Genomic DNA, 55147 nt, shown 5'->3' with positions numbered 1-55147 from the left:
GAAGCATGGGTGGCCAGTTGGCAGGGAGTAGAATATAAAAACTATATTCCTTGGTTTGTTTTTTTTTTTTTCTACTCTTGTGTGACACAAAGGATTGACCCCAAGTGAGTGAAGGCAATGCACAGACACAAAGGACTTTAAGTTGGGACAGAAAGGAAGTAAGAAAGTCACTCTGGAAAACATAAAGAGCACTTTCTGGTCCCATGCCCCCTCTCTGGCACCATGAAAATTTTGGTTGGACAGCCTAGTTTCCCAAAGGATACCTTTACAAATGTTAGTGGCCCTCAGAGAGTCCAACTGAGCACACATTTCCTTCTGAGGAGAGTCTGTGTGCGTACACACATGACCAACTACCGACTGCCAGAGCTGGACTTAGGGCACATGGTTTATAAATTCCTGCCTTTAGGGGCTGGAGAAGCAGCTCAGGGGTTAAGAGCACTGGTTGCTCTTCCAGAGGTTGTGGGTTCAACTCCCAACACCCGGACGATGGCTTCAGTCCCAGAGGAGTCAAACAACCCCTCTGGTCTCTGTGAACTTTAGGCATGCATATAGGACCCAGACATAGATGAAGGCAAAACATCCATACACATAAAATAGCAAATCAATATAAATCAGTTAAAATCACTGGCTCCAAACTCACATAGCTAAATCCAGGTTCAAATCCCAGCTCTGCAACTTTCTATGAGGCTTTGGATAAATACTAAGTCCTTCTAAGGCCGGTTTTCTCATGTATAAACTAGACCTACCTCTCAAAGCTGAAAGGAATAAGAAGCCATGTGAAGAGACAGAGTAGATAGTAAGTGCTCGCCAAACTGGCCTCATTATTTCAGTGTGATTTTCTTGTGGGACACAGACCCTAGGTCAGTGGACAGATCCTGTACATTGTCAACTTGACAAAATCTAGAATCATCTGGGAAATTTTTTTTAATTGCTTTAATTGATGTGGGGTTTACCATCAGCAGCAGCAGCAGCTTAATTGATGTGGAAAGACTTGATTATGGGTGTGTACCATTCCCTAGGCAGGAGCTCCTGGCCTGTATGGATGAAGAAGGGAGCTGGGCAGCAGCTTGCATTCCTCCCTCTCTGCTTCCTGATGTGGTGTGACCAGCTGCTTCAGGCTCCTGCCATCTTGAATTCCCTGCTGTGATTGACTGAACCTTTGTAAATTCTTTTGTCTGAGTATTTTATCCTGCAACAAGAAAAGAAACTAAGGCAGCCAGGAGGGAGTTTTCTCTCACTGTGAAAGGAACTGGCCCAAAGAAGGCAGAAACCTGAGCAAGGACATACGATAAGTCATTGGCACATTGGCGTATTGGTTACTTTCCTATTGCTGTGATATAACGTGGAGACTGCTGTGATTGCAGAAGAAAGAGTTTAATTGGGGGGCTTTTGGTTCCAGAACGTCCGTAACTGTCGAATGGAGGCAGCAAGGCAGCAGCCAAGAGAGAGAGATCACATCTAGAGCCACAAGCAAGAAAGGGACAGAATAGGGAATGGTATGTGACTTGTGAAACCTCAGAGCCCACCACCAGTGACAAACTTCCTCTAGTAAGGCCACACCTACTTGACTTCCCCAAACAGCACTAAGAACTGGGGACCAAGTATCCAAATGCCCGAGACTCATGGGGGACATCTATCTCACTGAAACCACCACAGTACAGCTCACCCTAGAACTGTGGACATTATTTTTTAATTAATTCTTTAAGAATTTCGAATATATATTGCTTGATATCCACCCCCATCCTCCTCCAACTCTGAGAGCATATTTATTTATGTGCTTTATGTATATGGGTGTTTTGTCTGCATGTGCACCTACATACCAAAAGAGGACATGAGATCCCATTACAAATGGTTGTGAGCCATCAAGTGGAGGCTGAGAATTGAACTAAGATCCTCTGGAGGAGCAGTCAGTGCTCTTAACCACTGAACCATCTCTCCAGCCCTCCAAGCATATTTTAAACAAAAGAAATCTCAAATCTATGTAAACCTGCACCTCTTCTGAGTATGAAAGAGACAGGTTCATCTGACTAAGGAAAAAGACATGTGAGCTTGAGCCCAAGGCCTCCTGCCCCATGGTGTGCCCTGCCTGGGGCTTGGTCTCCACTCCGCTATTTCTTCTTCTTCTTCTTTTTTTTTAGTTTAATTAATTTTTATTTATATGAGAACACTGTAGCTGTCTTCAGACACACCAGAAGTGGGCATCAGATCCCATTACAGATGGCTGTGAGCCACCATGTGGTTGCTAGGAATTGAACTCAGGATCTTCAGAAGAGCAGTCAATGCTCTTAACCCCTAAGCCATCTCTGCAGCCTCCCCCCACTCGCCCCTTTTTTTCACTCAGCTATTTCTCAATTCCTGCTCAAAGGCTTTGAAGAAGCAATGCAGGAGAAACAAAAAGAAAAAAAGAAGAAGAAAGAAACTTTTCATTCTCTCCAGAGCATGCATTAATTAGAAATGGCCTTAAGATCTCATCTGAAAAGTGGAGCTGAAGCATCACCGAGATGCTGTGACCCACACAAGAGCATCACCGAGATGCTGTGACCCACACAAGAGCATCACTGAGATGCTGTGACCCACACAAGAGCATCACTGAGATGCTGTGACCCACACAAGAGCATCACTGAGATGCTGTGACCCTCACAAGAGCATCACTGAGATGCTGTGACCCTCACAAGAGCATCACTGAGATGCTGTGACCCACACAAGAGCATCACTGAGATGCTGTGACCCTCACAAGAGCATCACTGAGATGCTGTGACCCACACAAGAGCATCACCGAGATGCTGTGACCCACACAAGAGCATCACCGAGATGCTGTGACCCACACAAGAGCATCACCGAGATGCTGTGACCCTCACAAGAGCATCACCGAGATGCTGTGACCCACACAAGAGCATCACTGAGATGCTGAGACCCTCACAAGAGCATCACCGAGATGCTGTGACCCTCACAAGAGCATCACCGAGATGCTGTGACCCACACAAGAGCATCACTGAGATGCTGTGACCCACACAAGAGCATCACTGAGATGCTGTGACCCACACAAGAGCATCACCGAGATGCTGTGACCCACACAAGAGCAGCACTGAGATGCTGTGACCCTCACAAGAGCAGCACTGAGATGCTGTGACCCTCACAAGTCTGCAGAGAGCATTACAAACAAATAGAAAACACTTCCTTCATCTTAAAAACTAAAACAAGATTCCCATGGGTGAAACAAACCCTGTCGAAAAAACACATTGGTGACCACACTTAAGACAAGAAGCTCCCCTCCCAGGATGTGGTATAGACTAGGGCAGGGACTTCAGAAGAAGGGTCCCTGATTAGAGCAAGAGAAGAAGCCATCAGCCCCTATGACCTAAAGGGGAGTAAAAAGACCAAGGGAGAAACTGGAGGCTGTGGACTGACCAGCAAGGACACCCTGCTCCCTGGGACCCTCAGAGGTCCCCAGGGGAAGGAGACAGGAGATAACTCACATCCAGCACCACATGATCTGAGACACAGCCAGCACCCAGAGCCACGAGTTAGAAACTGAGAGCTGTGGTGCCAGTCCTTGAAGACTGACAGACATTGTGTGGAAGCTCTGGAATCTAGAACTGGGGAAATGAACCTTGCAAACAGGTCCCAAAAACCAGGGATGTGATTGGCTAACTTCATAACAAAGGCCTTCCTGAGGAGATGACCTTAACCTAAGGGCTAAATGAGTTGAGGGTAATAGCTGGAGACAGTGCAAAGGCCCTGGGGCAGGAATATTAACTTGGTGAGGTGAGTAGGGCATGGTGGGAAGCAGCAGCCTGAGCACTGAGGCGAGCAAAGGCAGGCATGGTGGAGCTTGGGAGTGAGAGTAAAGAGTAACTCATCTCCGGCATGATGGAAAGCCGTCATCAAAGCCGTACCAAAAGTATATCACCTGATATACATCCCTAAAGCAGCACTGACCGTCATGCAGAGATGGATTGATGAGGTCCCTGGAGACCAGTTAGGAGACCCCTGCAGCAATCCAGGCTACAGATGCTGGTGGCTTGAACCAGAGGGGCACAGATGACATAGAAGAGTGTGAACAAAGTAGGGAAATGGCTGAGGGGCACAACTAGAAACGTGCACTGAGAAAGACTCGGGCTTAAGCAACTAGGTGAGTGTTGGTGTCATTTACAGAAATGAGGGGAAAGCCATCTAGACAGTGTTAATTTCAAAATGGCTTTCTGATGACGTCAGTGTGTTGAGTAGAGAGCGAGCTACATGGTTCTGCGGAGCTAGGGAACAGCTTGACTCTTCTTTCTTTCTCTTTGAAGAAAGGGGATGTATCATGAGTACAAGACCCAGGAGCTGTGGTAGAGAGTGGGGACAGCACAAGGACAGAGTAGCCAGGGAGACAAGCGTATCAGGAGAGTATGGTGATCTGGAAGCCAAAGGAGGGGTGGTGGGAGGCACAGAACCTTAGACTCTCATGGGTGTTGCCATGACATATGGAAGAAGAGAGAGATGGTCATTGAAAGTGACTGGAAGCTCGGAGGTGACCTTGACGAGTGAAGATTCAACGGCAGTGCTGACAGGAGCCCAGTCAAAAGGGCAGGAAAAAGAATGGGACTGTGGAAGTTGGGCCAGCATTAGAACCAACACTAAGATGGTTTTATGAAATGAAGCAGGAGCCAGAGCCCATGGGGGTCCCAGGGAGGATGTTGGTTTGAGTTTGGGTTTTTGAGATAGACGGTTGCTACACAGCCCAGTGGTCCTCCTGCCTCACTCAGCCTTTAGAGTGTTAGCATCGCAGGCTCGAGGACCACCCTGTGCTCAGGGAGGATTTTTAACGATGTGAGGACGTAGAGCATGCATGTGTACTGATGCATGAAGTACTCGACCTCTCTCGGTTTCAGGGGGCAGGGCTGCAAAACAAAGCGGCAGGTTTCTGAAGAATAGGACTGGTTCACATGTGCGAAGGCAGCCTAGACAGTAGTACTCCCAGGTAAGGGAAGGCAGAGGCAAGATGCTTTGTGGTTCACACACTGGCTATGACAGCAGAGAAGTTGATGAGAAAGAATTAATGCCATGAACAGCACACGCCCTGTGCTCTGAATGCACACTCAGAACTTGACCCTCCCTGACTACCACAGGAGTTTTTACCTCTGTACCCCAAACATGGGGTTTCTCTTGTGCACCACAGAGCACAGGATATTTGAGTGGCAATTTTCCCAGTTCTTCTAAGGACAAAGCATAACCTGCCCCCATTCCTAGATGCACGAGGGAAGTGAATCCATTGCATTTGATGCACGATTTAAGGCAGCGGAACCAGCTGCCCGGCTTCCTTAGCTGGACAAGTCGTTTCTTTTCATTCTGACAGCTTTCTAGTCAAGGCCCTGGGTATCTGGCAGGCCTCACAAAACATCTGTCGTGAAATTTACACAAAGCTTGGGGGTGGAACATGGCAGTCACTGTCATAGAGGCATTTGGGCTGCAAGCCAGGGGTCAGGGCCTAGATGTATGACTACAAGTATTTTAAGTTGTGTCCTGGAGGATGGGAAAGATTTGTAGCTAATTTAGGACTAACAATCCTGGGGGAAATTGGACTGACTTAATCCTGGAAATATAGGTGGATATTGCCATCTAGTGGTTAAAAGCTGAAATGAAAACACGTGTTACAGAACACGTGTTGTCTGTATGTCCAGTAACTATGGAACCTGCATCTTCTCTCCTCTCCCCCGACTTCTCTCCTCTTTGGGGAACTGAGGGTTTTGGCCTAGACTGAGGACACACGCGGAGATCAAACCTTGCTCTGATAGATTTTACCCTTGCATGCATAGAGAGATGATAGGCATCAGCGTCCATGAAACAGTGATGCATGCAGAGAGACCATACACACCCATGAAACAGTGAGACTGACTGAGGGTGCAAGAGGACAGCTTTGTACCATCAGATAGGACAGACCCTTCAAGAAGTGTGATGTTAGTAGGACCCAATTAAGGGTTGGATTCACCAGTCTCCCTGGATTAGATTTCTGGCCCAGAGGTGTACAACGAAGTGAGCAGGTGTGCAGTAATGCCTCTCTCTCTCTCTGTGTGTGTGTGTGTGTGTCTGTGTGTGTGTGTGTGTCTGTGCATGTGTCTGTGTGTCTGTGTGTGTCTGTGTGTCTGTGTGTGTCTGTGTGTGTGTCTGTGCATGTGTGTGTGTGTGTGTCTGTGCATGTGTCTGTGTGTCTGTGTGTGTCTGTGTGTCTGTGTGTGTCTGTGTGTGTGTCTGTGCATGTGTGTGTGTCTGTGTGTGTATGTGTGTGTGTCTGTGCATGTGTCTGTGTGTCTGTGTGTGTCTGTGTGTCTGTGTGTGTCTGTGTGTGTGTCTGTGCATGTGTGTGTGTCTGTGTGTGTATGTGTGTGTGTCTGTGCATGTGTCTGTGTGTCTGTGTGTGTCTGTGTGTCTGTGTGTGTCTGTGTGTGTGTCTGTGCATGTGTCTGTGTGTCTGTGTGTGTATGTGTGTGTGTCTGTGCATGTGTCTGTGTGTCTGTGTGTGTCTGTGTGTGTGTCTGTGCATGTGTCTGTGTGTCTGTGTGTGTCTGTGCATGTGTCTGTGTGTCTGTGTGTGTCTGTGTGTCTGTGTGTGTCTGTGTGTGTGTGTCTGTGCATGTGTCTGTGTGTCTGTGTGTGTGTGTCTGTGCATGTGTCTGTGTGTCTGTGTGTGTCTGTGTGTGTGTCTGTGCATGTGTCTGTGTGTCTGTGTGTCTGTGTGTGTGTGTCTGTGCATGTGTCTGTGTGTCTGTGTGTGTGTGTGTCTGTGCATGTGTCTGTGTGTCTGTGTGTGTGTGTGTCTGTGCATGTGTCTGTGTGTCTGTGTGTGTCTATGTGTGTGTGTCTGTGCATGTGTCTGTGTGTCTGTGTGTGTCTGTGTGTCTGTGTGTGTGTGTCTGTGTGTGTGTCTGTGCATGTGTCTGTGTGTCTGTGTGTGTGTCTGTGCATGTGTCTGTGTGTCTGTGTGTGTCTGTGTTTCGTTGACCTACTTTTATAAAATTTTGTATAAAATTTTAATGACAGATTTGCAAATTCATCTGGAATAACAAAAAACCTAGGATAGCAAAAACTTTTCTCAATGATAAAAGAATCTCTGGTGGAATCACCACGCCTGACCTAAAGCTGTACTACAGAGCAATTGTGATAAAAAAACAAACAAACAAGCAAAAAAACAAAACAAAACAAAACAAAAGAAACCCTGCATGGTACTGGTATAGCAACAGATAGGTAGACCAATGGAATAGAATTAAAGACTCAGAAATGAACCCACACACCTATGGTCACTTAATCTTTGACAAGGGAGCTAAAACCATCCAGTGTAAAGAAGACAACATTTTCAATAAATGGTGCTGGCACACCTGGCGGTTATCCTGTAGAAGAATGCGAAATGATCCATTCTTATCTCCTTGTACTAAGGTCAAATCTAAGTGGATTAAGGAACTCCATATAAAACCAGAGACAGTGAAACTTATAGAGGAGAAAGTGGGGAAAAGCCTCGAAGATATGGGCACAGGGGAAAAATTCCTGAATAGAACAGCAATGGCTTGTGCTGTAAGATCAAGAATTGACAAATGGGACCTCATAAAATTGCAAGGCTTCTGTAAGGCAAAAGACACTGTCAATAAGACAAAAAAGGCCACCAACAGATTGGGGAAAGATCTTTACCTATCCTAAATCAGATAGGGGACTAATATCCAATATATATAAAGAACTCAAGAAGATGGACTCCAGAAAACCAAATAACCCCATTAGAAAATGGGGCACAGAGCTAAACAAAGAATTCTCAACTGAGGAATATTGAATGGCTGAGAAGCACCTGAAAAAAAAAAAAAGTTCAACATCCTTGCATCAGGGAAATGCAAATCAAAACAACCCTGAGATTCCACTTCATATCAGTCAGAATGGCTAGGATCAAAAATTCAGGTGACAGCAGATGCTGGCAAGGATGTGGAGAAACAGGAACATTCCTCCATTGTTGGTGGGATTGCAAGCTTGTACAACCACTCTGGAAATCAGTCTGGCAGTTCCTCAGAAAATTGGACATAGTACTACCGGAGGATCCCGCAATACCTCTCCTGGGCATATATCCAGATGTTCTAACTGGTGATAAGAACACATGATCCACTATGTTCATAGCAGCCTTATTTAAAATAGCCAGAAGCTGGAATGAATCCAGATGTCCCTCAACAGAGGAATGGATACAGAAAATGTGGTACATTTACACAATGGAGCGCTACTCAGCTATTAAAAACAATGAATTTATGAAATTCTTAGGCAAATGGATGGATCTGGAGGGTATCATCCTGAGTGAGGTAACCCAATCACAAAAGAATTCACATGATATGCACTCACTGATCAGTGGATATTAGCCCAGAAACTTAGAATACCCAAGATACAATTTGCAAAACACATGAAACTGAAGAAGAACGAAGACCACAGTGTGGACACTTCACCCCTTCTTAGAATTGGAAACAAAACACCCATGGAAGGAAATACAGAGACAAAGTTTGGAGTTGAGACGAAAAGATGGACCATCCAGAGACTAATCCAACCGGGGGTCCATCCTATAATCAGCCACCAAATGCAGACATTATTGCATATGCCAGCGAGATTTTGCTGAAAGGACCCTGATATAGCTGTCTCTTGTGAGGCTATGCCAGTGCCTGGCAAACACAGAAGTGGATGCTCACAGTCAGCTATTGGATGGAACACAGGGCCCCCAATGGAGGAGCTAGAGAAAGTACCCAAGGAGCTGAAGGGGTCTGCAACCCTATAGGTGGAACAACAATATGAACTAACCAGTACCCACAGAGCTTGTGTCTCTAGCTGCATATGTAGCAGAAGATGGCCTAGTCGGTCATCATTGGGAAGAGAGGCCCCTTGATCTTGCAAACTTTATATGCCTCAGTACAGGGGAAACACCAGGACCAAGAAGTGGGAGTGGGTGGGTAGGGGAGGGGGTGGTGGGAGGGTATAGGGGACTTTCAGGATAGCATTTGAAATGTAAATGAAGTAAATACCTAATAAAAATTGGAAAAAATTAATGACAGTAATTTAAAGTCTTGTTTCCTATTTCGTCATGCTTTTATCTTAACATCAGGGAAAACTAACACTAAAGACCTTTTGAAAGCCCACATGAAAATCACTGCCGTAGTATCTTCCTAAAATAAATACATATATATAAAGAGTTGTAAGTGAAGATACCGTGTAATAGGAGAGATAATACCCCAACGAGGCATCACATGCTACCAAACTAAAAACCCCAGTGGCAGCAGTGGCAGGAATGGGTTACATCTTTTTGAGTAGTTTGCCCTAGGAGTCCCATAGACTCCCCCAACATTACAAGCTTGGTTATTCTTTACAACACTAAGGCACCATGGCTGAGGATACCACATCCTTACATTACAGAACGTGGAGAAATCGAATTGATACTCATCTGGGAGCTTCCCCTCTTCTGGCTCTGAGGCTAAGGACCTGAGACAAGATAGGCCATGGGAAAAACCTACTACTACTACTACTCTGTTAAATAAACATAGTCATAAAACGAGCCCTAATGACATATTGCTATAGCCATAGATTAGCGCGCCACTCAACTCCTCAGAGAGGCTTCTGGAAGTAGATGGTAATTAAAACAGAGGCTCACAGTGTGGGAAGCCATTGCAGAGTGGCAGTTACAGAGTGGCAGTTACAGAGTGGCAGTTACAGAGGGGCAGTTACAGAGTGGCAGTTACAGAGTGGCAGTTACAGAGTGGCAGTTGGCTACTGCTGGCCACCACACATACACAGGCAGTAAAGGTTCTTTTGCCAAGATGAGGTTTTGAGAATTAACCAAAGTTAACCAATCAGATGAGAGACAAGTTAACCAATCAGATGTGAGACACGCCTCTCCTAGGCATATATAAGCAGCACCAGTTCTGGGCTTGGGGTCTCTTTGCCTCTGCAATCAAGCTCTCCCAATAAACGTGTGCGGAAGGATCCTGTTGCAGCGTCGTTCTTCCTGGCCAGTCAAGCGCGCGCAAGATCACAGCTGGACAACATGCAAACAGTGAAAGGATCGGAGTCAGCACAGGAACACCGAGACCAAGTCCTCAGCACAAAGGAGATTTATTTACCTCAGAGGGACAGAGGGCAGGGAATAAGAGACAAGGACATGAGATAGAGAATAAGGGAGAAGGGGAAAAGAACAAGGGAGAGGAGGGAAGGGGTATTTGCCCCAGAGGGCCAAATGACTGCCTCTGGCTAAAGAGGAGACAGAAGTAGCCCATAGGTAAATGACAGTTCATAAAGGGAAAAGGGGAAACCCTGAGTTAGGACGACTTGGCAGGTGTGGTGGCTTGAATATGTTTGGCCTAGGGAGTGGCAGTATTAGGTGGTGTGGCCTTGTTAGAGTGGGTGTGGTATTGTTGGAGAAAGTGTGCCACGGTGCGGGTAGGCTTGGAGACCCTCCTCCTAGCGACGTGGGAGCCAGTCTTCTGTTTGCCTTCAGAACAAGATGTAGAACTCTCAGCTCCTCCAGCACCATGCCTGCCTGGATGCTGCCATGCTTCATGTCATGATGATAATGGAAACTTAGAACCAGTAAGCCAGCCCTAATTCAATTAAACCCTAATTAAATGTTCTTTATAAGAGTTGCCCTGTCATGGTGTCTCTTTACAGCAGTAAAAACCTAACTAAGAGAGTAGGTTGTTGTTGGTTTTTTTTTTTGTGGGGGGGGGGGGGGGGTTTCGAGACAGGGTCTCTCTGTATAGCCCTGGCTGTCCTGGAACTCACTTTGTAGACCAGGCTGGCCTCGAACTCAGAAATTCGCCTGCCTCTGCCTCCTGAGTGCTGGGATTAAAGGCGTGCGCCACCACGTCCAGCTTTTCTCTGCTTTTCATTATGACTCTCTCTCTCTCTCTCTCTCTCTCTCTCTCTCTCTCTCTCTCTCTCTCTCTCTCTCTCTCTCTCTGTTTTGCTTTCAATACATCCCGACCACAGTTTCCCTTCTCTCCACTCCTTCCTCTCTCCCTAACTCCACCTCCCCTCTCCCCTAACTCCACTCCTCTTCTAGTTCTCTTTAGGAAAGAGCAGACCTCCTGGAATATCCTCTGAACATGGCCTAAAAGACACAGTAAGTCCAGGCATGACCCCTCATGTAAGGGCTGGGTGAGACAGCCCAATAGGAGGAAAGGGTCCCAAGAGTGAGAGATGAGAGTGTCAGAGACACCCCACTCCCATTGCTAGGGGTCCCACAACAACACCGAGCTAACAGCCACGTATCATATATGTAGAGGACCTAGTGCAGAAGAGCCACGCAAGCTCCACGATCGCTGCTTCAGTCTCTGTGAGCCTCCATGAGCTCTGCTTTGTTGAATGGCTTGCCTCTTTAGCCGGGTGTCTTGAGAGCTTGTTGGGGTAACCGGGATCCAGGCTTTGACCTTAAAAATCTCTAGTAATGTGACATCAATTAAAGCTGCCATTGAGGGTAGATATAATTCGTTAAAACCTTAGTAGAAACTATGTGGTATTTCTGGACAGTGGCCCAAAGGAAGGAACCTGGAGCAACAGTCACCACTGGAGAATAGAGGGGAACCACAGAAAAGAGAAGCCAACAGAGGGGAAATCCCAAATTCTTTGTACACACTTAGTCTAAGCTTCTGGCTTGAACCAAACAAACTTCAGTTAGACTGAAAGCATTTGGCAGCGAAAGAAATAGACCAAGATCTGAGCCGCTATCCACGACAGGGTGCAGTTTGAACCCGAGCTTGTGGTCTGGTGAGACAAAGACAGAAACTCATCAGAGCAGTGCGGTAGAATCTCCAGAGTCACCACCATACTCACAGAGTCACCCCCATACTCACTTGTCCAAGATAAGATCCAAAATGACTCAACAGGAAGTGAGACCCAACCTCAAGCAACAGAGATAAGGGCATCACCAGGGAGGAACTATAAAGCTGTAAGAAACAAAAGCCCAGCCAGTGAGATGGCCCAGGGGGTTGAAACGCTTGCCCCCAGGCCTAACAACCTGAGTTCCATCCCTAGAGCTCTCATGATGGAAGGAGAGAAATCAACTTTTGAAAATTATCCTCTGACTTCCACATGCTGTGCTATACAAATAAATAACTGTGAAAAACCACTCTTACTTCTGAAGCCTACCATAGACCTGCTTGAGTGATTTAAAAATATAGACTGGGCTTTAATGCATTGCTCATCCAGGAAAACAAATGCTGAGTAGCCTGCCCCACTGCCAATCACCCCCCCCCCCACGTCAGACTCCAGTATCAATGTTCTTCAGGTGGGTTACACACAGAAGTCACGAAACACAGCACAGGCAAGGATGGAAGCCAGAGAGCTATGTGCTGCCTTCGCACACATCTCCCACAAGGCACTGGTGTACAGCACAAGAGTGCGTATCACACAAACCTCAGTTCAAATCCCAGCCCCATCACTCAGGACATAAAGGCTAGCAACTGCAAACCCCCAGTGTACAAAAGGATTCATCTCACTTGACCCCAGGTCGCACCCTCTAAACCTGACCTGAGCTCTACTAATCGTGGCCAAAAGAGCTAGTGTGCTGAAGACCAGCAGGCCAGCCAAGGCCTACCTTTCTGTGGTGCTAACAGAGACACTGAGAGATGCAGTCTCGTCTGTGCATGTACTTAACTAGCCGATTGACCAAACCAAGAGTCATGGCTGAGTCTTGAATCACAAGTGAAAAGAGTGGATGTACTAGTCAGTTGCTGAGAGGCGTGATAAATTGGAACCCTGATCTATTTACCACAGGGAAATCTGTTACGTTCTGGGAAAATCTGTTATGTTCTCAGTTTCACTGTCCCCAATCTTGAAAATAGTCCCTAGATGACAAGCTTGTGGAGTGAAGTTTCAATACAGATAAACAGGCTGCAGGACATATCACTCCAGGGGATGCTATCCCAAACAGACCTCTTTGGCACAAGGATTACCTTGTTGTTATTATTTTGGGGAACAGCAGGCACAGGTGGACAAGAAAAGGACCCTTTTGTAAGAGAAATTCACAGCTAGACAAGAGAAACTCTATACACGGGGGGCGGGGGGCATATCTCTGTATCAGAATACCTAATCAACAGAGAAACACCAGCGTAAAGCTGCATTTCAACTTACAATTCCCAGGTCACACTCCATCACTGGGGGAAGTCAGGGCAGGACCTGGGGGCCTCTCAGGGGTGCTGGTACCAGCTAGCTCTTTGTGCTTGCTCAGCCTGATTTCTTTCTTTTTAAAAATATTATTTATTTATTTATTATTCATTTTCTGTGTATGGGTGTTTTGTCTGCGTGCATGTATGTCTGTGCACTGTGTGCTTGCCTGGTGCCTGGCAACTGGAGTTGCAGGTGGTTATGAGATGAGCCCTGGGACTTAAGCCTGGGTTCTCTGGAAGCCCAGCCAGGGCTCTTACCACTTACCTATCTCTCTAGCCCTTCAGCTGTTTTCTTAGAACAGGTCATGACCACCTGCCCAGTGGTGGCGTGCCTGGGGATGTCCTCCTCTCTCACATCAATTATTAATCAAGGCAATATACTCCAACAGACTTGCCTACAGGCCAGTCTATGGAGGCATTTTCTCGACTGAGAATCTTTCTTCTCAGATAACTCTAACTTGTGTCAAGTTGGCATCAAACTAACTAACACACTTGTGTACTGCAAAGCTTGCAGCCCAGAGTCTACTGCAAAAAGGTAAATTAACATAACAAAAGCAGAGGCTGGAGAGATGGGCTCCGCAGTTAAGAACACTGGCAATTCTTCTAGAGGATCATGGTTCAATTCCCAGCACTTACACGATCCAGAGACATACACGGAGGCAAGATACCTACACATAAAATAGTAATAAAATATTACAGAGATGGTATGGTTTAGAAAAAAAACAAGAGAATGTAAATATATTTAATCTAACTGCTATATGACCTAGAGCCTTCAGAATAAAAACTAGGGAAAATTATGTTTTCGTGGACAGCATGCAGAAGTCCCAGTAAGGGACAAAAGCCCATGCTGTAGGAAGTCACAAATGAGACAAGCACAGACTTAAAGCTGTGTGTGCTGGTTCTTCTTGGCCTCTGGGTCTGCGAGAAGCTCCTCTGGAATGAGGGTCTGCCCTTTTTCATCAGAGGAGAAGGCAGGGGAAAGGGCAGAGACTCACCTTCTGACTACTGTGGTTTCCTCCGTTTCCTGAGATCACAATTCTACAGATTGTGTGTGTGTGTGTGTGTGTGTGTGTGTGTGTGTGTGTGTGTGTGTGTGTGTGTGCTGCAGTGCCACATTTTGGGATAGTGTATTCCATGCACAATCAGAATCATGTTCTCAAGTGTGACCAGCCTGGGATACATTCAACCCTGTTTCAAAATAAAAAGAATTCAGAGTAGGCTTCCTTGGAAAATCCTGGTTTGGAATCCCATGTAGTTACAGTCAAATTCATACTCTCTCTCTCTCTCTCTCTCTCTCTCTCTCTCTCTCTCTCTCTCTCTTCTCTTCTCTTCTCTTCTCTCTTCTCTCTTTTCTCTCTTTCTCTCTCTCTCTCTCTCTTTCTTCCTCCCTCCTTCCCCTCTACCCCTAAAAAGTTTCTCCAGTATGGTAGTCTTAAGACAACCAGACTTCAACATCTGGGAAAACCAGAATGCCAGTGCCACCTCAAATGGAAGACACATCAGCACACTGTGGGTGTGCAAACATCAGCACACTGTGGGTGCTTTAGAAGCGTCGCATCTCAGTTCGTGTGTGGATAGGAACATAATACAGTATCTCACATGAGTTGCTTTATTTTAAATAAGACAAAGTATTCGAGGCACAGAACATACTGCCATAGTTCTAGCTCTGTGTGACTTTAATTTAATTAACTTCAGTGTGCACTGACGACATAGTCTATAACATAGATACAGCCATTGGACCCCTGCCATGGGGCTATTGCAGGAGCTAAATGGGATGATCGATATAAAACCCTACGTAGTGTCTTTGGAGTACTAAATCAATGCTCAGCCAATTCCAGCACTTTTTTTTTTTTTTTTTTTTTTTTGGTTTTTCGAGACAGGGTTTCTCTTTGTAGCCCTGGCTGTCCTGGAGCTCACTTTGTAGACCAGGCTGGACTTGAACTCAGAATTCCGCCTGCCTCTGCCTCCCGAGTGCTGGGATTAAAGGTGTGCGCCACCACGCCCAGCACCACAGCACTTATTATTAGAGTTACTGTCACTGTCATCGTCAAGACACCCTGCCCTGACTTCACCCAAAAGGAGAAGAAACAGGAAGAAAAACAGTAGGAATTACAGAGCCGCCATGGATTGGTGAGTCTCAGCTAATTACGCTAGTAGACATGAGGTAGGTAATAAAACAAGTCCCCTCTGTCACACCTTACCTGTCTACTGTCCCCAGACTTAGACTGACACTAGAATAGCCCAACTTCAATAACCAAAGATAAACTGATCTGGGTGGCCAGACAATGATATCCAGGGATTGACAAGGCCAAGCCCTCCTCCTCCGTCTTTGTCTCTATCTCTGTGTCTCTGCCTCTCTCTCTCTCTCTCCCTCTCTCTCCCTCTCTCTCTCTCTCTCTCTCTCTCTCTCTCTCTCTCTCTCTCTCTCTCTCTCTCTCTCTCTCCCTCTCGTGTGTGTGTGTCTGTGTGTGTGTGTGTGTGTGTGTCTGTGTGTATTTCTGGAGAGTCAACTGAAGGAGGAAGACATATTCTGAATGCAGCAGCACTGTCCCATGGGATGACCGCTGGTTGAGGGAAGAAAGTGTCCCTAGGGCATGGGCAATCCCTTTTTCTGTTCTCTGGTTGGCCATGAAGTGAACCGTTCTCCTTTGTCACATGTCCCTGCTGCCATGCTCTGCCCAGGTATATGGGACCATAGGACAACGAATTGAAGCCTCTCAAAGCATGAGACAGAAATAAAAGTTTCCTGCCTTGATTCGTTTCTGTCACAAGAAATACAAATGGTTCCCCCAAGAATTTCAGGACAGAAGATAGCTGACACCAGGCAGACCATGAAGTCAATGCCTGGTGCTGAGGATCCCAAAGCTCAGTGTCAGGATTTCTTTGGGATGTAGAGATGGGTCAGTAGCTAGAATCACTTCCCACCATCATCAGGACCAGAGTTTGAATCCCAACACCCATGTAACAAGCTGAATGTCCCACAAACACCTATAACCCACCTCCAAGAGAGGCAGAGTCTGCGGGGGGGTGGGGGTGGCAGTTTGCAGGGCTTCCAGCCCAGCTGAAATACAAATCCTAGATTCAGAACTACTCTAGGCACTTTCTTCTCCCCGCTTTCATCTCATGGGTGGTTCTGCTGCATTCAGAACGGGTCTTCCTCAGACAACCCTGGAAATGCACACACATAGGAGTATGACTCCTCCATCTCCGAGTATTCCAAATTCAGTCTCATTAACAATTAGATTAGTTATCTGTTATCAACTTACCAGTCGTTTGCCATGGCTTGGCCTTGTCAATCAATCCCTAGATGTCACCTACCTCAAACCTACCTCAAAAGTATAGGTGAAGCTGGGTGTGGTGGGTGCACTCCTTTAACCTTTGCCCCTGGAAGGCAGAGGCAGGAATATTTCTGAGTTCAGGGCTAACCTGGTCTCCATAGCAAGCTCCAGCCAGGACATCGAGTGATGAATAAAGAAACCCTATCTCAAACAAAACAAAACAAAACAAAACAAAACAAAACAAAACAAACAGAAAGTAGGAGGAATAGGAGGAGAATGTCACCAAAGGACATTTAACACTTTTTTCTGGCCTCTGCATATACGTGTGTGTGTGTGTGTGTGTGTGTGTGTGTGTGTGTGTGTGTGTGCGCGCGCGCGCGCACATGCATGTAAGTAAATAAACAATTAAATAAATCTCTAAAATGTTTCTTGTAAGAAGGAGAAGACCAGAATCTCTGCCTGGAACAATGGTATACTCACTTGATAAGCAGAGTACAGATATCAAATGAGAGAGTCAGACTTAGAACTTGGGGCAAGGGGGAATGAAGAGATGGCTCAGTGTTGAAGAGAAAATCTGCTTTTCCAGAGGATCCAAGTTCTGCTTCTAGCAGCCCCCTTGAAGGTTCTCAACCGCCTGTAACTAACTCCTGGATATATGTCTGTGCAGCACGCCCATGCCAGGTGCCTGTGGAGGAGTCAGAAGACAGTGTCAGATCTCCTAGGACTGGAGTGTGGCACTAGATCATGGCACACTTCTGTGGTTTTCATGGAACTGCCTGGGAAGAAGAGCTGGCTGCATTTTCACTTACGATGAAAAGTCACTTGTTACGGACCCTGGTTCTGGCCTGGTACTGACCTACCTCATCTGAAGGCTATGGGTAAGATGAACAAGAACCTTAGCGATCCCAACAGCTCTTAAAAAGAGGATCCTGTTTGTGTTAAATAAACCGTAAATGGGAGAAAAGGAATCCTAAGCATGTGTTGGGTGTGGGGAAGAAATGAAACTCTCGTGTGTGCCATGTGGGCAAGAAGTTACGAGCAAGGAAGACAGAAAGGGTGAAAGACCAGACAGCAATACAGGAGACTGATCATCAGAAAGAAATCCCAAGTGATGGCCACACCAGAAGACACCAAAGACGGGGGATATCCATCTGCTGTTTGATTCTGGTTAGTAATGCCTCTTCCAACCATTCAGGGAAGTGAGAACTGTGTCCGTACATTGGCTGGTAGTGTTCTGAGAAAAGGGGGGTAGGGTTGTGGAAGGAAGTGTGTCTTGCCCCATGTTTACCCTGTACAGTAAAAAACAGGCTGCTCTTGCCCACGTAACACATGGTCTTAGTAGAAGTGTCTGTCTCCTGGATTCTTGCCAAACCTGACTGACCAGAAAGATTAGTCCCAGATATGGCCTCCAGACCCACACAGTAAGACTCCTAAGGGACATAGAAAGAAACTCAATCTTCCTGGAGTAGGCTGAGTTAGAAAGAAAAACTTAACCTGAGTTTTTGTCCCTTTCACCAATGTTTGCATGAAGTAAGTCCATCTTTAGGGACTTTTTCAAATTAGGCAACATACAGAAAAAAAAAAAACCACTGATGAATGGTAGATTGCAAGAGAGGTTCAGAGGGTGAAAAATCAGCACTAATGCTTTCTCCAGGAGACAAAAGTTATTAAATAAAAATCTCAGTGTCAAGAATGGGATCAGAGAGGTCCTACAGACATTAAGACAATCCTGGATATGCTCTTGGCTGTCCACTCTAACTATATGGCAAGACCCTATTGCCAAAAAAAAAGACAAAAAAAAAAAAACACTATAAAGTTTGGTTGTAATACATAGAGAAATGAATAAACTTTCCCCCTGCTGGCTAGCATTCACAGTGCTAGGGTGCAATGCATCTCTATCCACTGCAGAAGAAAAGACCTCAACAGTCTTACCCAGCACTGAACACTGAATTCTACAACACTGACCATGCCAGGCAAGATGTGCCCACTGGTGCAATGGTGCCATGTTATTATAGGTGTAACCTCAGCTTTCTGGTTGGATCTGAGGCTTGTTGCAGTCAAACCCCTTTGTCAGGCCCGGAGAGAGGGCCAGTGGTTAAGATCACTTGTTTCTGAAGAGGGCCTAGGTTTGATTCCTAGCACCCACATGACAACACACAACCATACAATTCTGGGGGATTTTATGACCTTTCAAACCTGCTTGGGTATCAACCATCCATGCAAACAAAACACTGACATACATAAAATAAAAAATAAATCTAAAACTTTTTTTTTCTAAAGCCTAAGGCTAGGGAGATCACAACTGTAGTAGGAACTCTAGCACAGTTGTTTTGGTGAACACTCATGTTGTCAAACTGTCTTCTACATGTTTATGTTTATAGAATAGTATAACTATCTTAGGGTTTTGTTGCTGTGTAGAGACACCATGACCACAGAAACTCTTATTGAGGAAAATATTTAACTGGGGGGTGGTGTACAGTTTCAGAGATTTCGTCCATTATCATCATGGTGGAAAGCATGGCAGTCTATGGGCAGACATGGTGGTGGAGAGGTAGCTGAGAGTTCTATATCTGGATTGCCAGGCAGCAGGAAGAGAGAGTGACACTGGGCCTGGATTGAGCATCTGAAACCTCAAAGCCCACCCCCAGTGACATACTCCAACAAGACCACACCTCCTAGTACCACTATGAACCTATGCAGACCGTTTTCATTCAAACCACCACAACCACTCTCAACCTTGGTCATAGAAGCTTTTTTTGCAGTGGATGAGAGTTAATGCAGAGGCTCATCATTGGTCAAACAGCTGAGAATACATGGCTGTGGAGTGCTCAGCCCTAAGTGGGACATCTATATCAATGCCTGGCCAGGCTCTGAGAGCCTTGTGGAAGAGGAAGGTGGAAGGAATGTAAGAGCTGAAGGATGGGGAGGGGCATTCTGAAATGTTGTCTTCTGTATATGACACAGCTGCACTCATGAACTCACTGCACAAGACCAAGTAAAGATGGCGGTATCTGTAGGTCTTCCTTGAGGAATCTGGTCCTACCTGTTAGGAGGAGGGAGCCGAGTAGGCATAGAGAGGCTGATGCACATGCTCTGGGGCCTCTGTTAGGCTCACTGCTCTGGAACACAGCATCTTTTCAGTGGTGAAGGTCTTAGGAAGCAGTAAGGCAGTGGGATGCTCCCTGTCAGAGACTAGCTCAGGTTACCTAGTCCACAAGCAGATAGACACAAGACACACTGTGCGTGGGAATGACTGTGGGAAAGGACTTACTAGAAGACAGACTCTTCCATTTTATTCTCTGGTAGGAAATGATATCTCCCTATTTTTATTTCTTCTGTTCCAGACTGCCCTACTGTGAGCTGGGCAGGGACACTCTGGGTCCATGAGGCAGGCAAAGAGCAGAGCTGAGTCTTGCTATGTAGCCTAAAAGACTATGCACCCTCTCAGGAAGGACCAAAGAGGAAACATACAAAGACTGTCAGAATTATTTAAAAAAGCAGATTCCCCTCAAACCAAGATGAGACCCTGGTTTCAGCCGGGGGTACAGGTGTTGCACACATATTCCAGCTGACATGGAGGCCCAGATAAGAAGGGCTGCAGGGACCACCCAGACTGTCATTCCCATGTCATTTCTCAAGGGAAGCCCCACACTACCAGAAAGTCAGGAGACAGACTCACAACCATGTTTACCATGGGTAGAATGGTCCAAGAAAAACCTGTGGACACAGATGGTCCTATGAGCCCCCGTATTCCTGGACACAGTGCAGAAAGGCCAATATGGGCATCCCACCAGGCCCTCAATATACCAAGGGAAATATCCATCCAATTAAGTTCTTGGAGTAAATGTTCGTTTCCTGTCAGTGTTAAGTGTGCACACTTAGATTCTCGCTATGATGATGCACTTCTGGAGCCCTTGCATTTTTCTTTCTTTTTTAAGATTTATTTTATTTCATGGGTATGAGTGTTTTGCCTGCATGTGTGTCTGCTCACCATGTGTGTGCCTGATGCTCCTGAATCCCCTGGAGTTATAGATGGTTGAGCCATCATGTGGGTGCTGGGAATCGAACTCAGTACCTTTGCCAAGACTAACAAGTGCTCTGAGCTGCTGAGTCAGCTCTTTAGTCCCAGCCCTTGCTTGTATTACTTATAATAGGTATCTTTTCCTTTGAATCTCTGAGTATGTTTGTGCGTTCTTGCCTAATCATCATTTGTTGTTACCCTGTGACCATGGCAAGACCCATGAGGACAGCAGGTGCCAGCTGAGGTGTCCCCGCTGTGGCTTCCCCCTGGCCTGCTGCTCTTCTTGCTGCAGCTGCTATAACAGGACTGTCTGGATGTCTCAGTGCTCTCCAGTTGCTGTCAGCCTCAGAGAAAGGAGGCTTTTCCCCTCCAGCCAGCCAAGTTCCCGGACGCCCCAGGTCTGGACATCTTGCAATGGCAGGAACATTCCTGTGAAAATCCTTAGTCAGCCAAGTCTCTCTGGGCCCTCTTCCCCTCTTCTAGCCTGTGGTTCTTTCTGCCACTTTCTGTCCCAAGCAGCCCTGTCCCTGCCCAGCTCACAGTAGGGCAGTAGGGAAACAGAAACTAACACTGGGCTGCTGAGTCAGCAGCTGGGCAAAGCCCTGGTTGCCTCCCTTGTGACATGGGGAAAATAACACCTCCTGCTATTAAGTGTGAGGATTGGAAGAAAACTTCTCATATGATGTGTTACCTGGTACAGGGGAGAGTAGGTGAGGTCTGGGGTGAAGGGCTGGGTGGGGGAGGAGCCCCTGGTGCTACACCACCTCAGAGAGTCTCTGCTGAGAACAGCTGGGTCTCTCTTTGGGTCTGGGACTGAAGCTCCAGGGGAATTCTCCCTCTGGCATTACAGAGGCTACAGAACACAAGTGCCTTTGTTTATTAAACACCTACTATGTGACAGGCATCATATAAAATGACCTTTTCTCTTCCCAGGCACCAAGGAAGAACCGTTCCATTTTCCAGATGATGGACTGTCAAGCATGAACTTGCCACTTTCTTGGGTTTTTGAAGCTTCAGAAGCAGAGGCCAGAATCAGAACCAGGGTTCATGCAACTCTGGGGACTCTTCCCCTATGCAGCACCCTCCCTCCCCTACTCCTGCTCTCTGAGGAGAAGGCACAGAACTAGGTTGTTATATTCTAAGCATGGATCTAAAAGCCCACTTCTCTGATGCAGTAAAGGCTGATGTGAGGGAGCTGGGATAGGGAGGAACCCTGGGTAAGTCAGGCCACCTCGGAGAGCCTTTACTGAGAGCAGCCAGGTCAAACTGTTCAGAGGACTCAGTGAGCTCAGAGGCCTAAGTGAAGCTTCGTGTTGAAGCTTTTCTTGAACTTCTTAGAACTGATCAGACATTCAGACACTCACCTGGTATGTTGTTCCTTTTTTTTGTTTGTTTATCTCTTTGTTTGGGAAGCTTGAAGGGGAGAAGGGGTGTTCTCTTCTTTATTGCTGTTTTTAGAGACAGATTTTTCGGTGTGTGGCTCAAGCCAGCCTTCAACTCATGATCCTCCTACCCAGCCTGAGTGCTGGGTTTCTAGGTTTATACCAACTGTTTCAGATGATATAAATTCTAAAGACACAAAATGATATGTAAAGAAAGGAGATCTCCTACCTACGATCCAGGCTCCCTCCTTTAACTTCCTGGCAGGAAGGAACCGGTACTAGATTTTTAGCCAGCTACAAAAGGGAGTCCATGCATTTACAGTGATGGGTGATTCTCTCTCTATCCTTTCACCCCCACCCCCACCCCAGACTTCTCACTTTGTGCATGAGGGGTCGGGAGACACGTGTGCTCAAATCAACCTAGGTATCTTTCCTCGGATACCGTCCACCTTGTTTCCTGAGGCAAGGTCTTTTCATCAGCCCAGAGCTTGCAGACTAGGCCAGGCTGAGGGGTCAGTGAGCCGAGGAATCTACCCATCTTTGCTTCCCCACCACACGCACAAGCACTCGCCATCACACACAGTTCTGAGAACTACCTGAGCTCAAATCCTCAGATCTATATGGGAAGTGCTTTATCATTGAGCTACCTTCCCCTCCTGCTTCTTAGACTTTCAGTAGCCAGCAGACAGATGTATATGGCATCTGTCATACCACCGTAGGTTAGTGCCAGAATGACTTCATCAGCCCTTCATGATAGACAATTAAACACCCTCCACTCTTCACTAACACAAACCATGTTACCTTATAAAGAGTAAGCTTTAGACATGTGAATACAACTATGAGATAAATCGCCGCAAGTAAGATTCCTAGCACTTACTAATACAACATGCTCTTTCCAGATTTTTAACAGATTGTGCCAAATTCCACAGATATTGTAGCAATGTATAGCTCACCACCAAAGAATACAGACAAGAAAATGCTTTTCCTATGGGGGGATAAAGATGGTTAGTTGGATGAGATTAGCTTTGTAGGGCCAGGCAGGCTTGCACTTAGCCCAGAAATCCTTACTTGAGGTCCTGGTCTGGACTCCTTCTAGTTCAAGGTTAATCTATGTTTCCCCTCCTGACCTCAAACAGTGCCGCCCATGCTGCCCTGAGACACACTGCTGTGGAGAGTGGCTCTGGCCTCAGAACAAGACTGCATTTGCTGCAGAAGCAGCCTGTGTCAGAGCAAGACCATGGGTGTGTGAGCAGGTGTTATCTTGTCAGAAAGTTAACCATAACAAGCCCTAGCTGCAAAACATGAATGTCGTTTTGTGGTACTGAACCATTTCAGACACAGGACAAGGCTGTGGTTAACCATTAATTGTAATAGGCTCCAGCCACAATTATTCCTGGACACTGTAACACTGCATAACTGCTCTTGTAGAACCACCCCTAACCCCCAACTCTCACCCCCATCCCACCATCATAAAAGCAGCCAGGCATAGAGGTGACCCAACACTCAGGAGACAGAGGCAGATGGATCTCTGAATTTGAGACTAGCCTGGCCTACAGAGCAAGTTCGAGGGCAGCAGGACTACACTGTGAGACTGAAATTTTTATTTAAAATAAAGTAGTCCCTTGGAGTTCCTCTGTGCCAGTAGCTCCCCTCTATTGCGTTGCCTGGTGTATTTCACTGTGTCTAACAAACTCTACTTTTGCTTCCTCCTGTCTTGGTGAATTCATTCACAGCTACTTCATCACAGGCCTTGTCAATGTCAGCCCCTGTGTTGACTTGGCTACAGATTGAAGAACCCAGCTCCTTCCTAATATGAGCTGAAATAGTTGGAGACTCCCACAAGGTTCTGAGTTCAAACCACTGAGGCCATTCTAATTCACAAGAAATCAAGCCCAGTCCCACACCTACATCCTCACTCAGCTACCATTCCCAGCCCATCGGAGGCCCCGAGAGCCTCGCTCATCCACTTTTCTGAGGTGAGTAGTACTGGACACTCTGTGTCACCTACCAAAGGATCAGAAATGCTTTACAAATCCTCTCCAGTGTCACTGGTGGGTGTTGGGCAGTGATTGTGTGGGAAAAATCAGCAACACAGGCTGCTCCAGGGATGCAGGTAACTATGGTGAGTCAAGTTCTCCTTTTGGCATTTGGAAAGTGACTCCACATTAACTCATTTCACCTCCACAGCAGTGCGCTAAAGCAGACAAGGAAGAGATTCTAAGGGTTTTTCTTCCCATTTTCTGGATGAAGAAAGTAAGCTGCCCTTTGTCCACTGTGTGCCAAATCTTAGCTTCATTCTTTGCTTCCCTAGGATAAGCAACCTTCTGGTGGTATGAAGCGTTCATTCATCTCTTACTGTCCCACACCTAGAATGAGGTGGCTTTGTCTCTAGCAGTGTGGTTTTAGACAGCCTTCCAAGTGCACAGTTATCTGTATACTCCTTCCCTGTATGCTCATGTCTTAGCTCTGTGGATGAGTCCCTTATGAGGAGATCCTTAGAGCCTCCTCACTGGAGGCCTAGGGGTAGTGTTAACCCTAGGCAAGTTGTCCTGAGTTGTCTAAGAAAATCAAATCAAATGGAACCAGAAGAAGCCATTCAGAGAGCAGGCCGGTAAGTGGCATTCCTCCATGGTCTTGGTTTTGGTTTCTGCCTTAAATTCCCTTCATGGTGGATTGTAAGATGTAAGATGAAGGGGCTGGAGAGATGGCTCAGCGGGTAAGAGCACTGACTGCTCTTCCAAAGGTCATGAGTTCAAATCCCAGCAACCACATGGTGGCTCACAACCATCCTTAATAAGATCTGATCTGATGCCCTCTTCTGGTGTGTCTGAAGACAGCTACAGTGTACTTACATATAATAATAAAATAAATCTAAAAAAGAAAAAAAAAGAAAAAAAAAGATGTAAGATGAAATAAACTATCTCCTCCCCAACTCACTTCAGTTGTGGTGTCTATCACAGCAACAGAAAGCACGCTTACTGTATCTCAGTGCTTAGCTTGTTTTTTAGAACATGATGGATATTCAATGAAGGCATAGTGTTTGCCAGAGGAAACAGATGAAGAGACGGATGTGAGTGAATGGCTACAAGGTGGTGAGTGGGTGTGGCATTGGTTAGTTTATCTGTTTTAGTTTTCTGCACAGCACCCATGCTGTGGTCTCAGTGTCACCTTGTCACCCTGACACCCTTTCCTAGAATCATCCCTCCTCCCGGGACATTTGTTCTCAGTGGTCTTACATATCAGATGCCTTCTTATAGCAAGCAAATGGCCAAACTAATAGATCATACCCTAAGCTTGGGAATCCTTAGTGTTATAACAACAGAGTGTGTCCAGTTAAACGATGGCACTCTGACACCTGCCCCTGCGCTAAGCCAGCTTCTCCTGTGTTCTGACCTTTCTGTGAACCACTGCACACCACCCCCAACACATCATATACTGAGTCAACAAATGTGCTTTACCCATTTATGAACAGCACATGTTAACAGCAGGAGATGTAGAGATGGGTAGCTGAGGGATGGATAGGCGGTGGCTGGGAAGAGCTGAGTGACTGCGTGGAACAGTGGGTAAGTGAAGAAACACAGAATTGCCTAAGGAAGTGGTAGAGTGAGTTCTGGGCCCCTGAAAGATGAAAGGGAAAAAAGACCCTTTCAGCCTCACCCACAGGAGAAGTGCTGTGGGCTGAGTTTAGGGGAAGTGAGCTTCCTGTTCCAAATCCCTTCTATGGACTAAAAATCACCAAATAGTTTATCTTTGAAATGAGAAGGACGGGGCTTCAAGGCAGTGCTGTTATACCCCTACTTCCTTGTTGAAGAAACTGCGACTCACAAGAGGTTTGACAGAACCTCACAGCTAGGTTTAGCAGCCTACTGGATAGAATCTATGCCCACTACATCCGGGTCCCTTGCTCTCTTCACATCCAAAAGCTGACTTTATGAGGAATGATTAAAGTACAGAATTTCCAAACGCCAACCTAACAAAATTCCCCAGGGGGACTCCCTACCCACTCTGGCATTCCTAACACTACAGACCTAGGGAGGTTCTGAGGGTAGAAGGCTCTGGGGCTGAGGGGCTGAGGGGTGGGCAGTGGAGGAAGCGGAGGCAGCATAGAAAACAGGGGTTCGAAGACCTCCACCTCTGGAAGGAAGTAGTAAGGAGCCAAGGGACTTTGGGGCCAGATCAAAAGAGGGACGGAATGCAGAGACTTTTATCACTTCCTTTATATACCTGTCTGTCAAAATCGTCTAAAAGGGATATGCCAGGAAGGAAGAAGAGCAGTGGTTGGCAGAGTATTCAGGGCTAGTTTGACTCAAAACTGTTTTGTTTTTTTTCCCCCCTAGGTAGAATGATTTCTCAAGGGTCTAGGCTGACACTGAGGGCTGATGGGATATCACTGTCCAAGTTGTCACTTCTCACTCTGTGCCTTCAAAAGTGAATTCTTTATTGGGAAAGAGAGAACAGTAAGGAAGTAAACGCTGGAGCCTGGACATTTGGGGGGGGCAGGTTTCTAAGTTTCTACGTAGAGCCAGAAATAGGCCATTTTCTGATTGCCTCCACTTGATCATCCTGGGTATCCTAGAACTGGGTGTTCTCAGCCCAATTTCCATGAGAGAAACCGAGGAGTCGATTTAACCATCTGTCCAAAGGCACAGAGACCGCAAGTGCTGACTGATTTCAAATGCAAGTCTTCCTTGCCCCATCAGACTTCCTTCTGGGGGGGGGGGGAAGACTGCAGAACTGAGGGGTCATGCTCTGGCAATAAGCTTTCCTAGAGAATAAAGGATAAGGAATTTCATGAGGGATATGAAACAAGAAACAAACAAGCAAACAAAAAATAAATAAATAAAGACAAAAAGGAATCCTCAAACCAATATGAAGAAGAAAATAAAAATGCATTCCTCTCATAGAAGAGGGGGCCTAAAATTATCTGTCAACAAACACTGATCACGTGCTTCCCCCAGGCCTCACACTCGCACCACCTTGTGGGGGCTCCCCTGTGACCCAAGCACAGTTCCCATCACAAACACACCGCATGTGGTCTCCAGCTTCAGAGAGCAAGTGGGTGTGCCGAGCTGTCCTGTGTGGTGAAGGTGAGAAGAGCTAGTGGAGGCCCGGGTGCAAGCCTCTGGTCTGAATGTGGTTGGAGCTATTATGAGGGCAGGCAACTAGAGACATGGGTGATGACTGTGATGCTGTCACCTTGTCAGTAGGGCCCTCTGCAAGCAGATGGCTTGAGCCACCAGCTACTTGCTGTCCCAGAGGTAAGGAAGCAGAAGGTGATCCAATCAAGAAGCAGATTCCAGTTTGCATATGGAGAAAGTTAAAGCCGTGCAGGAAATGACTTTCCTTTTGGCTTCTGCTGGGAGCCCAGATGCCTAGAGACTATGGATTTTCCCTACTTCGGACACTATGATAGGAGTGGCCAGGAGAGAAACCTGACCCACACAGTCATGGGGAAACCCCACGACTGACTAAAGCACTGGAATCCATGTGAAATGGGGTTTCGGTTTCTTTGGCTGCAGCCGGCTTCATAACGTCACATTGACTGGGCTGAGAGCCAGCTCAGCTTGGGAAAAGAGTCAAAAAGAGAAAGAAAAGAAAACAAAGCCTAAGCCAGGACAGGACAGGGTAGCATGTGTCTGGAAGGATGTGAGCCTATCCGAGAGGTTTAGGTGAGCACGCAGCACAGGTGTTGGGATTAATGAGAGCTGGCGAGGACTCAGAAGCGCACCAAAGCTGCCAGGTTTGTGAACTCCCTATACAACAACGACAAGTGTACTGTCCAGCTCTCTGAAAACTAGTCAGAAGATTTCACAGCTTCATCATCTCTTCAATAGCTAGATTAACTCACTCAGAGTCTGTGCAGCTTCTCAATCTACAGAGGAAGTGACTTAGGACCAAAGGAAATCAGCAAGTTGCCTGAAGTCGCTAATCAGCAAGAGAGCAGAGTGGGGGAAAGGATGCTTCATGACTTCACGGATGCACTCGGTCTTAAGAAGCAAGGGGTAGATCTGCCATTGTGAGCGGCAGAGAGGTGAGGGCATGGAGAGATGGTGGTCAGAGGGTACACAAGGCTGCAATCAGGGTGAACAAACAAGTCTGCAGATCTAAAACATAGCATGGGGACTGCGATTAGTCACACCGTGCGGGCACCGGAAATTTGCTGAGAGATTTCAGGTGCTCATACCACATAAATATAAAGTAGAGGCTATGTGTAGAGACGCATGTGTTCATCTGTCTGTTGTAAATATGTCAGAGTTTTGCCATACACCATAAATATACACTGTTTTGTTTTAAAAATATAAATAGAAAATAAATAATAGATCCAGCTTTTCAACTCCAGGGAGCCCAGGTACCTAGTCAATATGACATAGGAAATGATTAACACTAACTCACTGTTGATTTCGTATCTATCCTATCTAAAACATAGGCTGAAAAGCAGGGAAGAATCCAAAAGACAAACAGGATAAGCTACTGAGAAACTGCACAGATTCTGAGCTGGTTAATCTGGCCACTGAGGATACGATGAAAGCGGTGACGTTTTTTTTACTAGTTTTTAGAGAACTGAGCAGACATGCTTGTCATGTGTGCTCAGGGCTGGAGAGATGGCTCAGTGGTTAGGAGCACTGGCTGCTCTTCCAGGGGGCCCAGGTTTGATTCCCAGCACCTACACTGGTCAGCTTACACCTGACTGTAACTCCATTTCTAGGAGATCCAACACCCTCTTCCAGACTCCAAGGGCACTGAACACACATGGGACACTTACTGACAAGCAGGAACACACACACACACACACACACAAATGAAAATAAGTAAATAAATTTGTAAAAGATACTATGCTCACAGAGTTAAGAGACAATGCTGTAATGTCAACACCACAGAGAATGAGGAAGTAAATTTAAGGTCAACTGGGTTTCAGTATGAGCAACAGAAAAGACAAAAGACAAGGCCAGTAAAAGGTGGTTCACAATTAAGGAGTATATATTTACTTGTGTGTAGTCTGTCTGCCTTCTGCTACTCCATCCCAGAGCCTTCACAAGAGTTGCTGGATTTCTGTAGAAACAATGAAGGGTGGTGGAAAGTGGTCACTCATTCAGTGAGGTCTACCACTGCAAGTCACGGCCATAAGCTATGTACTTCACCTCTCTAAGCTTGACCCAACCTCCTCAAAGGCTCAGACTCAGAATCCTCCTGCCTTAGCCTCCCAAGTGGGTGTGCTAGTATACATTTGTAAATGGACAAGGTGGATGTGGTAGTACACAATTGTAAATCCCAGTATTTAGGAGCACCGGCAAGAGGATTGCTGTGAGTATCGAGTCCAGCCTGGTCCATATAACAAGTTCAGTCTAGCCATGGCTACATAGAAAGAACCTGTCTGTCTCAAAAAGAAATCTGGAAAACAAAACCAAACATTGCTCTTTCCAATGTCTAGTTTTGTCTAGATTCTTATCTCTTACTCACAAACCAATTTCAGACCCTACCCCCTGACTAAATTATCACTAATTCTCAATTGGAGATGCATCCAATCCTTTGGCGTGAGTGAGCCCCCACCCCCACCCCGTCTCTAAGGAGTCCCTATCCTTTACTATCCAGTTATACTAAATAGACAGTGAACCAAAATGAGACACACTACAGTTGGCTTCCGGTCCCAGTGTTTTCATTCATCTGCAATGTGTTCTGAGCCAGTTACTCCTCTCTGAGCCTCACTTTCTCCCTCTGCAGCAGAGAAAGAGCACTCCACTGTTATGCCTGGGTAGAGAAAAAAATTAGTGAAAAAAAAAATAGGAAAACTTCCCCGATGCCCCCTAAACTTTCTGTCTTCCATAGCCTTTGTGCACAAGACTGTAGAGATGAGTTGGTGGATACATTTATCCACTAACGTCATGGTGATGTCATGGTCATGATGAAAACAAGAAGTACTCCTTAGAAGAATCATCCCAGCTCTTATTTTCTGAAGGAAAAGCCTCCAGTGTCCAGCTGAGATGCACTGTCCTAGTCATGGGGGGAGGGGGGACTCCCACCCCTTCAGAACTTATCCCCCCTCAGGAAATCCTCTCATACGTAACACTTGAGATCAGACTGTGCCCAATTCTATCTTGGTGTTGTGTAAAACAACAGTTTTACAAGTTGTGCCTTTCCCTGGGAGACTCCATTGCACAAGTAGTTTTAACTACATTCTGAATGCAAACACAGAGATGGGGTGACTCTGTACCTTGGTGGGCACTCTGTCTGGCACCAACCATAGGCACAGATGGTTAATAACTTTTGTCTAAATGTATAAAAGGATGACATCCCAAAAATGTATTTAAAAAAAATGAAAAACAAACAGGACAGACTTGGGACCATATGAGCACATCAGTATGTTTAAATCATCTAAAAACAAATAGGTCCAAGAACTTACTGAATGCATCAGCACTCTCACCTGGACCCCATAAAGAGAAGAGCTAACATCATGATGGTAACAGCCTCCACCAGCCTGTCATCTGGCCACATGGTGTGTGTGTCACAGGACTGACAGCCAGAGAATTGCAGACTGTCCCAGGAGTTGGAGCTTAGATCCATTCCCACTGTGGCACGCCTTCTGGAACTACCACCCGCTGGCCCATCCACTTGGACCTGCCATCCGTTTGCTTTCCCATTGTCTATCTTGACCCAGCCTCCCATTCCCCTCCACTGCATCCATGTTCTTTACATTTTGCTCCTATGCTGGGACTAGACTGTGACGTTCAGCTCTGACCTGTGGCCCTGAAGCTTGACTCTGGACTAGGCACCTCAACAAAGAATAAGGCGGAGACTGATTGAATGCTAAGCATCCTCCTGTGCCCACCATTCACACACTGATTGAATGTTAGGCATCCTCCTGTGCCCACCATTCACACACATGCGCACATACACATGCACACACATGCACACACACATGTACACACATGCACACACATGCACACACATATGTACACACACATGTACACACACACATGCACACACACATGCACACACACACACACACACACACACACACACACACACACTTTTTTTAAATCTTTATTTCCACAGAGATTCTTTGTAGCCCTATCAGATCCCTTGACTCCTAGACAAACAGACAGACAGACAGACAATAAATAGATATTACAGATAGATAATAGATGGACATAGAGGACACAACTCTTTTGTTCCCATCTTAGTTACTAATGTTAACTCTCAGATCACATGTCACACACTAAGTGTAAGTATGCCTATATCTACCTAGTTATCTGGGAATCAGGATTACCTGGCAAATTCCTTACAACAAATCTCCTATACCTTGTTAACTTATTGTTATCAATGACACAAGTGTGGTCTGTTTCTGATATGGTATGCTCATGACAAATACTCTTCCATGGAGAAAACAGAAAGACCAAAATCAAGTCTGGGCTACAACTTGGGAATTTGCCAAGTGAAGACCAATGGCTTGACCTTAACTGACCCCTACTTGCCTTAAGACAACAGCTCCCTGCTACCTGGAGAGGCCCTGAGTGGGACGGCAGATCTGAGGGGGAGGGGGAGGGGGAGGAAGAAATTTTCCCCTACTGTATTTGGCCAGAGAGGGAGTCATCCTGGACTGGAGGGCAGTTAGAGGCAGAGTCATACTTCCAAGGGTGATTTCAGTTTTCTTTTCCATTTTGTGTTTTCATTTTATGACAGCAACAAGTGTTTGGTGTCTTTTGTGGAAACTCCCCAAGTCCTGGGGCTGGGGGGGGGCACTTCCTCTGCTACCCTGGCTCCCTATAAAAGGTCTGCCTGAGCTGCAGAGCACCCCTTGCAGAGGACTCTGAGACAGCACATGCATCTCCCACAGCCTCTGCCGCGGGTACCATGAAGATCTCTGCAGCTGCCCTCACCATCATCCTCACTGCAGCCGCCCTCTGCACCCCCGCACCTGCCTCACCATGTAAGTCGAGGGTTCTGACCATCACAGCCCCACTCTGCCTCGATGCCAACCCATCTTGATACCCAGACCTCCCCTTCTTTCCAATCCTACTGTGTATGCTGCTGTACATTCTTACGCATCCTTGACACGGCTACCCTGTCATCACTGTTAGATGTCTTGTATACTAATGGCAGGATCCTCTGAGGAACTTTTCTGTGTCTTCAAAGATGATATTATGAATTCTGCAGGCACTCCTTATTGTGAACTGGTGCCGGGCTGACCTTTGAAAAATGACTTGCTCATATCTGTCACCAGTGTGGTTTCTAAGAAATGTGTGATACTGTTTTAGGTAGGATGGTCTTTCATTTCATAGTGAGAAAAGAAATGGGGCTTGCAAAATAAATAGGTAGATAGATAGATAGATAGATAGATAGATAGATAGATAGATAGATAGATAGTGAACTAAGTACCTACCGTGGGTCAGGCACTGTGCAAATGAGTTTAATGTGCCATCCTGTTTAATACAAATAGTCTTTCAGTAGTTGCTCTTGTGTTGCAGTGGGAAACAGAGGCCTAAGAACACTGAGATTCTTGTCTAAGGGTGCACACTGCTACAATTGTGGAAACTGGTATTCCAAAAGCCCTATCTGACTGGGAAGCTAAGCACCACAGCTCTGCTGTGGGATGAATTAAGTGACCACCAAGAGCTTCTCTGGTCAGAGCCCCTCGCTACAGGCCAGCCAGGTCCCAGGATGCTATGTGCACTTTCAGGCCCCTCTTAGGATCGTCACTAAGTTATGGAGCTTCGGCTTGGGCACTCCCCCAGAACTCATGCTACACCTCGAAGACACCAAGCTTTGAATCCACCAGGGGAGCTCTGAAAGCCCTGCTAAGGGCAGAAGGCACAGAGCGAGGAGAGGGATCCCAGCAGGGGCTTACGGTACAGAGCACAAGGCACAGGCTTGGCTCACGGACCAGACAAAACAGGCTTCTGTTGAACTCTCCACCATGGCAAATGTGTCCTCTGAGCCATTTCTGCCAAGGTCGACAACGACAGTCACTGCTTTTAAGATAAATCGTGTAAAGAGCCCAGCATAGCTGGCAATGAATAAAAGGGTTTCCTTTCTTCCTTCTCCCAGATGGCTCGGACACCACTCCCTGCTGCTTTGCCTACCTCTCCCTCGCGCTGCCTCGTGCCCACGTCAAGGAGTATTTCTACACCAGCAGCAAGTGCTCCAATCTTGCAGTCGTGTGAGTCTCAGCCCCATGGGTTCCTCTGTGGGGTATAGAAGCCATCCCACAACCCCGCCGTGATCCTTCTCAGGGGTGCCCCCTCTCACTCCCACTCACTCTCTGGGCTCCTCTAATAGCTATGGCTCCTCGTCTCCAGCTCAGAGTCTCCAACTGTAACATTAAAGGACTAGACACAGGGAGCCCTAGAGCAGCAGTTCTCAATCTGTGGGTCGGGTCCCCTTTGGCAAATCTCTATCTCCAAAAATATTGACATTACAATTCATAACAGTAACAACATTACAATTATGAAACAGTAACAAAAATAGTTTTATGGTTGGGGGTCACCACAACATGAGAAGGGCCGCAGCATTAGGAAGGTTGAGAACCGTAGCCTTAGAGGCTCCTGCCTATAGAGATAGACACAGTTCCTAGGACACCAACCTTTGCCTAATCCTCTGAGGAACTAGGGAGGATGGATCAAGGTCAGTTCCCTAATTTCAATCAAGTAAATAAAATCTAAAACCCTATCCATTTAAGAAGTTATAATGAGACTCAGCTTTAAATATGCATATTGATAGATTTGGGGAATATAATAGGGTGCTTGCTGGCATGTTGTGTCTATGTGTACTGTCTCTAAATTGTGCATAGCCCTGGCGGGTATGCACAAATTTCTCCACGTAATGAAACAGATTCAGAGGCATTTGCAGGCCTACTCAAAGCTGCACAGTAAGTGAGGGATGCAGTCTGTCTCTGGACCTACTTCCTGTATTAAAATAAAGTCATTAGTGACAGGATAGCTTAAGAAGCTTAAGATGATAACGATTTACAGAGTGAAAACGGAGAGCTGGAGAGATGGCTCCATGGTTAAGAGCACTGCTTGCTCTTGCAGAGGATCAACCTCCATCCCAACATCCACACGTTGGCTCATTCGTTACAAGGTGGCTCATTCGTTACATGGTGACTCACTCGTTACATGGTGGCTCACTCGTTACATGGTGGCTCACTGGTTACATGGTGGCTCACTCGTTACATGGCGGCTCACTCGTTACATGGTGACTCACTGGTTACATGATGGCTCACTCGTTACATAATGGCTCACTCTGTAACTCCAGTTCCAGGGGATCCAATACCCTCTTCTGACCTCCTCAGGCACACATGTGGTGCACAAATACATGCAGATGAATACTCATCTACATAAATGTAAAAAAGAAAAAGAAGAAATCATAAAGTTTCCAATAAAAGGTTGAAGAGTTTTAATCCAATGACTTTTTTTAACCCTGGCAAAGATGAACTTCAGTGTAATATTACTATTTAATATTACCAAATTTAGCTCTAAAATAAAACTTTTTAAAGAAAATCCTTCCTTGAGAACCTATTATGAGCCGGCAGAGATGAATAAAATTGTCATCCTTGGCTATGGAAATTTCATCTAGTAAGACTGATAAGTTGGACACAGAATGATCTACGGCACCCTATAAAACCATACTAGAGGAGAGGAGGGGGTGTGTCTAGCTTCAAGGGTGAGGCAGGTGATTACTGTAAAAAGATGCTATTTGTGTCAAGATTAGGAGTAGAGAAGTGTGTGTGACATGGGTGTATCTGATGTGTGTGACACGGGTGTATCTGAGAACACATGGACACCTACGTTGGTTTGTAGGGACATATGTAGGAAAGCAGAGGGCACCTCAAGTGTCAGGAAACTGAAGCAAAACCTAGAGCTGGCAAGAGTAAAATGACCAGGTCCAGACAAAGCCTAGGAGGGGGTCTGGAGAAGAGGCGGTTGAAGTCACCCACACGTGTACTATTGTCAGCAGAGTGGTGGTACCTGGAGGCCAGAAGAAACAAGAGTCAGGAGTGTGGGAGGATGAGTCAGCCAGAGTGAGGGACTTGTGGTCAGGAGCAAGGACAGAAGAGATGCAGATGCTGAGGTTCCCAGTCAGAGACGGAGAGGTGTGCAGGTGTGCAGGTCTAGAGGGCCAACTGTGTAAAGAGGAAGGAACCAAGCAAAGTTCCAGCAAGATAATCCATGGAGATGCCAGATGGAGTGCAACCCAAGGGCTGAAGACAGAGTCCAGGAACTGCCAATAAAAGAGGCTGGGCAACATTGTCTTAGTCATCCTTGGCCACCCAGCTGGTCTGCATGCTAGAATCCTAGTTATGTTGTTTGATAAACTGGGGCCCCTCAACCTCTCTGAGGTAGTTCCAAAAGAGGATAATTAAGGCATTTCTTTCACTAGGACACAGAAAAAAAAAATCACTTAGACCATTCCCTGGCACATAATGGGTATAAAGAAGTATCAACTTACTATTGATATTATTTGTGTGTCTGTGTGTGTGCGCACACATGTGTGCACAGGTGTGTGTGTGTGTGTGTGCGTGCGCACATGAATGCATACATGTGGTAAGAATGAATGAATGTGATTCTTTCATCCAGTCATTCATCCAATATTCACCAAGCATCAACTATATGCAGGCCTGGGGCCAGAGATTGGAAAAGGGAGAAGGTAAGGGGGACAATTTCTTTGAGGACACCTGCTCTTAAGAGACAGGTGGAAGGGGAAGTCAGATGAACAGAGGCTCCAAAAGTGGAGGAAAGAAGGAAAGACTTAGCAAAGGAGATTTGTTCTTTGGTATCACATACTGTATAAAGGACGGGGAAATGGGGGCCTGAGCAATCTTGATAGCTGGAGTTGGTATCCTAGCCTTTTGACTCCCTGGCTACAGGCTTAGAATGCCAAGAGCAACAACTAGGCAGTCTTAGAGTTCCCTCTTAATTTCCTCAACTCAACTGATTTAAGTGAATCAAACGCAACGTCTCTAAATTCGTCACTCAGCATAAGGCCTGGAGCAAGGAAAGGGGCCAAGAAAAGGCCAGAGCTTGGCCTGCTCAATGCTGGGTTCCAAATCTGTGTGTTTGTAGGGAATTAACCCAAATGGAACTCTGCCTGTAGCTCAGTGCCTCTGGTTCCAAAGGAGAAGACTTACCCTCTAAAAGGCAGAAAACAGTATGGAGCTACAAAAACGCACTCCCCGGCTCTTGTCACCTTTATGCTTTTCCGTGCCCGTACACCAAACGCTGCCCCAGTGTTGACCTTCCTCTCTCCTGCAGGTTTGTCACTCGAAGGAACCGCCAAGTGTGTGCCAACCCAGAGAAGAAGTGGGTTCAAGAATACATCAACTATTTGGAGATGAGCTAGGATAGAGGGTTTCTTGATTCTGACCCTGTATAGCTTCCCTGTCATTGCTTGCTCTAGTCCTAGCCAGCTTGGGGATGCCACTCAGTAATCCCCTACTCCCACTCGGTCCTGGGAAAATGGGCATCTCAGCTGCTCCGAGGCTCTGCACAGCAAACCCAAGAAATCAGCATTTCATTAAAATTTCAGATGCAAGGACAAAGCTGGCTCCTAGTGTGACTTCTTCCTAAGAAACCCTCTTGCCCACAAGTATTAAGCATGCAGATATCCCGGCACATACCTGGTATCAACACCAGGTTTAGGAGGTGTGGCCTGTGTCGTTAGCATAGACAGGCAACGCAGGTAAAATAACCAGTGGTTTACCCACTAGGGTTGAAGTCTAAGCACCATGATGTAAGTCTACCTGTAAGTCTCCAAGGATTTATCTGGACCTCCTTGCTTCTGCAGGCTTTAATTGACCCTTCTACCTTAGCCTGTCCTATACCTTACCTCCAGTGGGCTCCTTTAACACTATCATTACCCATAGTGGCTTCAGGACAATTTCAGAGGCCGATAACTGTTCCAACTGTACCAGCACCTTTGAAGAGAGGGTGCTCCACCTTTCTACCACCTGTGCCCCTTCAGGTGAATGTTACAAATACCAGCCATAGCTGTAAGCACTATTAGTTGAACACAACTCAGGTAGGAGGCTTGCACAGCAAAATCTCTGCTCACTGAACAATCTCACCAGCCCAACAGTCAGGAAAAATTCTAGGTAGATTGAAATTATTTGTCCAAATCCCCACAACAAAAGAAAAACAAAGCCGGGTGTGGTGGTGCATGCCTTTAATCCCAACACTCGGGAGGCAGAGGCAGGCGGATTTCTGAGTTTGAGGCCAGCCTGGTCTACAAAGTAAGTTCCAGGACAGCCAGGGCTACACAGAGAAACCCTGTCTCGAAAAACCAAAAAAAAAAAAAAAAAAAAAAAACCAAAAACAAAAGAAAAACAAGTTTAAAGTTAAGTTTTAAAACCCACTAAATCTAATTCAAATTTCTATGTCTTGCCATCTTCAATTCTCAACTTTTTATTTGTTTTTTGTTTTTGTTGTTTTGGTTTTTTTTTTTTTTTTTTTTTTTGAAGGGGGTGGTTTCAAGACAGTGTCTCTCTGTATAGCCCTGGCTGTCCTGGAACTCACTCTGTAGACCAGGCTGGCCTCGAACTCAGAAATCCACCTGCCTCTGCCTCCCGAGTGCTGGGATTAAAGGCATGCACCACCACTGCCCGGCAATTCTCAACTTTTTAAACTTATTCAAAATACCCTCCCCTTCCCTCTGGCATATACCTTTTTTCTGAGCCATCTGAAACTGGATGTACAATACCACTACACCAGTAAAGGTTTCAGTATTGTCTACCAATGACAAGAACATTCTACATAACCACAAAGTGAGAAACAGGAAACAAGGACACTATTATTTTCTAAGAAACAATTGTCAAATATACATTGTCACATCCCCACTGGCCCAATAATGCCCTCTATGAATGTTTTTTATTAAGAATCTGATTCAGTAGAAACACTGAATTAAGTGGAATGTCATTTTGGTGTTATTTAAAAAAAGAAAACAGAACTAACAAAAAAAAAAAAAGCAAACAAACAGCATCTCTTTGTGAAGCCAGGGCTGTCTTAGAATGGGCTATGTAAATCAGGGTGGTCTGGAACTCTCAGGAATCCACCTGCCTCTGCCTCTTGAGTGCTGGGATTAAAGGCATGGACTGCCACAACTGGCCTTTTCAGTGTTAGCACATTTTTCTCTCTCTCTCTCTGTGTGTGTGTGTGTGTGTGTGTGTGTGTGTGTGTATGTGTGTGTGTTCATGAGAGAGAGAGAGAGAGAGAGAGAGAGAGAGAGAGAGAGAGAGAGGCACACCCACCTGCCTCTGCCTCCTGAGTGCTGGGATTGAAGGTGTGCACTACTACAACTGGCCTTTTTAGTGTTAACACATTCTTTGCCTTTTGTTTTCTGAGGGGGGGGGGGAGCAGGGAGCTTCCTATGTAGCCTAAGCTGCCTGGAACTCCCTATGTAGACTAGGGTGGCCTGGACCTTAAGATAATCCCCTCCATCTCCAGTGCTGAGCCTACATGGCTGACCCACCGTGCCTAGCCATTCATTTCGTTTATTGAAGCAGGACGTCAGTAGATAGCCCAGACTGGCCTTGAACTTTCAGGATGGGATTATAAGTGTCTGCTACATCACCTGGCTAAACAACATTATCTTTTGTCATCCTTAAGGGCACTGAAATTGTTTAGTTTATATTTTTGTAGCATACTTATCATTTAGGTTTCTTATTTCCTTTCAATTGGACTCAGATTGAGTAATTCTGGTAGGACTCCCACTTGAGAATGTTATCTTTCTCTGTGCGGCACATAAAAGCACTCATGTCAGTTTATTTATATCAAGTCTGATTAAATAAGGATCAAGCCAGTGATACATATTTTTAGGGTGTTTTTTTTTTTAGATTTCTTTATTCTTCTTTACATGTATTAATGCTTTGCAAGCTTACATGTATGCGCACCACACGTGTTCCTGTGGATTCCTTGTAACTGAGGTAATCGATAGTTGCCAGCCATGTGGGTGCTGGGAACAGAACTCAGGTCTTCTGCAAGAGCAACAAGTGTTCTTAGCCAGTAAGCCACATCTCTAGCCCCATTGGTCCATATTTTCTTGACATGTAGTGTCATGGTTAGTCTTCGGTTATCAAGACTGAATGGATCTAGAATGAACTAAGCCACTGGCCATACCTGGGAGAGAGTCCCCTTTTTCTTTTTTTAAAGATGAATTTAAAAATTCATATATTTTCTTTGTATGAACGTTTACCTGCGTGCATGTGTACCACAGGTGTTCTTGGTGCACACAGGTCAAATGAGGGCATTGGATCCCCTAGAACTGAAGGTACAAACTATTGTGAACTGTCAAGTAGGTGCTGGGAACCAAAGACAGGTCTTCCCTGATGATCATACCTGCTGAGCTACCTCTCCAGCCCCTTGATAAGCTTATTAGGAGTAGGAAGATCTATCTATAATGTGGGCAACACCATCTCAGGAGCCAGGCTCTGGACTGAATGGAGAGAGAGACTGTTCTATGGTTTCACTGTGACTGGCCAGGCTGCTGTGACTTTTCTGTCACAGCGGATTGTATCCTGAACTATGAAATCAAATAACACTTTCATCCTGAAGTTGCCTTTGTGAGAACATTTTAATCGCAGCAACAAAAAAAAAAAAAAAAAAAAAAAAGAAAACAAGACACAAAGTAGGCTTCTTACTGTGTGCTGACCTACTACATGCTAGGCACCGGAGTGAAGTAAAAAAAGGGATTGCATCACTGGGTCATGTGGGGAGGGGAGCTTGGGAAAGGAAAACCTTCAGAAATGACATGAAAGATCTGAGTGACAATCTGACAGGCAGGCAGGAAGGGAAAAGACACAAGGTAGATGGAACAGTATATGCAAACAGAAGAGATCTGAACAGCAGCTCCTTGCCACACAGCCTCCTGCCAGAGAATGAAGGATGTGCGTATAAGAGAGGCTTTCCTGTCCCGGTCATTTTCCTGATGACCAATTCTGTGAACAACCCCTGTACTTCACATGGGTTGTCTTGAACTTGATGGTTCACAAACACTGTGTTCCTCACCAAAGCTACTAGAGTTGAGCAGACATGACTCCACCATTATGCTGCAGAAGGAAATGAAGTTCAGTGAGCAGCTGAGTCAGGAGGCCAACAGGGGCCAGCAGTGGGACTCAACAATGGAAATGGTGTTCTGTTCACCATGACAACCTAGTTGCTCAGTGCTTGAGTGTGTCTCCCTGGTCTCACTTATACCAGAGAAAGGGCCTCTTCAAGCTGTACCCTCTTGGCTTCACGTCCCTGAACTTCTGGCTGCTCTGGTTCTCCTCTAACCTATACCAAAGAGGATGGAGAGCCAAGAAAAACAGGCTGATTTTTTTCAAATCCCCAAGTCAATGGACTATCGAAACCGGAACAAAAGTGAGGATGGGGTAGAAAGGAATGAAGCTAGGGGTGGGGACCTGATAAGGTAAAGCCAGCAAACCGGACCCAATCTCAGACAAGGCCCTGGGTTCAGCAAATCCATGGGAAAGGCCAGGGCAAGCCTTTGGACAGTTGATGTCTCCCCTGAGGTCTCAGTAAGTCTTTCTTTCCAAAAGAAGACATGTTGGATTTTCTCAAGTCAGGATACCTGTGTGTCCCCCAGCTTCTCCCTTACCTGTGTCTTGCCTTCCATACAAACCTTACACCTCCAGCTCCTTGCATAAGGTCTTCCCTAAGCCCACTGCTCTTATCCCTGACTTACCTGATTAACACCCCCTAGTCCTTAGCTGTCCTAGAACTCTCTGTAAACCAGGCTGGCCTCAAACTTATATATCAGCTTGCTTCTGCATCCCTACCCTGCTAACTCTTGCTTTTATACAAGACTTGGTCTGTATTATCTCTAGGACATAAATATCTGATTCCCAGCCTTGAAGGTACCTCTCAGCTATACTGCTTGTGTGTATCTCCACATTCGTTTCCCTTTGTAAATCACTGCAGACCAGAATTTGCCTCAAATGCTAAACCAATAGTTTTCAAAATGTCCCAGAGTGATCAGATCCACCCATCCCCTAGAGAATCAGATACTGGGGGGGGGGGAGTCCTGGGAACCTGGGGGGGTTGTTTTGTTTTGTTGTTTGAAAACTATGGAATGCTTCACGAATTTGCGTGTCATCCTTGCACAGGGGCCATGCTAATCTTCTCTGTGTCATGCCAATTTTAGCATATGTGCTGCGGAAGCAAGCACGGGAATCTGGGCTTTAACAAGCTCTCTCAGCCTAATGCACACTCACATTGGAGAAAATGAGAGAGACCAACAGTTGTCACCCTTAACGGAATACTGGAATCTCCAGGGGAGCTTCCCAAAATGCCTAGGCTCTATTATCACAAATCTGACTCAATTAGTCTGATACAGGGCCCAGGCATGTTCAAATGTCATTCCAATGATACTTATATGCAACCAGGGTTGGGAACACTACTGGTCCCATGTTCCCCAAACTCCAACTACATGGGAGGCCCCTGGGGATCTGGTTGACATGATGTTCCTGACAGCATTTCTGAGAGGCTCCCTGGCACAGTACCAGGAAGACTACCTGCCACTGAAGGGCAAGGATGATGCCTCATTTTATGCCCCTCCCCTAGTTCCTGGGGGGAAACCTGGTGCTAGTATTTACTAGCTGCAGAACAAATGAATGCCTCACAAGGTGTTGAAACTCATACTTTTAACTACTTACTGGTACCACCTGCATATCTTTGCTCTCTTGCCAGAATTCAGAAAAGCCATGGCTCCTGTTCACCTGCCCTTGTCCTGTTACAAGGTAAATGATTTTTGTTACTCTAGGAGCTGTGTCAAAATAGGAAGAGCACCAAACTCCCTCCCAATTCAAGCTAGCTCACAGAGCCTGACACTCACCTGTGTGATCTCAGACAAGTTACTTCCCTTCTCTGAGTGAGCCTCCAGAGTTCTCATTATAGGTCAACACTGCCTGCCCCCTTGTGTAGTTTCTAATGAGACAAAGTCTGTAAGGCCTGGACTATGTGGATTGTCTGCTAAAAGGAGTCATTTTTGTTAAAGAAGCAATCCTTACTTGGGGTTGCTAGATAAAACACAAACTGACCAATTAAATTTAAATATCCCATAAACAGTACATGTGATTATATATATATATATAAAGTCCTAAATACTTTATTCATTCCTGAAACCCAAATTTAAGCTGACATCTTTTGCAGTTTCTTATTAGTGCCTTGCTACATCTAGAAACCCTACTTCTTTGAGTGAGCATCGCATGACTGAAGTCCTGATAGTCACTGGGAAACCCATAAGGGTCTTATCAGTCTCTGAGTCGGGAGCTACTGGCAAAAACCCACTGCTCCCTGTTGCCAAAAAAAGATGTGTTGTAAAGATAGAAAGATTTGAGAGCTGGCCGAATCCAGGCCAGGTCCATAGAAAACCACTGTGCACATGAACCCCTCAGCTACAGTCAGAACTGTACCAAGTAGTAAAAGGCTTGAGATCTGACATGCAAAAGGCCTTGTGTGTAATCTTAGCAGCACACACACACTGAAGTAGTCACACAGCTAAGAGAGCGTCTGAAGGAAGCCCGTTTTCTCAAGTAGCCTGTGAAATTCGTGGTGGCACATAGACTCCAGTAAACCGATGCAACTATGCAACATACCGTAGGCACTACTGTCTGAATAAGTAGTAGCCTCTTTTCCTTCGCCTTGGCCTCCCCCAGGCCTGCCCTTCTCACTGCTCACTTAACTTTTCAAAGGCTTTGAGATTCTCAAGTAACTAAGCTGTGAATTCAGGTCAATTTATAGATCTTTTCAAAATCTTGAGTGCTTTTTGAGCTTCACAACTGCATGGGAGAGGAAAGAATAAGGACTCATTAGACCCATTTTACAGAGGAAGACTGAGGCATTGGTAGAGTAACTGTTCCAAGTCATAGAATGGAAGAGATGGTAGCTGTGTTTCCAGCCCAGATGAGAAGCTTAAGTTGGTATCTCTCATGTTTGTTTTCCCTACCTTTGCTACCCTTTCTCTGGCCCGTGCACTGCAGTAATGGCCTGGGGGAGCCCTCTGACTCTTCTGCCACTTGCTCTTCCCACCAGGTGCCAAAGGAAGCATTTCCCCCAAGTCCAGAGTGCTGGAGGGTGCATCCAAGCAGGCCAAACGCAACGCCTTGCCTCCACTTAGATAAAAAGCCCGATCTCTTCACACACTGGCGCACCCTCAATGAGCAACGCAAGGAACGGGAGTCAAAATCGTTGTTTTGGAAAAGAAGAAACTTCCCAAGGTGTGCTTTGCCCATCTCTGTATTCTTCACACCTTCCCAACTCCTCCAGGAAAAGAGGGGAGAGTCAGGATGGGTTGGAATGGAGTGGGACAAGTCCAGTGCTAGAGAGGACCCTGCGATTCTAGATGGGCAACTCCATCAAGTGGGTATCAGTCTTTGAGTATCAGTCTTGCTCTGGTCTCATTGCTGAGGCTCTGTGGCAGAGGTAGGGATGTAACCCGAGGAGGGGAGGAAGGGGACTATGGCTGTCTATACAATTTCTTACACAGGTACTTCAAAGACAGTGCCCAAATGCCAAACCTCCATGTCTCTATCAGCAAGTTGACTTTAAAACCTAAGGAGGGACCAGGGTTGTTAGATCCCACCAAAGACCCCCTGAAGTGGCAAAGGTTAAAGGTCAGGATCATGGTGGGATAAGGAATGCGGGCACTCCCTTCCTGAGAATACTTTACCTTGGACTTGCTACCTCGGGTTCACACTACTTACCCTTCAGCCCTGGGTCCTTCCCTGAAAAATGGAAGGAAGGGAAATGGGGGATCGGTTTACTGGAGTCTATGGTTACTGGAGTCCTGTGGTTTTGTTCTTCCATTCAACTGGCCCACCCTGGATGAGCAGGAACTCACCAACGGCTTGAACTCCCCACAAGAGGATGAACAGTGCTATGCAGCCTACGTGAGGAGCATGGGCTTGGGGGGGGGGTGTAAATTGGAGGGGCAGCTTCCTGGGCGGTACTGAGATGGAAAGGGAAACAAGCTAGAGGTGGCTGGAAGGTGGCAGGGACACCCCAGATATAAAGTCTAGCTGTGTGCAGAACACGATAATTCTTGAGCTGGTGTCCAAGGATTCCCCTTCCCTCTCTTCTATCCCTCTTCCTGCAGGCTTTAGGGCACCTGGGCATCAGTAACAAGTTTGTCATGGAAGCACTGTGGCAGGTGGTGAGTCTGGGGTCTGCATGGAATTCAGGGAATGAGAAAAGAGGGTCTGAGGTATGGAGAGGGAAGATAGGAGTCTGGGCACAAGGCGCAAGACCTTCCAGAGCACCAGGAAAGGTCAGGTCCACTGTTGTGCGGTAGTCATGTCCCTGGCCTCCTTAGACGGCAATTTGAGAGTGGGAATCTGAAGATCCTTCTTGTCTATGAAAACACGTTGAATTGAAAAGCCAGAAAAGAGCTGGAGTCGCAGCCAGGCTTAGCCCATGCCTGCAAACCCAGTACTCAGGAGATGGAGGCAGGAAGATTACAAGTTCCACTCGAGCCTTAGCTACATAAGTTCAAGACCAACCTTGGCTGCATAGCAAAACCCTATCTTGAAACACTAAGGGCTGAGGCTATATATAGCTCAGGAGTAAAGCATTGGCTAGCATATACTAGGCCTTTGGGTTCTATCACCACTCATAGAGACACATACTGTCCTGGGACTGAGCTCATTCTGATTTAAGTAAAGCCTGCTCCAGGCTTACATATGCTAACCTAAGTGTCCCTGCTATGGTTGATGTTGGTCTGTTCTTCCTTCCTTCCTTCCTTCCTTCCTTCCTTCCTTCCTTCCTTCCTTTTCTTTCTTTCTTTCTTTCTTTCTTTCTTTCTTTCTTTCTTTCTTTCTTTCTTTCTTTTTCTTTCTTTCTTTCTTTTTCCTTCCTTCCTTCCTTCCTTCCTTCCTTCCTTCCTTCCTTCCTTCCTTTCTTCCTCACAATGTGCTGGCCTAAGGCCAAGTGACTACAATACTACACAGAGATGTGCATGTGCACAGAAGCCTGACTCACTGGCTTGGTGTTGTTCCATTGCACCATCCTGCATGTGTACTCTGTGTGACCACAAATAAGTCACATTCTAGCTCTCTGATATCTATTTTGTAGAAGTTACACTAAAACAATCCCTGAGGTTTTGACAAATCTATTTCTTTATGGTGTGTTTTCACTATTTCCTTCTTAAATCAGGCTCAAACTGGTTCAACAAAAGTGAAGAACGAGGCCTATAAGTCCCTGGCCAGCCTAGGTATGTTCTCACTCTCTGTAGGGAGTTGGGGAGGGACAAAAGTAAAGCCACTTTGTTCTTATAGGTATGAGTGGAAGGAAAGGGGTTATGACTGCACTCCAACCTTAGCATGCTACAGAGTCTGGGAACCACCCTGGGCACTGTTGGGCAAAGAGAAGATAGAATGAAAAGAAAAGATAGAGTAGAGGGAGGGACAGGGAAGGCTCTAGAAGTTGCATTCATGCTTAGCCAGCTCTCTGATCTCATGGGAGAATGGCAACCCCTGTTGGGCCTCCTGTCTTAAGAGTAAAGTGGTGTTCAATAGGTCCTTACCGAAAGGAACAGTCCTTAAGGCCCTGCCCTGACTTGAACACCTTCCTCATCCAGGTTGCTTGGATAAGTCTGTGATCAAGGCTTTCATCAAACAGTTGATGGAACACAAGGAAAGTCAAAGGCTGGAGACCCTGGTGGGGCTACGAGTAGCGCTGAACTCCTGGGCTGCTATGCCTAAGAACAAGGTGACTGAGAATGGAGAATCCATAATTGGGGCAAAGAAGGTCAAAGTCACTGGTAATTTTGGTTGGGAGTTGAGTGTGGAAGAAGGCTGCCTAAGTCTCAGATTTAATAGAAGACACTGCCCTTGTGACGTCCCCTCTAAAGTTGAGTGAGAGTATAGGCTGATTTATTCAGACAAGCTCTGTAAAGCTGAAATCATTAAATGGGATTCAGCAAGAAACTAGTCTGTCTGTACTCTTTCAGTTGGCGCTATCGTTATCATCACCTCGAAAACAGACCACTGAAGCAAAATGCCTGTCACAAAGGAGCAGAAACTAAAAGTCCACTGATACAGCTTTCACTTATGCCCCCCTTTAGAGCCCTGGTTCTTTAATTCCAACAGTACTTCATGTAAAATAGAATCGGTTACTCATCCATTTATTCTGCAAATTTGTATTAAACAGTTATCATGCACCAGACACTGTTGGTCCCTTGGGATATATCAATAAACCAAACAGGCAACAGGGCTTGTGGGTGGCAGGGGGGAGGAAAGGAGAGGAGACTCACAAAACAATTTAATTACAAAAGTTTATAGAATGTTAGAAGTCACAAGTGTGCAGGGAGGGAGGAGCACCAAGATCACTGTGTAGGGTGAACGGACAGGTTATAATTTAGACATGGTAGACAGGGAAGGTCCAGTGTGAACAATATATTTGAACAAAGGCATAAAGATGCTTTATAGATCCCTGAGAGAAAGTGTTCCAGACAGAAAGACTGGTCAGCCCAAAGGCAGAAACATGGCTGGCCTGGCCAAAGATCAGCAAGAAAGACAGTTGTTGAAGTGGAACAGAAAGAAAAGCAACAGGAAATGAAGGTCTAGTCACTAGAGTATATGTGGCTTAGTGGGCTTCTTAGGTAATGGGCTCTTAACTCTATGTAAGGAACTTTGAGAGTTCTTAAACTGTAATGTTCCTTTCAAAAAGCTCACTCTAAAGAGATGACTTAGGAGAGAGAAGGTGACAGCAGAAAGTAAGGGGGGATCGTGGGATGGCATCAGGCTTACTTTAGAGAGAAGGGTCGGAAGCAATATTCTAGAAAACATGAAGCCTGAGCCAGGTATGACAGCACCACCCTGAAATCCCAGCTCTAGTGAGACTGAGGCAAGACAATCCTGAGTTTGGGATCACCTATAAAAGGAGATCCTACTTCAAAAAAAAAAGTAAAAGGTGAAGAAGGCTAGCTGGAGACTCGGTGTTGCTCATTTCACCCATGTTTCCCTCTAAGAAGCCCGAGGTCCCCTATGAGGAAAAGCTGGTGCTTCTGCTGCAGAATCTGATATACAAGCCACTGAATGAAGAATCCTTAGAGGCAGCCCTGTGCTTGGGGTTCCTGAGGCCCAGCAACAGCATAGTCCAACAGTTCTTGCTACAATGTCTGAGTAAAGGGTCCATGTCCCAGAGGATGAAGGTATGAGAGGCAGAAGCCGGGATCTATAGGACGCACTTGGCCAACAGTGGTCAGTGTTGACTTGGGTTAGAGTTTGCTTCTACCTTCACGCCCCAAAGAAAACAAGCTTCAGCTGTGCATAGCAGAGTCCTCTGTGTGTTTATGAATATGGAAACACACAACTAGGGGGGAGATGGATATGTGCACATGGTACATATATCTGGTATGAGTGTTCATCTATTTATGTGTGCACACATCCACTTGTGCTCTCATTCCAAAGGCCAAGAGGGCAGAAAGAAGCACCCCAGAACTCCCCCAGTGAGTTCTAGGCCTAGCCCTAAGGTCTGCTTGGCTATCAACACCCCTCTGGGTACACCACGCTCCTCCTCACCTTTCACAGGCACTAAGGATGCTGGTCAAGATGATGAATGTTCACTCAGCTGCTGTCACCAGGGCCATTTTGGAACAGCTACACTCTAATGTCATTGACGTAAGCTCTAGGCTACCTTCCTTCACTCTAGAAGAGGAGGGGAAAATGCATTGTCTTCCACACCTCCCTGTGCCTTCCCTTAGGATCGCTTGGAAGCCACCCAGATGCTCAAGACTGTTGGGCTGGAAAAGATCCAGGCACAGGGGCTGGTGAAACTTACATTTGACTTGCTCAAGAGGAAAATGTATAGTGAACCCTTCCAAGTAAGAGCCTAGCTCCCAGCCCCAAATCATTCTTCTCTTTATTCTCTTGAGATGGGGATTCCCAACAAACCCTACACCCTAGTATGACACCGCTTTTACCCTATCCCTCTCATACAGTCCATTTTTTTAATCTACTTGTCTTTGGTTAAGCAGTTCCTCAGCATAAAAATGCCACCCAAGCTATCCCCTGCTATTCACTTCTTCCCCTTCCTTCCTATTAAAATGCTATTGCTAGTCCAAGCCCAGTGTGGTAGTACACGCTTGTAATCCCAGCACTTGCAAGGTAGATTCAGACGATCAGGAACCCAAAGCCAGTCTCAACTACACAAGTCTGAGGAACCTGTGGGCAACAGGAGATGTGATAGGCAGGGATGGTTCAAATAGCACGTCCTATGGGAAGCTTTCCCAAATGACCAGACTCAGTCCTGTCTTTCTCCACATCCCATGGCACTTAACTTTACAGAATACAGCCTTTCCACATTGTTCTAACAATGTAGGCTGTCTCATCTCTTCATAACCCTTCTCAGTGGTTTTCAGTGCCTTTGAGACGGCTCACTTTGTGTCCCATCTCAAGCCCTGTTTACCTCTTCAGTCCCCTACCCTCCCCCAGTACTAACTAATTCGGCCCTGGTGGAGAGTAGGCAAGTGCTCTGCCACTGAACTCTACACATCCAGGCCTTGGTTCCTTAAAGACTCATTGTAGTCCAGCTGGCCCCAAACTCGAAATCCTCTCTCTGTCTCGCAAGTGCTGGGATTACAGGTGTGCACCACCCTGCCCAGAACCTGACAGTTTTACTTCCCATAGCTATACCAGCAGCTGCAGTTAGGGTGTCCATGGCCTGATGAACCCATACAATTACTGAGTACATTTTGAAAAGCCTTGATTACCTCAGTAAATGAACTGTTCCCCTCATCCTTCCACTCATCCTTCAGCTATAAGCTGCATCATCACTTCCGCCAGGAAAACATCCCAGAACCAAAGACTGAATAAGGAAAGCCTGTGCACCCTTCCCAGTACAGTAATTGCCTTTGCTTGAATGCTCCATCCATAGAGCCGCTCCAGGCAGGTCCCCTTTGGAACAAAACCCAAGTATTTATTAAGGGTGTGTGTGGTACTGCCGTGGTGCACGCTGCATCCCTCTCTCTGTGGTTGCACTTTGCAGGTAATAAGGCAGGCTGTGTCTGAAACCGTGGATGTGCTCAAGATGAAGCCTTTAATAATGAAACTAATGGAGGCGTAAGTTAAACTAAGGCTGGAAGGCAAGAGGGTTGTTGGCTGAGAACCTTGTCTGTACTTTGGGGCAGGTCACTCTGACTCTGGACTTTTGTTTATCTATTGTTGTTGTTGTTATTTAAACCACTCTGGGTTGCTCTAAAACCCCACTATAATCCCAAAGGAACTTTCAGAAGGCATCAAGTTCTAGTGATAATCAAACCCTGACCCATCATTTCAGTGTTTCATGGTAAACTATAGTATCTGTCCCTGCCAGCTTCTCTGATTTGAGAAACCAGAAAAGGAAATGAGAATAACAGCACTTGTCATCATGCTGGACTTACTCTGGGCTGAGAAGTAACCAGCCTTCCTCCCACTGAACAATATATTCCCTTCCACACAGGCAACTGATGAGCCCAGATGTCAGTGACCGTCAGGAAGCAATCATCTCTTTGGTAAGCTGGGCTGTTTTTCTGACTCAATTCTTCGAGATTGTCTTGATGATGGCAGGCAAGTAAATGATTGAGCAGTTCCTGGAGATAAGAAAGAACTGTAGTTTGGGAAGGTCATTTACTTTAGAATTCCAGTTCAACGTCCAAGCCTTGGGATAAGTAGGATATATATGATAGGTGTGTATGAAAGATGCTATTTAAATATTACAGAAAAGGTCTCCACTCTGATAAACATTGGGAACTAGATTCCCAAATGCCAAGGAAAGAAACCGCATCGCTCTATAGGTAATCAGGTCATCTCAAAGGGAGAATGGAAAACAGGCTGGGGATCTTACCTTCCTGGGGCTGGCTACTTAGGCGGAGTTACTCATTCTCTGTCCAGGGTGCCCTGGGGATCCGTAACGAAAAGGTGTTCCATTTGCTGCTGGACATGCTAGATGCAGAAGAGACCAAGAGTGTGAAGAAGAGCGTAAGACATTCCTGTCCTGTAGCCTCCCCTCCCTCTCTCTCCTCCATATCCCTCTCATTCATCTGTTGGGCATCAACAGTGGGGAATTGGGGCAAAAGTCCTCAGACGCTGACCTGAAGAATCACTGGCTTGATTCCTTGGGGCCATAGTAACTGCTCACGAACTTCCCCTTTCCCAGCTAATTCCTTTCCCAGCCTGAGCACAAAATATGCCAGCCCCATGATCTTTGCTTTTATGCAGATACAAGAAACACTACTTGTTTGGGCCTCAAGAAATCCATGGATCCAAAACAAGCTGACCAACAAGGTTTTCTTTGTGTATGACATACCGAAGGCTGTGAAGACAGAGCATACAAGGTTCCGGAAGAAGCCAGAGAGCCCAGATGACTTGTGCATCACGGACTTTCGACGGGCTAAGCTGAACCCTTTGTTTATAACAAAGGCCTACAACAAGCTAGGGGAAAAGCTAGAGGCACCTGCTTTCTCATTCTATTTCTCCAAACCGAAAAAGCAAAGGCCACAGGCCACAGGACCTTGGGAACCAAAAATCAGGGAACAACTCCGGAACATGGTGTTGCCTCAAAATAGGTTTCTTTTTTGGCTCTAATTCCAATTCTTCCCTTCAGGATGGTTTCCTGGGAAGATAGCTCGTTTTTCTCTTTTATGAATGAACACTTGCTTGGCGCTTTACCTAGTTTCCGAATCACCACTGCTGTTCACTCCTCTGAGGCTGCGCTGGAAGAGACTCCTTCCCATTGGGCGCTCTTTCTATGCAGTTGTATTTCCTTTCATCAGAGCAAAGCAGGAAGGGCAGAGCCAGAGGTTCTCTCATTCCCAGCTTTTCTCCTGTTCTAGCCTCATTCTGCTGCTGTGGCAAATACCATTACTAGAAACAACTCAGGAGAAGAAAGGATTTCTTTATTTGGCTTTTACTTCCAGGTCGCAGTCCCATTACTGAGGGAAGTCAAAGCATAAATTTGAAGGCAGGAGCTTGAAGGCATGGGCTTTGTAGGATCCCTACTTCCTGGCTTATGCTTAGCTAGCTTTTTTCTTTTTCTTTCCCCCCCCCCACCCCCCCCCCCCCCCCCACCGAGACAGGGTTTCTCTGTATAGCTGTAGACCAGGCTGGCCTCGATCTCAGAAATCCGCCTGCCTCTGCCTCTGCCTCCCAAGTGCTGGGATTAAAGGCGTGCGCCACCATGCCTGGCTTAGCTAGCTTTCTTATCTATCCACGGGATACCACCCACAGTGGATTAGTCACTACTTATCAATTTGGAATCCAGACATTCTCCCACAGACATGCCCACAGGCCAATTAGAGTTAGACAACGCCTTTAATTCAAGTTTTCTCTTTCCGGGAGACTCTAGATTGTATTTAGTTGACAATAAACCAACCAAATAAATAATAGGACATGTCCCTAAATCAAATCTCTTGTCTGCCCAGAATCTAGGAACAAAACTAGAGACCTGGCCTTCTGTCAAAAGACTGGAAAGTGTACCTCTTAGATAATTTCCTTGGTCCCCTACCTCAATTCATCTCTCTAAATTGGTGAGAATTTTAATTTTTAAATTCCATTTATTCATTCATTCGAGTTCATGTCTATGTATATGAATCCATACACCACTGAACAACTTGGAAAAGTCAGTTCTCTCCATCCACTGTGTCCCAGGCATCTAACTCAGGTTATCAGGCTTAGCAAAACAAGTATGCCTGTACCTACTGAACTATCTTGCTGGCCTTTTTTAAAAGACCTTTTAAGACAGTGTCTAGCTATGTATTCCAGATAAGTGTGGATTACTAAGCTTTTGTCAGTCAGAGCCAATCAAGCTTTCTGCTGCCTACCTATGTCTGCCATTCACTTGGAAAGACCCCATTGACTCTGTAAAATTGTCTTAGTTTTTCTCTTATTTCTATTGACATCTGAACTTCCCTCTGTCAACAAAACCTACTAACCAATCTCACGCTTCAAAAGGCTGCCAGGTGTTGTGGTACATATCCCTGACTCCAGCATTTGGGAGGCTAGCAAGTTTGAGTCAGCCTGGGCTATGTAGTGAGATTTTTTTTCCCCTTTTTTAATTTAACCAGACACAGGTCCTCTGAAGAGCAACAAGGCTCTTACCTATGAGCCATCTCTATAGCTCTATACAGTGAATTTAACACTAGCCTGAGCTATACACAACAAAGGGGGTGAAATGGGCAAGAAAGGAAGGGAGGAAGAAAAGAGGGGAAGTGGGGTAAGGGAAATGAAGCTGAGGGTAGTGTAACTGGTTGGGGTGTGGGACCTTTGGAGAAACAATGATTTTCCAAAGTGCAGAATACTGGTGACAATAGAAAGAATAAAGGATATAACATCTTAAAGAGCTTCGGCAAGTGACTAAATTAAGGCAAGATTTCAGATACACATAGATGAAGACGTGGGGCTTGTAGTTACCCTTTGCTTGCTATTAGAAGGAATAACAGAGATCCCACTTCAAAGATTTCTTACAGAGGAGTGTGTTACATTTTGAATGGTGTCCTAAAACCAGTTCTATTAGATCTTGATGGTTGAGTGACAGATCAGATAGTAGGTGTGCTATGAAGCCAGCCACTTATGCTCAGTGCTGTCTTCTGAGGACTGATGCAATTAGGATTGAGATGCTGCCAACTCAGTGACTGGTTATCTGGTTGAGTAATAAGCATGTCTCTGAAGGCACCATAAATATGGACCAAAGGGGGATGGAGATCTGGGCAGGGTTTTACACAAGTTGAAAGCTTAAACAATATAGTTAAAAACACAATGTTTGTTGTTGCAGATAGCCCTGGAGCTAATTGTATTTGATGTTAATTCTGTTCTCCTGTGATGGGCTTCGAACAAGGAATGAGTCAGCACTCATTTTCCTGTAAACCTTCTTCCCATCTTAATTTATAAATAAAGGCTAGAGCCGGTGATTGAACGGAGAAAGAGGGGAAAGTGGAGCTGAAGGTTTTGGGAGAGAAAGAGAAAGGGAGAGAGGACGACGGAGGACAGAGGAGGAAGAGGAAGGAAAGCAGAGCAGAAGCACATGGCCTGGAGAAACCGAAAGTTATAAGGGGTCACAGAGATGGGAAAGATGGCAGTGTAGTGGTAGATCTGCCCAATCTAGGCGTACAGCTTGTATTCATATTAATTGAGTTGTGTTTTCATTGCCGTGACATACTTGGCTTGGAGATTTACCCCAACAGTTTGTGCCTGTAAGCTATTAAAACCCAGGGAGATAAGAATGGCATTGCTCATTCTTCCAAAACCGCTGCTCATTTTTCCAAGACCACAAGAACAGTCAAGGAAAGAACATCTCTCCTGTCTTTGAACATCCTGCTACAATGTCAGGGGAGATTCTAAGAAGTTCTGCTTATATTCTAGAAGAGGGAAACCATGCCTTCTATACACTACTTGAGTTTGCATTCACAATTCAGTTCTCTATCAAAACTTTTTACTAAGGCAGTAGTTCCCAACAAGGGGCAATTCTCCCCTAAGGGAATCTGGCAGTTTAGTTGTCTGGGCTTGGTGTGTAGAAGAGCTATTATTAGCTTCCAGTGAGCAGCTATCAGGGATGCATAGGACATACTCCTAAAAAAAAAAAAAAAAAAAAAAAGATATACACCCAAGGTGGTGTAGCACACACCTTTAAACCCTACACTCAGGAGGCAATGGCAGGGCGCTCTCTTAAGTTCTGAGGCCAACCTACAAGTTCCTGACCATTAAAGCCACATAGTGAAACTGTCTCAGAACAAAAGAAACAAGACCCAGCATGGTGTTGGGAGGTATGCCCATAAACTCAGCACTTCCAAGGCTGAGGAAAGAGAAGCATTCCAGGCTAATGTGGGCTACATAGCAAGACCCTGTCTAAACAAGGCAGGATGAGGGTGGGAAGAATATATAACCCAAAATGTTATTCATTTTTTCACTTTTTGTATATGTGAGTGAATACCTGTGTGTGGACTATCTGGAGACCAGAAGAGCTCATCAGACCCCTTGAAGCTGGAGTTAGAGGTGGCTGTAAACCACTTGGATGTGGGTACTAGGAATTGAACTTGGGTTCTCTGGAAGAGCTGAACTATCTTTCCAGCCCCTAATAATATCATCTTTAGAGAGGATCTTATATACTTTATGTAGGCCAGGCTGGCTCTTAGCTTGTGATCATCCTACCTCAGCCTCAGTGCGTGGATTAGATGTCACCACATCACATGTAGCAACTTTTCCCTTGAAATGTACTCTTTCTAGGATATTAACTCAGACAAAAAGCATGTTCTTTCTCATATATAGGTACTAGCTCACAATGTTTATACTGTCTAAGTAGGAGTACTGGTATAGGCTATGAAGCTAAAAAGGAGACAAGAGGGAGTCTTTCAGTCTTTTTTCCTTTGGGTCTCATTGGTCACATGGTATTCCCCAACTTCAGGGTCTTCTCTTCATCTTATAATGTCTGAGTTGTCTTAAACGCCTCACCCCTAAACTAGTTACACTGGGTGCTTTAAAAATGCCCAGGCTTCATTCAGATTTTGAGTAGAGCCTAGGACATTTTTTATTTTCAAAAATTTCTAGCTTTTACATATAACTAACCATTGCTCTAGATAGCTTAATAATTGTATCTCAACTCCTACTGGTTGATAATTTGCAAATATGCTAGTGAAGATGTTATCAAAGGTGTAATAGCAAGGAAAAACAAGAAAGAAAATGGTAGACATGGCTGGAGAGATGGCTCAGAGGTTAAGAGCACTAACTGCTCTTCTGAAGGTCCTGAGTTCAAATCCCAGAAACCACATGGTGGCTCACAACCATCTGTAATGAGATCTGATATCCTCTTCTGGTGCATCTGAAGACAGCTACAGTGTGTTCACATATAATAAATAAATAAATCTTTAAAAAAAAAAAACTTAAGAAAATGGTAGACACATAATTTCATGCAGTATTGAAAAAGGAGTAGACCAGATAATATCTGAGAACGATACATAGAGATGTACAATGATACTGAAGCAGAAGCCTATATGGTATGACCAAGAATTATGGGGTCAGAGACTGAGATAGACAGTATTATATCTTATATCTTTACATCATTTAGCTGTATAGGGAGACTTGTGAACAGGCTATTGCAACTGTCCTAATAAGGAGACAAATGTAGTTCGTTATCAACTGTCAAGAGTATAGATGATTTGGGGTATATTTTGAATTAAAAAGGCCTGCGTATGTATAAAATGTAATCTAGAAATTTGACCTGATGTAATCTGGGTGGGTTGGTAAAGACTTCGGGTTAGGAAGACTAAGAAGAAACTGATCTGGGAGATTAAATGTTCTATTCAGTACATGTTAAGATCTTTATGCACCTATTTTCCATCTAATTGGAAAGGTTAAGGATT

General features: G+C 45.7%; 2 protein-coding genes, 1 long non-coding RNA gene and 1 other non-coding gene across 12 annotated transcripts; 2 read left to right on the top strand and 2 right to left on the bottom strand.

The window, feature by feature from the left end:
• Window positions 1-15602: 15602 nt before the first annotated feature.
• Gm32650 lies at window positions 15603-50854 on the bottom strand. 8 transcript variants are annotated; one of them, XR_880082.3, is made up of 6 exons: window positions 50466-50854; window positions 49642-49739; window positions 49199-49387; window positions 29460-29578; window positions 28819-28882; window positions 26250-26597 (listed from the first exon to the last, which is right to left on the bottom strand). It is a non-coding gene; the product is annotated as a predicted gene, 32650 (long non-coding RNA). The 8 variants fall into 8 exon arrangements; XR_880083.3 differs by lacking the exon at window positions 50466-50854 and having other exon boundaries at window positions 29463-29578; window positions 49642-49730; XR_880077.3 differs by lacking the exons at window positions 26250-26597; window positions 50466-50854 and adding an exon at window positions 15603-17114 and having other exon boundaries at window positions 28819-29578; window positions 49642-49730.
• Window positions 31625-36365, top strand: Ccl5 (chemokine (C-C motif) ligand 5). Its single transcript, NM_013653.3, has 3 exons — window positions 31625-31757; window positions 32876-32987; window positions 36079-36365. The coding sequence occupies exons 1-3, from the start codon at window positions 31682-31684 to the stop codon at window positions 36164-36166; spliced, it is 276 nt and encodes a 91-aa protein (NP_038681.2). The 5' UTR covers window positions 31625-31681; the 3' UTR covers window positions 36167-36365.
• On the top strand, window positions 39649-50464 carry Heatr9 (HEAT repeat containing 9). 2 transcript variants are annotated; one of them, XM_011249169.2, is made up of 15 exons: window positions 39649-40179; window positions 41509-41558; window positions 42853-43037; window positions 43307-43433; window positions 43653-43709; window positions 43916-43972; window positions 44971-45028; window positions 45395-45525; window positions 46790-46969; window positions 47349-47438; window positions 47522-47641; window positions 48805-48878; window positions 49258-49309; window positions 49689-49775; window positions 50016-50464. In XM_011249169.2, the coding sequence occupies exons 1-15, from the start codon at window positions 40107-40109 to the stop codon at window positions 50379-50381; spliced, it is 1707 nt and encodes a 568-aa protein (XP_011247471.1). In that variant the 5' UTR covers window positions 39649-40106; the 3' UTR covers window positions 50382-50464. The 2 variants fall into 2 exon arrangements, with proteins under 2 accessions (XP_011247471.1, NP_001039008.1); NM_001045543.2 differs by having other exon boundaries at window positions 40044-40179; window positions 46787-46969.
• Gm23247 lies at window positions 40881-40987 on the bottom strand. The gene has a single exon (XR_003949870.1). It is a non-coding gene; the product is annotated as a U6 spliceosomal RNA (small nuclear RNA).
• Window positions 50855-55147: the final 4293 nt, after the last annotated feature.

This window comes from Mus musculus, chromosome 11, assembly GCF_000001635.26.
Source record: "Mus musculus strain C57BL/6J chromosome 11, GRCm38.p6 C57BL/6J".
Classification (NCBI taxonomy): Eukaryota; Metazoa; Chordata; class Mammalia; order Rodentia; family Muridae; genus Mus; species Mus musculus.
This window is presented reverse-complemented; position numbering and strand designations above follow the sequence as displayed.

Excerpts from the sequence above, each read along its gene's own strand:
- Ccl5 (NM_013653.3), top strand. The coding sequence starts at position 31,682 with ATGAAGATCTCTGCAGCTGCCCTCACCATCATCCTCACTGCAGCCGCC. Across the intron at positions 31,758-32,875 it reads CCCCGCACCTGCCTCACCAT|ATGGCTCGGACACCACTCCC; the intron begins GTAAGTCGAGGG and ends TCCTTCTCCCAG. Across the intron at positions 32,988-36,078 it reads TGCTCCAATCTTGCAGTCGT|GTTTGTCACTCGAAGGAACC; the intron begins GTGAGTCTCAGC and ends TCTCTCCTGCAG.
- Heatr9 (NM_001045543.2), top strand. The coding sequence starts at position 40,107 with ATGGAGAGCCAAGAAAAACAGGCTGATTTTTTTCAAATCCCCAAGTCA. Across the intron at positions 45,526-46,786 it reads CTGCTATGCCTAAGAACAAG|AAGCCCGAGGTCCCCTATGA; the intron begins GTGACTGAGAAT and ends TTTCCCTCTAAG. Across the intron at positions 49,310-49,688 it reads AGGAAGCAATCATCTCTTTG|GGTGCCCTGGGGATCCGTAA; the intron begins GTAAGCTGGGCT and ends TTCTCTGTCCAG.